The following is a 72089-nucleotide window of genomic DNA, read 5'->3' on the forward strand; positions in this document are numbered from 1 at the left end:
ATTACTCCATGTCCATTTACCTATACAGACCTAAGGCCTGTGATTTGCTGGTTGAAAAAGTTTGATATCATTATATTTTCTATTAGGCTGTTTCTCTGGCTTAAATTGCTTGAATTTGAATTAGGTTTGCATTTGTAAACTCACAATTGGAAGCTTGGTTTTTATAAATTTGTTCCATGTTTCAGATTTACTTTTCCTTATAGTAATACTTCCTTACATTACACTAAATATACCACCTCCAATTACCTGTACTGGCCGAAGGTTGCTGTTTGATTAAGTTTGATGGTGATCTGGTTTTCTACTAGAAGTTATTCCAGCAGCAATAATCTGTACTGGCCTAATGCCAGTGTTTTGCTATTTGAAGAAGTCTGTTGTTAATATATTATATTTTCTACTAGGCTTTTACTTTTAGGCTAAGTTCTTGATTACTGAAAACATTCTATAGAATTGTGTAGTTTTTTAAATTGTCATCCTATCTGGCACTGCTACACCACTACTCTATGTTTCATATATGTTCTATATTATTTGAAACTACCATGTATTTGTCAATTAGTTTAGGCAGCCAACTCATTGCAGGTTTTGGCTAATATTGGTGAAAACATTATTGTGAACTGTGAGGTGGTTAAAATTATGTTGAAATTACTGGAAATTAATGTAATTTATGTTAATAATACTGTAGGAACATAAACAGGTGTAAATTATATGGTTTTAGCTGTTTTTATAATTTTTAAAAGAAATCCAAAACCAAAATACTTGATAGTGGTTTTGCCAAAATAATGATAATGATTTAGAACCAAAACCAAAACACCGGTTTCTGCGCTCATCTCTAGTTCACATTAGTTTTCTCAAATGGTCTGTTTCCATTGTTTCAGAGGTCCAACTTCAGGAGGGCAATATTGAGAAGGAAATGAAAGAGATTGAACAAGGTACTATAGTATAAAATTATCCCACAAATTTTTTATAAGGTGAAAGCAGACATATTTTTTAAGTGTATTCTAATTTTCCAATTGAAAATTGTACAACACTCTGCAGCATGGAGACAAATCTTTATGTTGAAGAAGGTAGCTACCTTTATAACTATTGGGAAAACACATAAAACATTTTGTGGTTTAAATATAAAAAAGTCCATATACTTCTTCAGAAAAAACTGAAAGACAAGCACCACCCACATCATTTGACAGCATCACTGACAGCCAAGAATATGGACAGCAGGCAGGGGGTGCACTACTGAAGAATATTATTATTTTTATCATTTATTTATATGGTGCCACAAGTGTTCTGCAGTGCCTTACAATGTATGAAAACAAATAGGTGACAAAAGACTTACAGTACAATACAATACAATACAGGACAAGGACATGGATAATATGCATTGCCACATTAGCGACCACAACACCCACATAAGCAGCAGAACATAAGCAACCAAGTGTTAGGTGCCCTAGTGGGGAGTAAAAAGTAGATGAAAGTAAAGAAGGGAGAAGCACAAGAGGGTAGATTGCCTTGCTTGCAAGAGCTTACATTCTAAAAGGGTAGGGCAGACAAACAGGTGTGACAAAGATGGGGTAGATGGGGAGGATATACTCATGGCCAGGTCACCAAGTTCCAGCTGATGAGAGTATCCAGGATATGACTTCATTATAGGCTCAATATCCAGATCATACTTTGTTACTATTGCAGTTAATTCTAAAAATGTTATCAGCTCAGCTCCTATCATTTCATTAGTAAGAAGCATGGTCTCTATAGCATAAGCTGTCGATCGATATTGAGGAAGAAAAAAATATAAAAAGGTCAAAATGCAACACACCAAGCTATTTTCACAATCCAGGCACTGCTTGTTTTTTTGGTACACAGGGTTCCAGCTTGTCCTTAGAAAGTTTAAATAAGGAATAAATGGCCGAAAAGGACAGACAGTAAAACTTTACCACCTGATTCTCTGGGATCTCATCAAGAAAATGTATTTTGCTTTAAAGACATGGCCTGAGTATCTATTACATCTGCAATTCAGCAGGTGACATTTCCAGATCACTGCTCGCTGATACACTTGCAGCACAATGCTCCTCCAGCCACAACTTTCTGGACTCATCTACAGTGGCTGCAAGCATAAACCACCAGACAGTGTGTGAAAATGACTCAATTTCTCAGTTAAAAAAAACTAAAACTGTTCATAATACAATACATAACTATAAGCAATACTGTTTTGAGTAATCTTGGGTATTCTGAAATCTTCTGATCAGTCCTCTTCTGTCTTCAGCTGGAATCAAATCCTCTTCTACTTGTGGCAAATTACTTTTGGGAGTGACTTACTAACTGTCAGGGGGAAGGGAATAGGGGGACAGGCTTACCATCAGTACTTTAATACATTTGTGCATTTTTGATACAGCAGAATTAAATGTAATGAAACTTTTTTCAATCTCGCAGCCCTACAAGGAAAGTTTCAAACATCAATTGTTGAGAATTACAACTCTCACCTTTACTGCAAAGGAATTGAATTGGTCTAACCATTTCAAACTAGTAGAAAAAAACAGTGAATAAAGCAGTACATTGCCGACTAAAATCATTTAACACTAAGAAAAGAATTGCCAGAGTTTACCTCACTGACCAAAGTGACAGTAAACTCCCAACTTCTGCAAACTCACACTGAATTAAATTGCCTCCTATAAGACTTCTACATCTACTATTAACCACTTAACTGATGATTTTTTATTCTAAAAACTGTTCAGAAATTGTTGTATTATTTTATGAGTAAATTAGGTGAGGAACATCTATTTCAAGTAATCCAAAATTATTTCATTAGAAAAAATAATAATATTTGTAAAAAAAATATTTTTTAAACATTGGAACTCAACCATCGGAACATCGTAAACATCGCGCCCATCGCTACTTTTATTTTGGCACCTGTTTCAAGCACCAGGTACACTAAGGGGGTGAGGGGGGAGAGTAATTTATTTTTTCCCAGCGGCTGCTAATCTCTGCAGCCGCTGGGCGGGGGGTCCTGCTTTACTGACCAATTAGAAGTGATCGGCGCACAGCAGACACTGGGGAGGGTGCAGGGAAGCAGAGAGACAGGAAGGTCCCTCTGAGAGCAGCAGCTGCGGGAAGATTCTCTCCCTGCAGCCATCCTCACTGTTTATCTGACTGGTTGAAATTTTGCAACCAGATCAGATAAAGAACTGCCTGGTGTGGTCAGGAAATTGCGACCATGCCAGGCAAGTGGTTAAAAGTGAAAATACATTTTGTCTTTATCCCGATGAAAATAGATTTTCTTATTTTTTCATTGTTCTAGTATAAGGAGTCATTTCTTATTATGCTATGCATTCACTGTTGATGAATCACACTTTTTTATTAAGGATTATAATTGTATACTTTTAGAATGTTATTGAAAACTATTACCATAGGTATACTATATTACATTTACTCATGCATTTAAAAATATCAAATCAATCAATTGTGCCATAGGTATATACCAGCATTGCCTAATTTGCCAAAATGTATTTCTTGACCTACTTGGTCAACACTATAATGATTTACAATTTATTGGAGTCTAATAAATGTAAGTCAGTTTTTCCATTGTTTAAATTGCCCACCTCACTTACTGTATTTAATTTGTTATTGTTTCTAGTAGAGATGAGCGGTTCCGGTTCTCTGAGAACCAGATCCACCCAAACATCCTGATTCTGAGTTGGATCAGCATCTGGCTTGGGTCTTCCCATCTGACTCGTATATGAAAATGGGGCAAAATGTTATTAATCCCGCATCGGATTTTCATGGGTTTGAATTGCATATAAGTCCCTCCCCATGTTGATCAGTGCCATTTGCTTGCTGAGTCTATCAAGGGGCTGTGCTATTCATCCAGGGGGCTGTGCTGCCAATCCAGGGGTGTGCTGTCCATCAAGGGACTGTGCAGTCCATCCAGGGGCTGTGTGCTGAGTTCATCCAGGGTCCGTGCTGAGTTCATCCAGGGGCTGTGCTAAGTCCTCCCAGGGGCATGGCAGAGTGCATCCAGGGGCTTTGCTTTCCATCCAGGAGCTAATTCCATCTAGGAGCTATTCTGTCCATCCAGGAGCAGTATGCTGAGTCCATCCAGGGGCTGTGCTGTCTATCCAGGGTCTGTGTGCTGAGTACATTCAGGGGCTGTGCTGTCCATACATTGGCTTTGCTGTCCATATAGTGTCTGTGTGCTGAGTCCATCCAGGGGCTGTGCTGTCCATCCAGGGGCCATAAAAAAATTCAAGAAAAGTTTTAAAAAAATAAAAAAATAATAAGTAAAAAAAAGTAAAAAAATAGTGTATCCATATAAGCACTGTGATGCTGCAGGCCATACCCCAGTGCATCCATATAAGTACTGTGATGCTGCAGGCCATTCCCAAGTGTACCATATAAGCAATGTGATGCTGTAGGTTGTACCCCCAGTGTATCCATATAAGTACTGCTATGCTTTAGGCTGTACCCCCACTGCATTCACATAAGTGGTGTGACTCCTCAGTGTCATTTGCAAACAAAATTTTAAAAAGTTAATCAAAAGAAAAGAAATATATAAATTTGTTGTTGTACTGTTCTATCCAGTGGCTGTGCTGTGTTGTCCATCCAGTTCCTATCCTGTCACAGACTGTTGCTGCAGTGTTTCCACAGGCCATAGCCCACTGTGTTCACTAACTTCGCATAAGCACTGTGACACTGAGCAGTGTCAGTTGAAAAAAAAAGTAAAAAAAATATATTTGGTACTATTGTTACTTGTACTGTACTGTGTGCTGTACCACAGTGAGTTTGTTCACATACAATATCCTTTGAATCCCCACTGTGTGAGCTGAGCTGTGAATTGAAAAATGGATAACAATCTGTTTAGAGGATCAGGAGCAACAACCAAATACTTTTGTTGCAAATGCTGCCACTAGTCATGATGATACTAAGGCTAGGTGTCTCCTCCCTTATCCAGGATTCCTCAGAAGAATCCTTGAGCTATAGGCCTGCTGCTGTTAGGGGTGGATATTCATCCCAGAAAGCGACCAAGAAGACTACTACTACTGTACTAGCATTTTAAAAAAACAGTTGACTGTTAAACAATCCTGTGATAGCTGAAGCAAGTATGAAAGCTGTCACCCAGTTGCACAGATGGATTACTGACGCCATGACAACTGTGCTAATATTAAATAGTGAAATCATAGAAATTGAGGATGATAGTGTGGAGGAAGTGCAAAAGGAGTATGAGGGGGATATTTGTGTCCTTTCTGAGGCTTATGAGGATGTTGTTGATGAGGATAATGTTTGTGTAAATCAACCACCAGTGGCATCAGTTCTTGAGAAAAAGGAAGCCATTGTCATGCCTGGGTATAAGACCAGAAAAGCCATGACTTGGGTGTGGAATTATTTTAACCCAAATCCTGACAACAGTTGTGAAGGCATCTGTACCATTTGTGAAGCCAATGTTAGTAAAGATAGGGATGTTATCCATATAGGCACCACCTCCCTGTTACGTCATTTGCAGCAAGTTCATGCAATTTATTTAAAAAAATTATAATAATTTGTAAATTAATAAAAAGCAGTCCAGTATCAGCTACTAGCAGGTTAAACCAGCAGATGTAATCTCCACCACGAAAACCCTCATCATCAACCTCCTCCTTAATGATTGAAGTTAGTCCTTCCAAAAATTGATTTGTATGGGCCCAAACAAACCAAGGACTTCAGCCACAAAAGTGTCACTTCTTTAAAGTGCTTGGTTTGTTAAACTGTGCATGTCATTTATAATATCCCACATAAGAGTAGGTGGGAGAGCCCAAGGACAATTCCATCTTGCACCTCTTTTCTTTACATTTTGCAAAATTTGGGGCATTGTTCACTGACATTTTTATAGTTTATTAAACTGCCATCCTGTCTGCCACTATTGGGTGGTAATGTTTCATAGATGGCCTATATTTTTTTAAACTGCTGTGCATTTGTGCCCCTGCTCTGTCACTTACTTTAGCTGGCCAGCTCACTGCAGCCTTTGGCCTATATTGGTGAAAAGTAGTGAAAACAATATTGTGAGCTGTGAGGTGATTAAAATTGACTGGAGAAGCCTGAAAATTATTATTATTATGGTTAATAATACAGTAGGAAGAAAAACAGGCCAAAATTAAAGCTGTTTTTATCATTTTTGGAAAAAATACAGATCAAAACCAAAGCCAAAACACACTAGGCAGGTTTGGCAAAAACAAATCCAGATCCAAAACAGGAAGGAGATACAGATCCAAAACCAAAACCAGCAAAAATGGCCCGGCGCATAACCTCTAGTTACCCATCCATGCTATCTTAAACTTGTGTAAGGTTTAGTTTTATTGGATGCCACAAAATCTGCTTTTTTGTGATGACTGTCAGTTATGATATAAAGAGTGATAATTATGTGTAGAAAAAATTAATTATACCTCCAAAATTTGACAGGCTTACCTTATGCCAGAAGCAGTGGCATTGTAGAACCGAGTCAAACAAATTAAATTATGGACTTGTTAACTCATGTTGACAACTCAGATGATAATGATGTTTGAAAGTAAATGAACATAGATTTGTCAATTTTGCAGATTTCAGACAATTTTTGCTGCATGACTTTAAGTACTCATTTTATAAATGCAAAAACAGCTTCTATTTCATAGATTTTAATGTGTTCACTACTGTAGGTTTTCCTTCATCATGTAAATTTTAACCAATTAAAGTATAGTTTAGGTGCTGGAATGGATTTTTGCTCTAAAGCAGCTACTAAAAAATGGAGTAGTCATCTCTAATATAAATAGAAACAACACTTATAGAAAACATAGCAGTGCTAAACTTCTAATTCATTAACAGACAAATGCACTGATGTAATGGTCACAATACAAACAATTCATAATCCAAATAATTTAATAATAATAAAAACATTAAATATGCATGAAAAATATATCTAAAATTATAAAAAGAAAGGAACTTAAGGATATCAGCTGTAAAACCTCAGAACTAAGAGGTGGAGAGTGTACACATATAAATCAGTCATGCTTGTTTCTTATTTGTAACACTGGGCCAAATTGAGATAATGTAGCTTGATAACTTAGAGCTCTTCTTTTAGTGAGGGCGCAATCCACAGAGATGGTACTTCTCACAAATACATTGCTGGAAGGTAAAGTCCCATAGAAGTTGGTATAAATAGAAACAATACATCCTCACCAGTCTTGCGGTGCTTCTTGAGTGGAACCTCATCAACCAAGAAAGGAATGTTTTCCAGAGAGCATATAGGATAGTCCCAATTAAAAATGCTGAAGCATATGGTGCAGTGCCGGTTCAAGCAATTCCACCATAAGTAGGTTCTTTAGGTAATAGGGGGTGAACACATATCCTATATGCTCTCTGGAAAATATTCCTTTCCCAGTGGATGAGGCTCCACTCAAGAAGCACCGCAACACTGGTGAGGACATATTGTTTCTATTTATACCAACTTCTCTGGGACATTACCTTCCAGCTATGTATTTCTGAGAAGTACCATGTCTGTGGAATGCGCCCCCACTAAAAGAGGAGCTCTGTTAACAGTCTACATTGTCCCAATTTGGACCAGTGTTACAAATGCATATTTTATATTTTTATTATTATTAAATAATTTGGATTATGAATTGTGTGTATTATGACCATTACATCAGTGCATTTGTCTGATAATGAATTAAAAGTTTAACGCTGCTATCTTTTCTAGAATTGTTGTTTCTGCCCTTCTTCATGTAGCTGTAATTACTGGCCAGTACGACAAACCAGTTCCCAATTAAGGGTAAGCGAGTTTATGCATGTTGAGTCAAATAAAAAAACAAACGTGGTACAAAATCGGCAGATGACAAACTGAATTAACCTCAAACAAGCATTAAAGTAAAGCTTGCAGCAAAGCATTATGGCCAAGAATAACATATGTAATTGCACATGAACAACAAAAACAAAGTTTGTATAGTATGAGGCAAATTTTGGGTGAACTGCAGCCAAATTAATTTCTAGGTTGCATACACTCCTAGGTCCAAATGCAATAGCCTGTAATTTGTGGGTACTAGCATGTATTAGGAGAGATACAATAGCTACTATATTTAAAGCACCAATTACTTTTCAGGCAAAACCAACATGTTTTTGCTTTAAAACTAATTGCTGCTTTAAATCTGGTAGCTATCTCTCTAGAATCACACGAGTACCCACAAATCGAGGGATATTACATGTTGGCCCTAGTTCCCAATACTTGTATGATTACAATTCTCTTTTACTATATACAGTATAAGGTACAAACACATGGGGAAAAAAACTGAAAGTGTGGACACAAGCTATTGTGACTATTGCATTATTTTTTGTCAAGCTTGATGAGTTTTATAAAATTATTTTAATATGTTCTCTAAAGAGATATCGTGGGCAGACCATAGCAGTAATCAGAATATTGCCTTATTTCAAAACACTATGCAAAACCATGTTGTTGCGGGTCAGGCAAAACGCTCAATTTTTAAAGGGCACATTTTAATCAGCTGCAAAAATCTATACAATTTATTGATTGAGACATAATTTTAATGTGGAACAAAACAAAGAAGAGCATGGATAACATTTAAATTATTATTGCGTACATTCAGTCTTCAATAGTTTGCCTTGGGGAACACATATAAAATAAACACTATATTGCCTTTGGGAATAAATACAAAATAAATAATTTAAAGTCAATGCAGTTAAACAATAAGGTAAGAGAGGAAATGTTAATGAGGGACATTTAGATTACTTGGGTCAGAAGGGACAGCAGAATAAATCATGTTCAACTAGGAAGGTAGCAAATATTACAATAATGAAAAATGGTATAGAAGAAATAGTAAATACAATAATGTATTTGTTACACCTAGATATCTGAGAAAAAACACCTAGGGCCAAATGTAACAGGGTGAGAGTTTAGAAAATGTGAGAGAAAACTGTCACATTTTTAAACTCAGCCAATGTAATAAAGTCAAAGAACATGCAAACCTGCATGTTTTTCAGACTCAAAAAACTCAAGATTTAAACTCTCATCCAAGTGTTTCCTGTATTGAAAATACAACTTGATCAATGTATTAGTGTGAGAGTTTTACTGCTAAACTCTCACATTTTATTAAATTCTTACCCTATTACATTTGGCCCCTAATGTTTATCATGTTTATCCTACCTTTCTACTCTGCTATGTATCTTGTTATAAACAGGAGTTTGCCCTGGGGTCATTCAAACTCTCCCACAAAAGGAGGATGAATGACCAAGCTATTAAGGAGAGACAAAAAAACCCTCCATCTGCCTTCCACCACTTTTCATTTTTTAACCAGTAAAAAGGTCTGAAATTACCCACAAACCAAACAGTTATGCATCTTCTCCACCTATTAAATTAAATTTTTATTTCTGCGTTTTAACACATATATGCTTAACAAGCAGTTAGTTTTCAATTACCCAATATTCCAAGTTCTTACCCACAATGAAATCCGACCAGAATTAATACTGTTATCAGACATTGCAACTCTCTTGTACAGTACTTGTACTTGTAGCTTTATGTACATGCTGCTGCTAATGTCCATTGCTTTATTTGCTGGTTGTCTGGCTCTTGGAATGTTTGAACCAAGATGTGCTATGGCCCTGATTCAGAGCCGGACGCTCTGACCAGAGCACTCGCTCTGAATCAGGGCCCACCTCCATTAATATGGAGCGTCCTCCTGGACTCTCGTATAGCTGTGGGTCACCAACCACAGCATAAACGTGCGTGCAGGATGATGGTCGCGATGGTCTTGACCATCGTGACCATCAAAACTGCGAGCAAAAGCCTGCGGTTGAGTTTTTCAACCGCAAGGCCAGGAGTAATTTTGGCTCTATCAGAGCCAAAATGACTCCCACTGACATCACTAGTGATGTCAGTGGGGACGGCTTCAGATGGTAGGCGTTCCCTTGGGAATGCCTCCATCTGGCAGGCACGCCCCCGGCACACCCACCAAAGGGGGCGTGCTGTCAGTCAAAATCGACAGCACGCCCCCTTTGATGAGACACTCCGAGCAAAGGAAAGTCCTTCGCTCGTCGCGTCTCGCACATGTGCACGATGGAGCTCCCTCCGTCGTGCGCATGCGCAGTGCAGACCATCGACCCACTTGCGAGCGGACAGCCGTACGCGAGTGGGTCTGAATGAGGGCCAATATCCATTATCAAATTAACAATATATTGTGCTTCTTCAATACAATTAATTTACATTGGAATAGTAACCACCACATAACATTAACCTCCTCATGACAGTCCCCACATAAAATAATCCTCACCTCACAAACTGTCCCAAATAATATTAATACCCAATTACACTGCCCACATAACATTTACCCCTCCCCCGACGAGTCTCCGCATCAACCCATCAACATCAAAAAGATGTAGACCCATTGTCCAGAGGGGAAAAATAACTTACCACCTACATGATAAGGAACACTAATTCACTTAGGTCTGGACTCTCTGACTTGATCAACAGACCAAAACCATTGGCTTCCTTGGCTTCACCTAAATGGCCCTGACTTCACTGCACTCTACAAACTCACACCTTTGTTCCTGAAGTTCTAATCCCTTGTAATTTCCATCAGATACACCTCCCTTTTCAAAATACCTTAGCCTATTCATTGATCTCATTCACCTACACCCTCGCTTCCCTTCCCTGCCTCCCCAACTTATATTGTCAAACCGCTATTCTTCACACTCCAACCTTTTTGCTTCATTTCTTATTGTTACTGCTGTTTTTGAAATTTGGAAGGTGCATTTAGCTCTCTATGGTTTTTGTCTATAGACAACTATACTTTGTGTCCGACAGTCTTTTTTCAAAATAAATAAGAAGTTAAAAAAAAGTACTCATAGTAAGGCTCATTTAGTGTTGGATGAAAATTCATCACAGGCATAAAATTTGTTGTAGGAAAAAAAATTCTTAATGTTTTATTGCAGCACCACCTTCACAAAGGATTCCCGTTGTTAATCATACTTGGTGTGATTTTTTTGTATACTGTAGTCCTACTTTAATAAAGGAATCTCACTCTAATAATTTAGACTGTCCTATGGTATGTCTCTCATTATTCATAATGTTAATATGTACAGTGTGTTATTTTGTCATTTCTAAAAAACAATCACAACCTAAGACCCAAACATATTTAGTTTATAAATAATAACCTAATTTTTAAATAATACTATTAAGATTTTTGATTACTTTTGTAACTATAAAAAAAGACTTTAGAAGAGCCTCCTAACCATCTCCTCCATTTTGGCCCTAGCACACTGCACTGCATCCAAGTTCTGTAGTACAGCCTAATAGACCTGTATATGAGAAGAAGCAAAGTTTATTCAAACAATAATATAAATGGCTGATTGTATAATATTATTGTCTTCGTGTAACATGATGTACCATTTGTGTAGCACTGTTTACAAAGTTTCTGTGTTGCATGTTATTTTTAGGACTGGTTAATATTCTGTGTTATCCTTATATCATATGCATTTATAATCTGTCTTTCAACATTGTTAATGAAGTTGCTTTTTACGTATTGCACAAATGTGACATATTCTAATGCAAATTTAATCAGGCTAGATTCTTCATTTGAAATAAGGAGTTTCAAGAGTGGTGGGGAATACTACTTACCTGGGCCGGTTGGAGGGTCAGCGACTGCCCCACTGCTCTGCCCATTACCAATTGCCCGTGCCTATTATTGTCTTCATGTAACATGATGTATCATTTGTGTAGCACTGTTTACAAAGTTTCTGTTTTTGCATGTTATTTTTAGGACTGGTTAATATTCTGCGTTATCCTTATATCATATGCATTTATGATCTGTCTTTCAACATTGTTAATGAAGTTGCTTTTACGTATTGCACAAATGTGACATATTCTAATGCAAATTTAATCAGGCTAGATTCTTCATTTGAAATTAGGAGTGCCAAGAGTGGTGGGGAATACTACTTACCTGGGCCGGTTGGAGGGTCAGTGACTGCCCCCACTGCTCTACCCATTACCAATTGCCTGTGCCTGTATTGCAGCAAAGCAGCACATTGGGCAGTGATAGAGCTGAGACTATGCTGTGGCTGTGCTATAAAGGTGAGGCCAGTGGTAATGGGCAGAGAGGAGGAAACAGGTGGAGGCATTCACACTGATCACTCCCCCTCCTCTGGAGGGGAGGTGGCGTGGCCATGCATCCTGGATTTGATCATGCCCTACAGTACCCAGGCCAACCAGAGCTCTCAACGGCCTTGTTTGGAACCACCTCTTTAGGTAGCCCCTCCTCAATACAGTGCCTCCTTTTCAGGTGATGGCCATCAAGTCGAGGCCACACTTCCAACTGTGCAAAAAATGTTTTATTAATTTCTATTATGTGTTAGACTTTATCAAATTAGATAATAACATGTGTGCAGGAAAAGAATGCAAGTAACATACTTTCCAGACTTTTAAGCTTCTGCATGAAGGAATCTATTCTGACAATAATGCCTTGTATTTTTTTTATTTATGTCTGGATTTTAGGTACTAATCTGTCTATCACATGCCTTGTCTCGTCATGTTGTAATTTTATTACTTCTATCTTTAGTTTTAAGTATTGCATACTGTATCTTATAATTGCATAATGCAACTGTTTATATTGTACGATGTTCCAGTTATTGGCATTAGTTTTTTTAATGTACACCACATTACTTTCAGTACTACTTCTAGTTTTTCATACATTAACATCTAGTCCATCTAGTGGATATATACTTATACACTTATTATATTGTGGACATTTATGGAAAAGCTTGGATCTAAATATACAACACACTTTTGAAATGGAACTAGAGTTTGTGATCACTTCCGTTTATGGTCATTGGGACTGATTCAGCAGTGGACTCAAATGCAATCGCAACTGCATCTGCCTATGGATCGCAATTGCTAAATATGCTAATGCCTGCCAAAGCACAGTTGATATACTGTAAATATGCCCACTGCTTCCTTCTCATATCCGTCCAATGTCACTCTTCTGTGTAAACATCAGCACTATTGTCACAATATCGGGCAGTCATGCAGCATTTTAAACAAGTTTGACCAGTTGCAAACACTGATTGTCTCCCCGTATGCAGAGAGTTTTCATTCTGCTTATGCAATTGCAGTGGCTAATTTAGGCATGCCAATGAAATGGCGTTCAAATGGTTAAACATGCCTGCATTTTTCCTATTACCCCCTCGTCACCACCACCAAACGCTGACAGCCTGTCACTCAGTTAGGAAATATTTAGGTGGTCTGCACTTCTATGTTATTAGTTATGTTGAGCTGCTCAGCCATCAAAGTGACTAAATATAAAAGGAATGCCAAGCGCTAATTAAATGTCTGTGCAGAGACTAATGATATGTAGATATGAGGGGAAACTAGTAGCAAGAAGAAATAAGCTTAAGTAAAATGAGTAAAAAGATAGTTGAAATAATAACAAAAAAACAATAACAATAAAATAAATAATAATAAATAATAACAAATTTTTTTTAACAAAAATATATAAATAATAAAAATATCAGAGTATAAACATTGCAAGTCTCCAATTTATTATTCTTTTATTTTTTATTCTGATATTTTTATTATTTATTTGTATTATTTCTTTTTTTATTATTATTATTATTATTTTTTATTTTTTATTATTTCTACTATCTTTTTATTCATTTTACTTATGCTTATTTCTTCCTGCTACTAGTTTCCCCTTATATCTACATATCATTAGTCTCTGCACAGACATTTACTTAGCACTTGCATTCCTTTAATGTCTGTCACTCACTTAGCTATAGATTTCTATGTGGATCTGTAATCGCAATGAAATCGCTGCACACATGCAGTGCAGCTTATATGCATGCACAATGGCAAACAATTGCTCGATCTGCATTGAGAATCGCCATTGCGTATGCTGCTGAATCAGACACATTGAGCCATATTCAATTAGAGGCAAAGTTTTCGCCTGTCCGACTGTTCGCTTCATTCGCCTGTTTCAGAGGCGAATTTATTCCATGCTCGTCCCCGCTTTTTGCCTAATTCAATTGCAAAACAGGCGAACACGGAAATAGGCGAATGCGGAACAGGTGAAAAGTACTGAAAGAATTGGGGAAATCAGTCTGTACCCCAGAAAAAGATGCTCTAACATAGGGAATCAATATAAATGTGTACTAATAGCCCTAATAAAACTATTTTGCGTACTTAAGTTGTATAAATTGCTTGCAATTAGCGTTTTTGTAAAAGTGGTGAAGAATGGCATAAAGCTGTATTTTTTGGTGAAAATAAATAGTCCTGTCAAATTTGGGGTGCTTGAAAATGGCTGCTAGCATGTTTTTATGTCTCTAAAGTGAACTTTTAAAAAATGTGAAAAATCCACCTGCTGCATGCACCTGCAATCCCAAAAACACCTGACCCATACTTGTGGACACCCAAGAAGTCTTTTTCGCTACTTTTAATGTTTATCCTCCCACTTTTTAAATTTACACCCCAAAAATGACATGTCTTTTTCGGGGTGTTCTTAGGTTTTAGTTCTGTTTTTTTGCGTATTTGTCCTTTGGGGGGGCTGTCCCAAGGGGTCTGAGTTGTTTCCCCACGTTTGCACCCCAAAATAAAGATTTTGCATTTCTTTTCACCAGCTATTGATTGGAGAATCATTTTTGGAGAATTGTTTCCACTTAGGCGAAATTGTCCTGGAATTGAATTTGGCGAATTTTTTTTTAGGCAAATTTTTCACAAAAAAACAGGCGAATATGGCTTTTCACCTCTAATTGAATTCCCCTCAGAATCCAAGATGTACATCACATATTAGGATTTAAACCATTCACAACACCATTCACAACCAGGCCTTGACAAAGAGTAGAAGGCTTGAAACAGTATGATTGTGAAAGATCCATAAGGACTTTAAGGACTCTTGAAAAATCCTGACCTTAACAGGTCACGCCTTCTCTTGTTTTATTTTTTATAATTTTAACTTTTGATTTAAGAAATGTTTTTAAAGTTTTACATGTATGTCTACCATTTAAATTTCTCTTACGGGGACACTTTACTGAAAATATACAGTATAACCTGACTGATGACATCATATAGATAATTTCTATGCTGATTTAAGAGTTTACTTCAGCTAAGCATATAACTTTTGGGGATTTCCCAAATTCCTGCAGGGATGTGTCCCCAAATATTGCATATTTTTTTAGTTAAATTCCTTCAAACAGTGTTACACTATTGGGCATGTTATGTATTTTATAGCATTTCCATAAATCACCATAAAGAGAAATGTTAGTAACAGGAAAACCATAGATGACCATAAAGGACTAACTAAATCTTTTTATGCTGTGTACCAAAATGTATTATACAATTGTAATACCTATAGACTTTTGCCTGAATAATCAAAATTGGTGTTATCAAGTCATAACATTGAATCTGAATATCTCTTACTTAAGGGTTTCACTATGGGGTATATTTACTAAAGTGAGCATTTTAGAAATATAGATATTGTCCATAGCAACCAATCAGATTCTATTTAACATTTAACTAGCACCTTCTAGAAGATAATAGCTAGAATCTGATTGGTGCTATGGGAAACATCTCCACCTACTGTAAAAACTCTCACTTTAGTAAATATACCCCTATATCCTAATTGCATTACTGAATACTATTTTCTCTTTCCCTGAATCCGTGAAGTCTTATTGGGTATTACAGTTCTTTTGCATTTAATCTTACTTATTTTTTTCATCATTTCATAGAATAAATGTTTAACTGACATTAAATCACTGAAGCTCATCAAATATTAAAACTATGCTAATCAGTTTAATCAGATTCAGACAAATGGAGAAATGGTGAAACAAGCAAATGTTTCCTTTTCAATTCCATTTTTTTTCATGTTGTCAATTCCCCTCTTTGTGAATTGACAACACCAATGGTTGTTGGAAATAGGAAACTTGCAGAAGCAGTAATCAGGGCACTGCTGGACCATTATATAAATTGAAGGTTCCTCAAGAGCAACACAAGTTTTATTATTAACCTAATGAACTCCATAGAAAACTGGAGCATTGGTAGATTTGTCCTTATGTATAATACTATAATTGATCAGTGAACCCGGGAAAGTTCTAGTTTAAAAAGATAGTTCTACAAGAGCTAAGAACCCTGCCTACTCTTGGATGGAACTTTCATACCACTTGGTTTTCTAATGCTAAAGTTCTCTTTGGGAATCAGTATTAGGTTTCCTTAGGGAAGGGATAATAATTCATAATTATTTTAATTATTACAATTTCTATGATGTTATTTAGTGCTACTGTATTCCATTGTATTTTATAATTGTAAATACAGTAATAAAACAAAACTGAGTGTTAAGAGACAGAGAATGGGCTGGATTTAGCAAAGGGTATCTGCAGGATATGTGACCTTAGCATTTTACTGTTTCTGGTCCCAATATGGATGCTATGGGTCCTGGAAACCAATACTTTGTAAATGATGGAAACATGATAACATAGTACCTTGGTGTGTGGGTTTAGATACCTGTCTAACGTATGCCCTGGAGGTAAAATAGTTGCTATTTCCCCTGGGCTACCAAAAGTCCCTTTCTTAATATCAGTTTAAACAGTTCATGAGATTGGGTATGACAGATACACAATAACCACAATATTTTAATAATAACATTGCATTACAGTTGGTAACTTCCCACATGTATTAGGAATAGTGGGGAACATTCACCACATCACATAACAGTCAGCCAGTCCCAAAGGGCTTTATTTTTAAAAGGTTGGCCGGTACTAGCTTTTCTCACATAAGTTTAAAGTATGTGTAAGTTATAGCCACTGCTGTGGCTTCTCAGGAATCACCAATTCCACCTTCCCTCTAGCTAATCACCATCTTCTCTCTTAAGTAGCCCTGTCTCCTCCTTCTCTCTCCCAAGGATACTCTCTCCAAAGACAACCTCAGCAATATTAACCCAGCCCTGTTCTCATCCTGTCTGGACTTACTCTATGCCCCCACCTCTTCTATTTTCTTGGCCTTGACCCTCAACCATTCCACCCTCATTTCTGCTATGGACACTTCCAATCCCAGCTACTACTCTTTCTCATAATCAAGTGACACCACAGCCTTAAAATTCCAAACTTAGCTACTACTGTATCTCCAAAAATGCTTTACTGCTCAGCACCACTGGCTCTCATGCCTATCCATCCTTGACTTTCCACCCATTTTGAATGCAAATATGATTATCTGTCAGGATATATCCTTCCTTTGGTCTCCTCCTGTCTCCAACTGCCTTTCCACACAATCCACATTTTTCCAGACTACTGGGAAAGAAGTCTGCACCCTACAGTCCCCTATCCAACTATCACATTGACCCAATTCACTCTTGCCTCCTTTTATCATCTCTCCTGATGCCTTTTTTCACCTTGTCCACCTTTCTAACCTGTCCTTCTCATCTGTCACCATCCCTTTCTCTTTCAAGCATACACTTGTCTCACCCAACCATCATTTGACCAAGATTCTCTCCCCAAATACTGTCTTATTTCTCTGCTTACTTTTGACTCCAAGATACTTGCGCTGCTTGTCTATCACCACTACACCATTTTCCTCTCCCCCCACTCTCTACTGGACCTACTTCAGTCTTGTTTTCATTCAAATCAGTCTATCAAAACTGCTCTCACTAAGGTCAGTAATGATTTCCTCACCACTAAATCCAAGTGTAATTTCTCTCTTCTCATCCTACTTGACATGTCTACCCTTTGATGCTGTAGATCGCTCTCTCCTCCTACAAACACTGTACTCATTCATTGTCTATAACTATCTCCTCTCATGGTTGACCTCCTATCTCTAACTGATCCTTCCCTGTTTCTTACTTCCCCATCTATACCTCCACCTGTTGGTGAACCCCCTAAGGATTTGTTCTGGGCACCCTTCTCTTCTCCCTCTATACCCTTCTCACTTGGAGAGCTCATCAGCTCATTTAGCCTATACCAACTATATGCTGTTGACCCCAAAATTACCTATTTTATTCTGGCCTTTCTCTCTGTCCTCTCCTGTGTCTCAAACTGTCTTTCTGATATAACCTCCATGTTGCCCGCTACCTCAGATTTAACATGTCAAAATCAGAACTTTTTGTATTCCCCTATAAAGGACCCCTCACCTACCCTCTCTCTATTGTTGTAAATGTAATTCTCACCTCTGCTCCTTAAGTCTGCTAACTGGGCATAATCCTTTACTCCGTCACTCTCCTTCACTCTTAATGCCCAGTCTATCTCACAATCATGCTGCTTCCACCTCCTAAATATCTCTAGAATCAGATTCTTTCTCACCCTGGATGCCATCAAAACTCTCATCCATGCACTTCCATTTCCTTCCTTGTCTAATGCAACCTTCTCCATTAAGGCCTTCCTCTTACACACATCTCAGTATTTTAAAGTATACTTAATGTCATTGCTCTGTGTCAGCCTAACCCTACTGCCAACTACTATACTTCACTGATTCCCCATTGTCACATGCTGGATCTAGAAGTTCAGCAGTGTCACTTTGTCTTTGTCTGTGCCCCTGCTGTCACCTGGGAAGTCCCCAGTCCCCCAAGATTACCTGTTATGTTGCTGAAGTCCTGCTTATGGCAGTTTCCACAAATCTCGACTGTGGATACTATCATCTTGGAATGATGTCACCAAGCTAATCAGTATTCAGCAGGTCCTGGTCACATGATCTACTCATCCAATCAGCTTCCAATGCACCCTATTTAAAACAGAAAGTGCGGGATGAATATTGCCAGTACAACTTCTCTTCCAGGTTGATTCAGCCCCAGTCACAGTCCCAATTCAGTCACTATTGAATGATGTTTTAAGAATTGCACATGCACTTGACCTGCAATGCACATGTGCCTTGATGCTGCTGTAGCATTGGTCACAGTCTTGGAGAAGCAGAAACCTAATTGACAGGCTGTGGCCATATGGATGTTCAAAGGTTTCATTTTTGGGGCGTGACCAAAGCCAGCATCTGTGTTTTCAGATGAAGCTTCGCTGGCTTCAGCAGCTGGACATTCTGAGAATCCTTAGGTTTGTGAAGATGTCTGATGATCCGGCCAATGGTTACAATGGTGATCTGATGTTTAGATGGAGGCAGTGAATCTGGCAGTGGTCTTCTTTTTCAAAAAAATGCCTCCTGCTGCATTAACATAAAGGGTCAATTGTAATAGAATGAGAGTTTAGAAAATGTGAGAGTTTAGCAGTAAACTCTCACTTTGATCGAGTTTTATCTTCAAAATGGGAAAACATCTATATGAGATTTTAAATTGTGAGAGTTTTGTGAGTCAGAAAAACATGCGAGTTTGCTCTGTTGCTTTGTTCTCGGACTCTATTACTTTGGCCGAGATTAAAAAATGTGAAAAAACTCACATTTTCGATACTTTCACCCTATTACATTTGGCCCAACTTCTCAGATCTGCTACAACCAAAGATGCAGCATGGATTATTCCTGTGTCCATCCCTGAATCAGACCCCTAGTACCTTGGCTACAGGTTCTGTATTGCATTTCATCATTCTGTTACTGATTATACCTGGATTCTGTTCCAGTTTGGTCCAACATTGCAACATATGGGCAAATATTGAAAACATTCAATTGCCTATTAATCCAATTTAGGGCAAATCCTTAAAACTTGCAACTGCTTAGCATTGCAGCATATGAGCAAATCCTGAAAATATGCATCTGCCTAGTACATTGGTGTACAGGCTATCCTAAGTAGCTATATACTATTCTAGTGCCATTTACTCATTAAATCTCTCCCACACAGCTGGCACTGTTCCTACCCACTGCATTCTGGTTGTGGTTACCTCTCTGCTGTATCAGTCTCCCTCTTGTGCTCCTAGTGTTCTGCATGAAGAATATCATTAATAAATCCTTCTTCACACACACACACTAGTAAGTTCTGCTAGCCTAATGATTCCAGATTAGAACCTCAACCCACCTTGTGCTGTGACACCCATCTACCACAGTTTAATTCAAGCTCCTCACCATCACATATAAAGCCATTGATCATACCACTCCCCCCTACATCTTCAAACTTATTTCTGTTCACACTCCCTCCTACCCTCTCCTCTGTTCCACTGATAATTATCCCACCTCAACTCTGATCAAATTCTTTCACTCTCACATATAAGACTTCTCCCATGCTACCATTCAGCTCTGGAACTCAATTATATTCCAGTATCCACCCTTTTAAATGGGCTTTTTAGACACACCTCTTTGTAAAAGCATATCAGCCCTCTTTGTAACCTAACTGCTCTGATCTCCCACCTACACTCTTTCCTAGTTCCATCTCCATGTTATTCCCCTCTCTTTTGACTTTAACAATTACAGACAGGGCTATTTTGTTCTGTTCTCTATTCCTAGCCTATAATTGTCATTAGTAACATTATTAATAAAGGACCCTTTGCCATATATAATGCATCAAATGCAGGAGCAAATTGTGAAGCAATGACATCACCTCCAGGCAATATAGATTACCTGTTTGCCAGGCGCTCTGCTCCCTTGCTACAGCCTGGTAGCTACTACTCCACAGAAAGCACCTGATGGCCAAGGACACTGCCTTTTAGTCAATGTCTGATTGTGACTGCCCAGCCAATGAAGACATTGCTCTCCAGAATCCAGCTGCCAGTGCTGACTTCAAGATGCCAACAAATGAGGAAGTCAGATAGGGTCAGCATAAGGTAATTAATACTGTAGCTCCATTATACAGTGGCATTCAAAAAGGGACTCTGGTTATATGGACTCCAGGGCACAATAAACTCCACCATCTTATCCCTAAAAAGGACTATAAACAGTCAATGTCTGATTATGGCTACCCAGCTGTTGAAGACATTGCTCTCCAGAATCCTGCTGTCAATGCTGACTGCAACATGCCAACAAATGAGGAAGTTAGATAGGGTCAGCATAAGGTGATTAATACTGTACCTCCATTATACAATGGCATTCTAAAGGGGACTGTGGTTATACGGAGTCCAGGGCACAAGACACTCCACCATCTTATCCCTAAAAAGGACTATAAACATCAAACATTTGTGTTTATCAATATTGCCATAATTAATAGGCAATTATAACATTATTATAAAGTTGATTATTTTTAATAAGTACATGTGCAGTGTGTAACACATAACAACAATTTCACATTACTTCACATCTATACATACAGTAGTGCACGTTTTTATTTTGACATATTGAGCTTTTTATAATTGAGCTGCTTTTCACAGCATTGCTTGGCGTCTTTTCATCTTTACCATCTTTTTTAAAGCATTTTACAATAGCAATATTTTGGCTTGTGTTTTGGTGCAACAAAACCTGCAAATGGACTGTGCTGAGGATCGACAACCAATGATAAAAGTAAACTTATGTTTGACTGATAGAATTAGCAATAAGGCTACAAAAGGCTAAAGATAATTTGATGTAGTGTTTAGTTATTCACCCATATAATGGGAATAATCCACAAATGCAGGTTGATGCTCCTATTTTTGGATCATCACAGCACAGGAAATTTTGGATCTTATTGGATAATGTGCCTTATCAGCTATTGAGACTAAAGAAATATCAAGGCTGGTTTACCATGACCCCAACCACCTGTCGACAGAGACAAGCCATTTGCAGTGAGACTGCAAGCTGCGCAATGCAGCGGGCTTTACAGTAGAATAAGGTGGTGCATGCTTTACGGATGTAACTGGGACTTGTCTTACACCATGATTGCATTTGGTCCTGTGAGTGGTAACATATACACTACCGGACTCCGTAAGTGAATGGGGAATTATGTGATGTGACTCTGTTACACTGGTAAATACATTTAAACAATAGCCCATATCTACGGGCATTATAATCAAGACACATTCAGGTGTTATATCCATTTCACTAGAATTGTATAACAATAATAGCTTTGAGCGATTAGTGACTGTGTATTTGCCATTTTTTTATTGCTGGTTACGAGGGAGCATCAACCTGCATTTTTGGATTTTTACCATTATATGGGTGAACAACTAATCACTACATTATACAATCTTTACAAGCTTGCAGTAATCGAGTGGATACTTATAGGAGTGTATCTCTCTTAAAGTGACCTTGTTTCTATTTTTAGTAATTGTTAATTTTATTATTCAATTGTGTATTCTAATATGATATATATTTATCTGTTCCTGATGCGATGATACATTTTGAATATATTATGCTGTTCATATGTTGTACTTTAATATTTGTTTATTGAAATAAATAAGTGATACTGAGGAAGCCTTTTGTAGCCTTATTGCTAATTCTATCAATCCAACATAAGTTGACAGTTATTATTGGTTGTTGATTCTCAGCGCAGTCCATTTGCGGGTTTTGTGGCATAGATATTTTTAGACCAGATGAGCTACTGGTCGGTGGACTAGCAGCAGTGGATAAGATATTTCATTTTATTTATATTTAGTTAGAGCTCCAGGACTTTTGGACTTACAGCCTTTCTGACTGATTGAGCCCAAACCTCTCATTTTTTTCTTGTGTTTTGGTGCAAAACAGATCTCCATCAGGTGAATCAGACTTTTGAGCATACATTACATTAGCTTTAATTAGTGTATAACAAATCTTTATGGCTTCAATATAACTTTTTTTCTTGACTGGTCTGAATCCAGTGGGTAGCAAAATCCCTTATTATTTTCATTCTAATAGCTAAAACACATAATTTCACATTAATTTTAGTGCTGAGGTTCCCTACTTGTAATAATATATGTTTTTCAGTGTTAAAGCCCCATTGTCAAAATGAATATGATTTTACCAAGTTCTGTTACTTAATGTTTATTTGTAGCAGCACCTGGTCTAATTTGTTTTAAAACATTTTATCCCATACATTTGATCAGAATCTTGAATATTTAAAATTGCAATCACATATAAGCAGACCTACATAAGGTTTTGTATCCTAGGGGATTGGGTTTTTTACATCTGTGTTCTCCATAGCAAAGCTATATCTTTCATTAAGAGCATGTAAGTAATCTCAGAGTTTATTCATTAATAATATAATGGAAACTGTAGGACCAGTTGTTAGTTAATTGCTAGAACTGTTAGTCACATATACTGTAAATGCTTTTATTTTCAAATATTGCACAGAGTGATTCCTCATTCTCATAATGGAAGTTACTTTGTCCTGTCTATATTCATACTTCATACCAATTTATGCTGAGGCTAGTGATACATTCACTTCTCTATTCCCAAATCACACATAGTACTTCCACTTCCTCCTAATGGAACTAGTGTATCTGTACTCACACATTACTCTGAAATATACTTAAACTGCCAACAGAATTAATTTTTCTAATAATATCATCCATGTGAGTCAGATCTATCTGTGTAACAAATAGTGAACGGTGCATAAGCAGTATTATTTTACCATTCCCTATGATCTACTCTTCCTATCACAGCTAAGGGTAGATTCAAAACCTTTATGTCAATGGTTTATATAGCCATGATACATTTGGTTATGTCAATGGGACTAATTTCAACAATAGTACAAGCTGAAACACCAACTGAAGTTTTGTCATCTGATTATGCCAAGGCTGAAATATTGATTTAGAAATCCAGAGATTTTTAAAGAGCCAATAACCAGACTAAACTCTCCACGTCAAAATTATCTGCATCTGATGATACAACCAGTGTACATCCAGTGATAGATCTAGTAATTTGATTGACAATGATTCTCATTAATTACATGTAGCATAAGTGAGTCTGCTGGAATTCACTGAAAACCAGTTTCTTTTGGTATAATTGTAAATTTACATATAAAATACAAATACAAATTTCAATCATAACTTAGATTATACACACAATAGTGAAATATTAATTCTAATGTATCGTTTTGATCCATATTTGAGCCTTATAGAGCATTTGCTGTTACAATACAGGTCGAGTTTCCCATATCCAAATATTCCGAAATACAGAATATTCCAAAATACAGAATTTTTGGTATACTTTATATGGTTAGTCTAATTTCAACATAAAGTTCACAATCAAATTTATTTAAAATTAAATGTATGCATTAAAAGACATATGCATCTATATATTGAAGAAATGCATAATTACTACTTGTTCTATTAAAGCCATGTTTGGCAAAGCTTCTCATTTAGAGGATCAACCAAGATTCTCCTCCTCATAATTATCAGCTCATGTCACTTCCTCCTAAGCCTAACTGAACTATTTCCATAGCTTAGACACAATTTTTAGGGTTTACATTGAAGTCCTGTAAGATCAGTTCGGCTACTGTGGTCAGAGAAGTACATTTTTTGTAATCTGCTCTTGTATTCCAAATTGTGCTTAAATGTTCCAAAAACATGTTTTAAAAAAAGCCTCCTTGACAACCCAAAGTAAAGTTTAATACAGGAGCAGGTCATTAGGAAAGGGTCCTGTTAAACATATGAATATTGGTAACAATAATTAGGTACCAATAATTAGGTGTTTTAGGGCTCTGGACCACAAATATTCCAAGTCTGTTTTTATAATTGTTCCATCCTTATATTCATGCTCTGTCATTTTCAGAAATAAGAATTGGTTTATATGAATCATTTATATTGAGCACTATGCTTTTTAGGTTTGTATGTACTTCCAAAATATATTTGTCTTCTGACCATAATAGAACATTGTTGCCTATGTCAGATGTCTTAATAATAACATATTTTCAGCTCTAAATTTCTTTAATTTATAAAAAGGCCCATATTTCCTAAGACCACCATCTTTGCTAGGGAATATATTTTGAATATTTTTAATTCAGGGCTTCTAAATCCTTTGATACTATTCAAATTTGCACTCTCGCAAATATAAACATTCTCTGCATACCTCACTTCATCTTATATTGTGAAAAATTACAGTATAATTTACTATCAATTTGTTCATACAAAACTGATGGAGAGATGTATAGTAAATGACTAGCTCCAGTGGAAAAAATGTGTAAATATTGGAACGTACATCCTTGCTACTTTACCAGTACTAGACCTGAGGGAGTTCTGACACACTTGAATCATTTACTGGATGTATCAGGAAGGTTTGGGATGACAGTCAGAATTCTCAATACATGTATCTCTGATCTTCACACTATTGGGTTTATTTACTAAATTGAGGGTTTTTAGAAGTGGGGTTGTTGCCATAGCAACCAGCCAGGTCCTACTTATCATGAATTTTCTATAAGATAATAGCTAGGATCTGATTGGTTGCTATGGGCAACAACTTACTTCTAAAACCCCACACTTTAGTAATTATATAATAAAGACTAGATCTTAGAGCAAGACTCCATGTTATCTTCCAGAGACCACAGGTCAGTTTTCCAGAAATCTAATGTATGGACTCTGAATGATGATGTGCTTTTCATGAGATCTAAACTTGGCAGGCAGATCAGAGACAAAACCATGCTGCTCACCTCTAATTTTAACAATAACAATTTTTATATACTTTACCATTTAATATATTTACCATCTTCTATAATTTATATGCTAGCTAAAACATACAAGTGTTGAGATTTACAGAAAGTGATGCATGGCCTCTGTAAGATGACATGTTGCTGCTTTCTGAGTAAACATGACCGGTTAAGTTTGGCTGAAAACCAAACAAACCTGGATATTGGGGTTCTGAAGAGAACTGAGTCCCGGTTTGGATCACTTAGGGGTTCCAAGTAGAACTGGGTCCTGATGGGTCTTCTCACCAATTTCAGAACTCAGATCTAAAAAATTAAATCTTGCAAGTTTTGGATTGAATGTAAGTCTCTCCCTCATTATTTCAGGTGCCATTTTACACAGGAGAGTATAGTATCACATGAACATTTTATAAGACCAGATAAAAAAATTGCTCTAAAGAATATCTGAAAGCCCATGGATGTTGCAAAGTCAGCTGTCACAAAATGGATATTAGTCATAATGTGGTGAGAACATTTTTTGTGTCACTATTGGCCAACAGTGCTAGGGCCACATATATAGAATGCCCTAGCTTGTACTTTAACATCCATGGAGGGAATTTCTACTAATATACAGTAGGTAATGGCATATCTGAAAAATACCATTAGACTCTTTTTGCCACTGTGTAAATGAAAAATACTAATTCAATAGTGATTTAAAACAAGATAGACAAATAAATAAAGAGGTAATAGACATTAGTTGCATTTTTTCTGAATCTTTCGTACATACACTTCTTTAATTATATTTATTTTGTTCATTTTAATGTTAAACTCATGTACAGAAAATGTTTTGAAGACTTTAACGCATATAAAAGAACTGGTACATGCTTTTTATTTCCATGTTAGATCATTTAGACTGTAATAAGTTCTTGTGCAGAGATTGATTTGAATTGTTAAAAGGCTTGAATGTAAAGCACTGTGTAATACATTACTGTGTAATACATTACTGTTACAGTATATGCAGTGTAATATTAAAGTATGTACCTAGACCAGCATTTTAACAAGTGTTGGAAAGAGTTACAGGTAAGAGCAGTTCTAGGCAAGAGATAACTGTATTGCTACTTTCTGAGAAAACAACTCATTTTAAATATAAAGGTTTATATGGTCACATTTTGATGTAGTTGTCTACTGATGGAGTTTTGTAGGAGCAAAAATGTTTTCATGCTGTGAATAATGCCACACAATGATGTAGAGTAGTGTCAAAAAGTCAATCAAGGAATAAATGCAGAAATAAAAAAAAATGAAAGTAAAAGCAACTTTAGATCTTTGAAATTGAGCATGTAGTGCACACGTTGAATTATAAAAAGCTACAAAATAAATATGAGTAGATATTTCAAATTATAAGTTTAATCATTTTAAAAAAGAATGAAACTATATTTTTCAATAATTACTTTTTTTTACACTTTTTTTTTAACATTGTGTAAATTTGCAACACTGATTTTATATGGTTTGTACCAATTGTATATTTGTTTTATTTTCAGTGCATAGGAATATAATTTAAAAAAATCTATATTTTATTCTACAATGCAAATGAAAATGTTTAATAAAGTATATGTTTCGAAAAATTGGAGGATATAGAGTGATACGTTTCAGTGGCTTTTAAGTTATAAATTAAATATGTTATAGCTTCTGACTTATATGGTTTATCTGTAAGTTTACATATACCAAATGCATAATTTATACCTTCTGCTAAGTGCTTGCAGTTGCTGAGGCCTTTTAGAAGAAACATTTCTAAAATGAGTTAAAACTAAATAGTGAGATCTAGCATATTTTTTTAACAAAGAAATGGAAAATGTGCTGAATTGTTATGGCAGCATACATTTACTAGCATTAAAGCATAAAAGTTTTATGCTAAAATGATTAAAGATTGCTTGAAAACCACATAAGATGCATTTCATAGATATTAAATACTTGACATATATTGTGAAGTACCCTGTTTGTTGTTCTAAGGTGAAAGAACACATTCAGCAATCCATTAATCAATATTTTGTTTTCAATAGAACACTAAATAAATACAACTTATATTGTCTCTGTTTGAAGAGGCTTTTGTGCTACATAAGCAAAAACTGCAGGCAAGTTCAATAAAGCCAATGCCAACCTCTTTCTCAGTAATACTGTACATACTGCATATTTAGTAATCCAAAAACATAGTAAGGAGAAATGGTATATATTTATAATTTTTAACTTTTTTATCCTCTGTGTACAAGCTAGAACATTAAATTTACAGGGTACTGGAGCACTGTAATGGCTTAAAGATCCAGATAATTTTGAGTACTGGTAATGTAACTTCCAAATTCTCTCTGGGGAGAGTTGTCAACTTTTAGCTCAGTTGGGTAGCAGATCTCAGTGACTCAGTACTGCAGACCTGCAGACAAATTTATAAAATTTTATGAGGAGATAAATAATTAATCATTGACATGAAGGGATGGGTAAAATTACTAGGTTGTGGATATCCTAGATCTAGATGTCCAGAGTGATGTGGACAACTCCCAGAATATCCAATCACATTTAATCCAATGCCATAACAAATTGTGCCTGCCCCACCTCTCTCCACACACTACAACCATCCAGTTAAGACCAGCAAGGTACACCCACATCTTACTGACAGAAGACAATACTGCCATAGTGAGCACCCCCATCCATCCCCACCATGTGTCATCATTATGGTAATGAGATATCCCCCTAGAACCCCATCATACAAGTCTCATTAAGCCAGAGACAGTGTCCTAGCCACCCCATCCCTTTCTCATGACTATGTAGAAGAAATTTTAAATTAGGAACACATCATTAATGTCTTATCAGGACTTTACCTCTTCACCATTATACTGAAGTAAAAATACTGTATGTGGTCCAATAGAAATCCTATTAAATGTAAGTAATCCAGAGAACAGTGTTCTCTAATATGGTACACTTCAATTCCAGTATTCTATACAGTAACAATGTACTGCAGCTTTCTGACTACTGTACAATATTTAATGTACAGTCAAAGTTATTTCTATTAATCTACTGAGCTCACAATTTACCAGTATACAGCAGTACAGAAAAAAATATTCTACAATAAAATTTTTTTTTTATAAGTACACTAAATTGATTTTTGCAAATTGGGGACAAAAATAACCCATCAAAAGGAGAGCTGGAGGTTTCCAAAATATGCAATCTTTTGGGAATTTGACAATGCTGGGTCTTTATAGGATGATGGTGTACAGGATGATAAGCTTTATGGTCCAGAGTTCCATACTGTATACAGATTGGGATACTTTTGCCAATGGTCAGTTCATGATGGTGACCCAGAAAAATAAACCAAAATAGATTATTGTGTAGGTAAGACAACATACTGTACATTAAAATGACTTACAGTACAGTACTATTGTTTAACAGTAGACTGGTTAAATCTTTATTAAACTACTATTTTATTTTAGTATGACATTAGCATGCAGTGAAACTAAATAACTTACTTTTACTGTATACAGTTTCTATAACCACCTACTGTACAGTCTTGTTTAAAAGTACCAAACAGTACAGTATTACAAACTTACATTCTTCAATGCATCTAATGTACAATTGTCAAGAGTTGCTCTTCCTTCTCTGGCCCAACAAGCTGCATCTTATAGTGTTCTCTAATGCAGCTGGGTGGCATAACATACAGATGAAGGGATGTGGAAATTGCCTGATAGTATACAGTACAGATGGACCATAATGAGTACAATATAATATCTACAGTATAGCGGTTTAGTGTTGACACAAAGTGATCATTTCAAGCAGCGCTCCTGGAAGCAACCAAAATTACAAGTACCATGGCCCAAATCACAGTGTTTAACACTTTCATAATGTAGGCAGCTTCCCCGCCCCTACCCCCTTGTGAGGTATGTGAGAAATTACTAATGCTGGCTCAGGTTTTGAGGGAAAGGACTCATCCAGCATGATGTGTAGAATAGAATACATTGTCTATAGCGGTTTAGAGTCTAATGCAGCTTGGTGTCATAACATGGAGATAAAGGGAAAGTGCAGAGCAGTGTATAAAGTTGAACAGAGTACTTTAAAAGTATTGAATCTGAACTGATATCTCTTTTTGAAAAACTGCCCGTGCATCTTTAAGTCAAGTATCTTTACACCATGTAGCAACAGTATACATTAAGGATGGCCAGTAATGAGTACAATACAATATCTATTGCTGTTAAGAGTAAAATTCAGCTGGGTGGCATAACATAAAAATGAAAGGTGGTGAAAAGTATTAAGTTTGGCAGGGTACCGCAATAATATTAAACTTGAATTCTTCTGTCTTTATGAAATGCTGTGCATGCATCTTCACATGTAAATATGTATTCTTATAAAACACAGGACTCACCAAATTATTTAATCCTTTATTTAAACCTCTATAGTAGATTAAAAAAAAATATTTACAAAATTATACTGTCCCTTTTCAGGCATCGAATCTGAGGCCCAAGCTTTGGAAAGCAATCACCTTACCCACTCACCCATGCAAGCCAGCCATAGCACCTGTTACCCTATCGTGTATGTCATGCCTAGTGTGTGTCTTTACACCAATGTGTACAATACAATACTGATAAAAATATATGGTAAGTCCCTGAGCATAATGCCTAAAAAAACAGCTTGTGATCACTATCTTTGGGTATTCCTTACCCAAAAAATATATAGGGAAGTACAGTATATTGTAATGACCTAAGTGCTAATGGTTAATGGTAAAATACAATTTAAGTAGCAGAATTAAATGTATTAGCTAATTAAAATATCATAGTATAAAAACAATAGCACAAATGCAGTAGTGCAGATGACATGTAAAACATATTGCTCAGAATTAGACAATAACAGATTAAATTAGTTAGGTCAGAGCAAAAATAGATAGTTCATACCATTAGGTAAATGTGAGTGTTAATCCAGGTACAAAGCAGGGGCTAAGGATAAAACCCTGCTCCAGACACTCACAGGCTTATATTCTGGTCCTTTGAATTGGATGACTGCACATCAAACTGCCATACAATACAATGTCAATAGCAGTTTATAGTCTAATGAAGCTGGGTGTCGTAAAGTGGAGATGAAGGGATGAGGAAAGTGTGGAGCAATGTATAAAGTTGAGCAGAGTATTTTAAAATATCACTCTTTATGAAAAACTGCCTGTGCGTCTTTAAGCCAGACGTCTTTACACCATGTAGCAACAGTATACAGTACAGGTGGCCTGTAATGAGTGCAGTACAATGCCTATAGCAGTTTTCAGTAAATGCAGCTGGGTGTAAGTTCAGCAGAATACCTAAATAATATTGAACTTAAATTCCTCTGTCTTCACAATAATCTAGACATGTAGTCTTAAAAAACACAGAACTCACACACCAAATTATTTAATCCTTTATTTACATAGCAGATTATAATAAATAAATAAAAAATGCTGATTTTCAAAATGCTATTGTCCTTTTCTGGGCCTTCAACTGGAGGCTGAAGCTTTGAAAAGTGCTCACCATACCCACTAACCAACGCAAGTCAGCCATAGCAGCTGTTACACTTGTTGTGTATGTCATGTCTAGAGTGCGTCTTTACACCAATGTGTACAATACAATGTCAATAGCTGTTTAAAGTCTAATAAAGCTGGGTGTCATAACATGGAGATGAAGGGATGTGGAAAGTGTGGATAAATGCATAAAGTTGAGCAGAGTACACATGAATTGATCTCTCTATGAAATACTGCCTATGCATCTTTAGGCCAGGCATTTTACACCATGTAGTAACAGTATACAGGGCCTGATTCAGAGACGGACGCTCTGAAAGAGCGCTCGCTCTGAATCTGCAGCTATTGCTAGTGGCCAGGATGATGGTCACGATGGTCAAGACCATTGCAACCATCAGGCTTGTCATGAGATCCTTATGGTAGGGTCTCATAGCCGCAAGCCCCAGACATCACTTGTGATGTCTGTAGGGCCACCCACAAACGGCAGGAGTTCGCTTGGGAATGCCTCCATTTGTGAAGCCACCCCCCGGCCACCCCTACCAAAAGGGGCAAGCTGTCAATCACCATTGACAGCTCGCCCCCTTTGGTGCGAGACCCAGAGTGACGGAGCACCCTTCGCTAGCCGGGTCTCGTGCATGCGCATGAAAGAGCCGGCTACGTCGTGCGCATGCCCAGTGGGCAAACATCGACCCAGTTGCGAGCACTCAGCGCTTGCGACTGGTTCTGAATCAGGCCCACAGTATGGACATCCCATAATGAGTATACTGTCTATAGTGGTTTAGTCTTGACACAAGGTGATGATTTCAAGCACCTGGAAGAGTGACTGTTTACAGTACCTGAACATGATTGGCCAGCCTCTCATGGATCACCCTCCACTGCTACAGTATTGTATTCAGTACTGTAGTTTTCATCCATGGAGCATTCACAACCCAGCAGCTAAACTGTGTACTGCATGGTGTGTAGAGTTTTGCAACTTACAGTATGCCACACCATGCCATAACACATATTGACATTCCTCTGTAGGGAAGACAGAATGCTGCGCTATGTGCAAAGATGTAGCAGTACACATCTATATATAAAAGATGTGCGCCAAGCCCCATGTTTTGGTTTTAGATCCGAATTCATCTTCGTGTTCTGGTTTTGGTTTTGCAAAACCACCCTTAATTGTTTTAGTTTTAGTTTTCAATTTGTATTTTAAAAGAAAATTAAATAAAAAACAGCAAAAATTATATAATGTTGACCTGTTTAAATGTAATCCAAAACCCGAGTTCAGTTTTAAAATCCAAGTTTCAAACATTGGGAAGATCCAAACTGGGACTCGGTTCAAGTCAGAACCCCAAATGACTCTGAACTTGGTTCAAGTCGGAACTCCAAAGTGATTCAGAATTCGAACTTGGTGCCTGATTCAGACATGCTCTGTAGATGCGGCTGCTCGCTCCCAGCATATGAAAATTTTGCTATGTGATTGCACACCCACTATGACTTGGTGAGCGATCACTTTGTGTTTACAGATGCCCACCAGCCTGTCTTTAGCCACCCACTAGCGTATGTCATCTCCAGGAAGTATATACAACCATCAGTACATCGGGTTCCATCGGATCTGAACGCAGTGCTTGCGGTTGACTATACCCTACTGCAAGCACTGCGAGCACTTCAGTGTATTATTCAACCAGGTGACATGTACTATGATGCTGTCTGTTAAATATGCATGCCCCAAAAATGGTGTGTAAACTCTCTGGCATGCCTGCATCCGCAACTCCACTCCCCCGTTACTACTGCCCTCCCCCTGTTACCACCCACAAATGGCCTCTCCTGTTGCTCATTCCACTGGGCTGTCTTTGCAGGGTGAGCAAGCAAAATCCGATCACTCGTACTAGTTTGTGCACGCGCACTGCAAACTACATGCATGAGCACATTAGCGAACATCGTCTGCAACGAGCATCCACTTGCTGGTGAGCGGGTCTGAATCAGGCCTTTGGTTTGACTAGGAACCCCTAAATTCAGTTGTTGTTGGTTCTCTGGTAACCAAACCCGCACTTCTCTAATATATAAAAGCGATTTTCTCTGATATGCTGAGAACTTCACTGGGGGTGACTTATGTGGTGCTTTCCCCACTCTTTAGTTCAACATGAACATTGTGGCATCAGCCATGCATTCATATGTATATAAACAATATGACCCAACTGTCAAATACCCTCAACTAGCTGAGATCCCCCTGACAAGGTGGAAGGTAGCATTCAGTTGGTCAGTAAACTATGGTGCATTTCTGGTGAGGGCAGAGGCACAAATAATTTTATCCCATCCCCCCTTCTGTTTGTCCCAGATATGCTGTGAAAAGCTCCATCACCTTTGTAATTAACAAGATTTTGATCACTGGAGCAGTAACTTAGGTCTTAGTATAATAACCAGAAATGCAAAAATAAAGACAGAGCAAATTATAACATTCACCACTTACAAATAAAAATAGTCTTCTCTTTCTTGTTCTATCATAATTCAATAGTAATTAAAATCTTCCTTTGTCTTGATCCAAAAAAATACCCATATAAAATGACACAACCACACATTATGTGTGCCCATTGGTGACTATCACTAATACTGGTCTCCCCTTAGCTACTATATACCTCACTGACTAGTGACTAAGTGGAGCCTGTCACCCAGTTCTTTAATTAACAGACTATCAACATATTCCCATGATCAGAGTGAATTGAATTGGGTAGGCTTATTTATCTGGATGGATTTTTTGTCTGCATAGCAAACATAAAGTGCATTTTCAGAAAATAGTTTATTTTGGTTAGGTTGCAGAGCAGACTGTGTGGCAATATTCATGCAGACCCGCATATGATAACATATGCCTCTGAAACTCTCAAGGAGAGAAAATAGAACAGGAAATGTGGCTTGACAATGGTAATACTAAATGCTGAAGTAACAGTACACAATTCAAACACTTATCCAGCAATCATCACCACCACCAATCATCATCAGTTTGTAATTTGCACCAGGTCAGAGATCATATGCATCTCCATGTGGTCATTATGGCACACATTTTTGTGATCATGCGTTTACTGTAGTTTGGCAACACTTGAGCTACTATCCAAATTTTGCACCCCCTTTCTAAGAGTAAAGAGTTTTTAGCTAAAAATGCTTCCTGGTCACCATAAGGATGGCATGCATAAGAATTGCTAGTTCACATGCAATGTAGATAATCAAGTAATTAAGGGGGGAAAAGAACATATAACATTTACAACCAACTATATATGAGGCCTGTTTTGTGAACTTTTCTGTGACTAAAAGGAATTTACTGGTAAAACCTTCATCAGGTCCAACGATCATAAAGTATATACAGGAGAGTTTCATTGGCCCAATTGCTCTAAATATTGACCAGGACTGCTGACCTGGACTTCACATTTACCCCAAAAAATATATATTCTGCAAGTTATGCGCATGGGAGCATCTCTACAATTTCATTTCCAATGTGATCATTCCTTAAAGCAGAATTTGTATCAGAGTTGAACTAAAATCCCAAAATGTTATTCATTGTGTATATACTGACCCCCCACCGGGGAGCAGAGTGGGGCATCTGATGTAGTAAATACATAAACATTGCCACATTTTTGCCCCCCACTCAAAAAAAAATCCTATTAATGTGTACTTGACTTTCCTGCCACTTTTGTTTATTTAAAAGTTTAAAGATATTTCCCTTTTTTTCTTGGTTACTAAGCAGTGCCTGACATAAAATAATATACAAGACAGTGCTCTCTCTCTCTCTTCATTTTTTTCCTGCTGGTGTATCATGAATCTAACTTCATTATATAGATTAATACTTAAATTACATTCTAGTAATAGATGAAGGAAACTCATCCCTAATAGAATGATAATGAATTTAGTTGTGTCAAGATGTTGACAGGGTTTATCATCAAACATATGAAAACTCTATTTTCAGTTAAACTTTATACAGTGATTGATGCCCCACCAAAATATTGGTCAGCAATGATTGATGGCCATTTCATGTAACTTTGTTTTAAATAACTGTGCAACTACAATTTTTTCAGTAAGTCTCATAAGACATTATTTAAATGATAACTAATGACCTGAACGTACAATTTTATTGACTAATTAAGTTTAATTTAATTCATGAAATGTAAATTTTAAAAGTAAAATATTTGAATTTATTTTAATTTTAATATTTATTTTATTATAATTCAGATTTATTGAAATGTTTATAGAAAACATATTCCTAGCATATGAAATGAAAGTATGTAATTAATTTTCTCCTACTTCAATTGAAATGCAATTATATAGATGTATATGAACACAAACATCTGTGTGAATAGTCCCGCATGGATCATTAATGACATATGTTCTAATTTCTATATAAAATACTAGTAGAAGGGATTTATTGAAACCAGTCTTACATTATGTGAAAAAAAGTGCAAAATAAACTCAACATTGTCAAAATTAGGGAATCCAGCAAATTGTGTGAACAGAATACTGTATATCTGTATGAAGCTCTGCTGATCCTAATAACTGTATGAATTCATATGATGAAATTGATTTTAAATGGACTTTTTATGGCATGCTGATTATTTGCCATACATGAAGCAATGTTAAACCAACTTGCCAATATTATCAGTGATGTGTACACTGATGTGTACAAGCAACAAGGCCATTTTGTAGTAATAATTTTCCTTGATTTCCTTCCACCCTATGTGCTTACATGAACCATTCTAGCTTAAATCTGTATTTCATGTTAATGTTAGGCATTTGGAGTAATGTTTACAGTGCATGACTTTTTATCTAATGTTACTACAGTGTTACAACATTTGGTGCATGTGTCCTGTGGTTTTCGTAATATGTACTTTACAATGGAACTATAGGTGCCAGCAGGAGAACCAAAAGTGGCAGCATGTCTGGGTATGCCCTTGGTTGGTTGATCCTCAGGAAGGGGTACACCATTTTATTTTTGGGGTTTCCCACTTCCCAAGGAGTTCCAGACCTGGGCTGGTTTTACATTATGACAAGGGGAGTCCATTGCTCCTGGAAAATAGGGGATACCTCATGCCAGTTTTTCCACCAATTTTCCAGTACCAGACCTGGCTAAGAGATCTGGGACTTGTTATGCTTTTGGGGATGACCCCACAATTAAAAAAAACAAAAAAACAATAAACCCTTAATTGAATCTTTATACAACAAATCATGCACAGATCATACTGTTCTGTGCATTGCTTCAGACAAGCATGATGCTTACAGGCAGAACTATTGATTTCATGCCATGAGCCCTAATTTTGTTGTGATTTTGATAGATTTAAAAAAACATGATTCTTAAATTATTTGATTTTTAGTATGGGTTGTAGTCGGCATCCTGGCAAAGCGAGATGCCGATGGTCTGAATACCGCCGCCAAAATCCCTAAGGTAAGTATCGGGGTGTTAGGGGTAGGTTAGGGTTAGGATGGGGGGAGGTAGGCATGGGGGTGGGGTTTTAGGTTTAGAGTACAGGGATGGGGAGGTTAGGTTTAGGCACTAGGGGGGAGGTTAGGGTTAGGCACCAGGGAGGGTGGGTTACGGTTAGGGTAGGGGTCAGGGTAGAGGTTAGAAAAGTACTTACCATTCCTTCCTATGGGTGTCAGGATTTTGGCTGTCAGGATGCCGCTGTCGGTATTGTGACCAGTGATATCCGACAGCCGAGATATCATACCCAACCCATTTGGTACAATGGTGTAAATTTGGTGTGTTAAGTCGAGTTTCACATGCAATTTCTCATCAAATTGTCCTTTAGTAAATCCATGAATTGCAAAATCACAACCAAATCTAAGAAAAACAGGAAAATCGACCACAATAGAACCATAGTAAAGAGAAGGCCAACATTTGTGACAGGGATAGTCTACTTGTACCCAAGGCAATAAAATAAAATACTTTAGTGGTCAAAAGAACTTGGAATGGGCTTTTATAATTCAGTATGGTTATCAACATCAGGATATAGAGAAATTATTTAGATATCACTGGAAAGTATTACAATGAGATCCTGTTCCCAAGGAAAATATCCTGCTAGCACACTCCATCATCTATCAAAATTTACCTAATTTGAAAGATCTCCTTGTGAGAACACTAGATAGAAGTGACAACAACCACATGAGGACAAAGGACAGTGCAGCACTTGCATAGCATGCAAAACAGTCAAAAGCAACATAAATAAGTATGTAGAAATTGAGGTCAGGGGTGTGAAACATAAATTAAATCAATTCATCACCTGTCAAACAACCAATCTACCTCATTGAGTGCACATGTGGCCTAAGATTTGTAGGAAAAACTTCCTGAGTTTTAAAAATACAATTAAGTGAACATAATAGATATAGGACTGTATTCCACTCCATTATAAACCATTTTAAGAAGAATCACAAATGTTCCACTAATGGGATAAAGTAAATAATATAGGACTGAAGAATGTCAGAGGAAGTTGGAGACATAACATGGATTCACAACTTGTGGAAGCTGAGATGAGAAGGATCTATGTCCTAAAAACCATCTCACCTAATTGGATTAACACATATTGTGCACTTAAATAGGTCCTTAGAGCATTATTCATTTTATTTTTAATCAGCTCAGATTTTATTCCTTCACTTTAACCAGTGATGTGTGGTGAGATCAATGGCTGGGGAGGCCCAATGTAGATGTAACTCTACCCTCACTACACTAAGCTTCAGTGTCCAATGATTCTAATACCAGCATTACTGTGTCTTCTTGTGCTGCTGCTGACTGAGCTCCAATCTCTAAACACTGCAGTGCACTTCCTGGTCACATGACACATCCAATTTGTCAATCAGTGCTTAAGGCATGCTACTCTATCTTCACTATAGGATAAATCACTTGGTGGTGTGTGAATTCTGTTATTTATGCAAATACATAAACAGATGAGTCCTCATACATACAGTCTCCTTGCATGATAAACAGGCCTTCTAGTCATGCTATGCCATGATGGCTCTCTGCTGTGCATCTTTTTATGCAACTTTTTACCAAATGCATCTGAATCATACAGCAAATCGAATTGATAGCATAATCAGCTTCTGCTGATTAAAGTGATATGCAGCATGCCTATGTTCTGTGAGGCAGTGCGGGTGTATCTGCATGTGAAACACTACGTTATAGTATCAGCAACTGTAACAATGTAACATAGTGATTCACTTGCATATACACTTGCACTCGCTCACAGAACAGAGGCATGCTGCATATCATTTTAATCAGCAGAAGCTGCTTGTGCCAATAAGATGCATTTGAAGGTAAGAAAAAAAAGCACAAAAAGATGCTCGGTGCTAACGAGTCACACAGAAAACCTGTGACCCTAGACTCAAAACATTTATCTCGACATCCCACCACTTGGCATTTCCGCTATACAGTAGGCATTGTATTGAACACAATACAGGGCCATCCACTTTAATAGTGTGTTATTAAGTAGTACAAATTTCATCAGTGGAGCACTCACCACCCAGAGGTTAAGTAGTGTATTTCATGCCATGGCTTATCTTTCATTGTAGAATACCATGGAACGCCACAGTACAGCCATCACATAACTTTCCATGATGTGACACAGAGGCCTGGAATGGTGCACTATGAGCAACAAACTAGCTGGGCCCATCTCTATATACTGTATGTAGGAGAGCACTGGTGAATCAACACCTGTAGCACAAGCCTTGAGCTGGCAGTGTAGATCACCAAACTGAAGGTATAGAAAGAGTGCTGCTAGTAGTGAATATGAGGCAAAAATTAGTGGCAGGGAGATCCATGTATGTACCCTACACCAGCAGCTGAACTCACTGGCAATGGTACTGGTAACACCTGGGTCATAAATTTGTGGCTGTGTTGAGGGCTGCCATCATTAATTGTGGGGCAGATACCTCCATATGTAAGGTGTCTGACTGTTATGTGAGTGGCATGAGTCCCAGCTATGACAGTATTTTGAAATGTGTGTGTTAAATAAAACAGAATGTGACTGAAGTGCAAGGGGAGGTGTCCAGATGGAGGGGAAGGCAGCCAGGGAGGAGATAGAAGTGACCAAGATATTTTGGGGATAAAAATAGCGGAGGGTACAAGCAAGAATGAGTATAAACAGAAAACTGACAGGCCTGAACAGCACCCCCTGCCCTGTGGTGCCCTGTGATGCCCTGTGCCATGGTACATTAAGCACCACCCTAGTTATGACCCTGTATTCACCCTACATGTCCCACAACATTCACATAGTGCTAAGTAGTTTACCAACCCAGTCTGCTTTTTATTTTTATATTTTAGTCCAATGGTGACAGGATTAAGGTAACCACAAGCTGCATTGATATTTGTACTGATGTGGCCTCTAATATAAAATACCAAATAGAACAAAAATATCTACAGGAGAATCACACCAAAAAAAGTGAATGGTCCATGAACAAGCAAATCAACAGGATCAACAAATGTTTTATATTGATGGCCTTTTAAAAGCATTTTACAGCCTTACTTACCTATCCATATGGGGACAGATTGAAGTTACAGCAGACATGGTGGGTATTATTCATAGCCAGGTTTTCATATCATCATAACATATTGTCAAGACCAAAGCAGTTCTCTCCCAAGCAAATCATGCATTGTGATCTATTATACCTCCATGCTTGATTTCTTTGAGTTGCTGGTCAGGATCCAAGTTGAAAGAGCAGTACTCATATGTTGTTCAGAGCACCTGAAGGCAAGAGGTTCATTTCTGTATTGTACTAGAGGAAGACATCTGTGGATGATATCTGGGCCTGATTCACTACCTATCGCAACTGCAATTACACACACAATCAGCAGATTGTTGCTATCTGTGCATGCGTATGAATCACAGTGCACAACCTAGCCACTGGGATCGGGACTGCGATTGCAGTGACTATTCAGACCCACCATAGAGTGATTGAAAGGAAGTGCCATTTGTGGGTGGTAACGGGTGCAGTAGTCAGTGAAACAAAGGCGTGCCAGTGCGTTTGAACACCATTGCAGGAGCGTGCATAAATTAACCACTGCGATGCCATATGTAGCTTGAGTACTAATATCTTGAGATGAAGTTAGCAATTTCAGTGTTTAGACTTTGTAAATTGTGATCAGTGACATGACTAGGGTAGAGTGGGGGGTATGGACCGCACAAAGTGTCATACCTTTGTGAGGTTGACAGTAAAATGCTGGATCCTTCTCAGTGACAGGGACCTGGGCAGTGCAAACATCACATTGCAGTGCACGGCTCCCAATCACTGAGGAAAAGCCAGCGGTGCAGGGAGAGTCTCTGAGGACATCTCCAAGTGATGAAGTTCCACAAGGCCATGTCCCTCCCAGCAAGGCTACACCTTCTTTTTGGTTATGTGCATCTTGGGCATGTGCAGGGGGTTTCCTTGCTGCACTGGGTGTCACCAACCCCAGTGCTCCAGTGATTATGATGAATGACGTTAAGAAAGAATGTCACCTTTTTTATCCAGTGTTGTAATTCCCTTACTTGTACCAACCTACACCAAGGTTCCATGGATCCTGTCCTCTGGGTTCCTTTTGCCAACACCAAGCCAAGAGAGGTCATTGACCCATGTTATGGAATTCATAACCAAACTCAAAAGCACCCAAGGTAACACCAAGATCCTTGTAGCTGTGGATCTTTCCTCCAAGCAAGTCCACTCCACGACCTTAACAAAACTTCCCACAATCCAATCTCTTCACCAAAAAGGACTTCCTGCTGCATGGAGTTAGCTTGGATATTGTCTTTGCCCATGGGGTCCAGCATGAAACTACATTTTGGAGGGTTGTCTGTAGGTGGCTGGGTGTCCATTCTTGTCTGAAATGCAGGACTCCACATGTGTAACCTCACTCTACCTTAAGAATTTTGTGGTGTCATCCATAACCACCCACAGGCATAATGGTCATAAAGTTGGGAACGGGATGTAGTAGGTAACTTATGTGCTCGCTTAACCACCAGTAATGAAAAGTTCTGAACTCTATATTTAGACTCAATAAAGTCCTCTAAAAATGTATCAACTGAGGATCACCTAGTAGATCTACCAATCAGACCTTAATATTATCCACCTTTAAATACAGCTAAATTACTTGTTGCTGGGCCACCAGTAAGAAAGCCAATTTGAAAATAACTGGAGGACACTCATGTTCACTTTGTTCTCTACCACAGCTCATAGGTTTATAGTATTAACTGGCTGCATTTTATGGAGAAATAGAAATTTGCAGAGGTACAGTATAGAGGAGTTTTTGGGTGAGGGTGCGGAGGTGGATGATAATTTCCACTCTACAAAAGGACTTGAATAGGCCTTGACCTATATTTCTAATGAGACACATTTTGCAATTGAATATTGCACAGCAGAGAAGCAAATTCCCTGTGGCACTAGAAGAAATGTACAGTAATTAAGCTAATACAAAATTAGATACTGCTACTGCTAAAGGTGATACACCCACCCAGTGGGCTGTCACAGTCATGTAATCTTTAGTGTGACCAGTTCCACTTCTCTACATATCTGTGGTTAAGTGAATAGTGGGTACAATGGCATTTTCTAGGCCAAGAATTAGTTTCTCTTTAACTTTCTGGTGCAGGTAAGGAATTGCTGTTCTTGTCAAATGAAATTGAGATGTAATTTGGTAGTGGGGAAATAGGACCTCAATTAACTGTCTAAAACCAGATGCATTGATGGTGGATATTGGAAACAGATCTAATGCTAGCATAGCTATCATGACTTTAGAGATCCACAGTTCAACTAGATGGTAGTTTTCCTACTTGCTTCCTCTTGCAAAGGATTGTTTCACAGTTAATTGTTGTTTGAAACTACTAGTCTTCTTGCTCCCCTTTTGGGATGAAGATGCACCTACAACAGAAGCAGCGCTAGCATGCAAGGATTCTTCTTGGGAATCCTGAACAGGGAGGAGTAAATCTTTGCAAATTGTATGAAGGAGGACAACCTCTGAGCATTAGTGAGGATATTGATAATGATAGTGTTGGCAGTTGAGATTGCATGTACTGGGATCTACCCATGCTACTGCTAGCTGATGGTGGGCTGCTTGGTATTATATCACAGGATTTTCTAGATAAACTCACTGCAAATAACATAACAGGGAGGAGGTTCCTAGATGATTACTTAATGTAGCTTCACAAACAATACAGATGGCTTCACAAATGTTGTCAGGATTTGGGTAAAAATCATTCCGCATGGAAAAGCTGGCTTTTTTGGTCTTATGCCCAGGCATGACAATGGCCTTTTTTATCATGGGAAAGAACTGCTGCAACTGGTGGCTGACTTACTATGACACAAACAACATTCTCATCAACAACATTCTTCTTAGTGACAGATACACAAATTTCCCCTTTATCCTATTGCACTTCCACAGTAGCATCCTTCATTTCTATGTCAGCATCTTTACTTTTTCTGCTGCTCATCCCCACATTTGCAGAGGGTGTGGAAATTGTGGAAGGAGGCTTCTCTATGAGTACAGTGTCAGAAATGTCAGACTGACACAAAGCACTCATGGATACACATAGACTCTCCTCAGGGATTTGTGAAGTTTGTGAACACAGTTTGTTCTTCAGCCTTAGTGTTTTTTGTGATTTGACTGTTTTAAAGGTGAGACCTCTAGACTCAAAGCGAGAAGCTGTTGCATGTAAGGTTTCAGAAGATGCCTGACTTTGTTTTGCCCCAGCTTCTGCAATAGACATTATATTGCATAAATCAGCAGTAGCCATAGCCTGAGCTTTTCCTTGCCACTGCATGTGGTCTATGGAATGTTGGCAATTTTAAATTGTGAAGTATTGTTTAGATTTTAGGTGCCCTTTCTTAAACTTTATTTCCCTGAACCAACTTTAGTAGGTGTTAAAGTACTATTATGACTGCTGGTAGCAGCCACAGCACTAGTACTGGGTTGCTGTTCCTGCTCTTCTATCGACTGATCCATATCTAATCTACAGTGCTCCTAGTAATGGTGATACCCTAATGACATTGGGGGTCATTCAGACCCACTCGCGAGCAGCAGTACACTCGCAAGCGGGTCGATGTTCCCCACTGCGCATGTGCATGACGGAGGGATCTCCGTCACGCGCATGCGCGAGAGTCGGGAAGCGACGAGCTTTCCATCGCTCCGGGTCTCGCACCAAAGGGGGCGTGCTGTCGATGTTGATTGACAGCATGCCCCCTTTGGTGGGCATGCCGAGGGCATGCCTGCCAGATGGAGGCATTCCCATGGGAATGCCTACCATCTGAAGCCGGCCCCACTGACATCACTAGTGATGTCAGTGCGAGTGATTTTGGCTCTGATAGAGCCAAAATCACTCCAGGGCTTGTGGCAGGGAGACCCTACCGCAGGGTCTCCGTCGCAAGTCCGATGGTCGCGATGGTCAAGACCATCGCGACCATCATCATGGACGCTCGCATATGCTGTGGGTGGTCACCCACAGCTATGCGAGTGGCCAGGAGGCCTCTCAATTTTCATGGAGGAAGGCCCTGATTCAGAGCGAGCACTCTGGTCAGAGCGTCCGGCTCTGAATCAGGCCCATATATTTTAACACAACAGTTTTATTTGATTTGTTTTAACAGTGTGTGAACACACAACACAGTGCCACCACAGCACTCCTTGTAATGTTGGCACCTTAATTACATTATATTTTTTAACATACAAGATTTATTTTATTAACAGTGCATAAACACATACCACAGTGCCTCACAACACTACTAATAATGGTGGAACCATAATGATGTTATATTTTTTTAACACAACAGTTTTATTTTCTTTTTTTTAATAGTGCTCTTGAGTTTTATTACACAGTGACCCTTTACGTTAAACACAGTGCTCCTAATGGCATATTTTTAAATGACAACTGTACCCCTTTAAGTTATACAGTCCTACTAATGGCATGTTTTAAGTGACAACTGTGCTTCTTTAAGTTAAGCACAGTGCTCCTAATGGCATTTTTTTAAATGAAAAGTATTCCTGTAGGCTTTTATACAGTGCTCCAGCCCACTCTTAATGGCATTTTTTTAGTGCCTCACAGTTCTGCAGCCCACAGTACAAAGTGTTGTTACACACAGTGCTCTTTTTATGATAAAGTAGGCTTTTTTAACACAGTGCTCTAGTCCACTCCCCCTAATGGTAGTTTTTAGTTCCTCCCAGTGCTGCAGACCAGTCCCACAACCTCTTCCTCTGGTTTCATGTGTGAAATGGTGCCCAATCATGAGGGAGGGACATTAATATGCAATACAAACCATGCAAGATCTGACGCCGGGCAGATGATGTTTTGCCTTGTTTTGGTATCTGAGCTTGGTTGATTCAGAACTGCTAAGTTTGGGTGTCTTAGGTTTCCATGGAAACCGAACTGCAGATCTGTACTTTACACATGACCACTGTGCAGTTTTCAAACTATATAATAAATGGAAGACACTGTGAATGAACAGGGATTTTACTGTTTGAGAACACATCCAGCAATATGTCTTTCCTGTCTTTTAGCACTTTTCAATCCTGTCGAAACTTGACGCAACAGTGTTTGACATGGCAATTATTTGTAGTTCTCAGTTACATTGAATCTGCTAATAGTAGATATATATATATATTTAATATCTTCATTTTATATTTCATTATAGAAGAAAGTTAATTAGGAAAGACAGAACAAGTAAGTTATTCAGCAAGGAAAAAAATAAGCATCTTAATTCTGTATCTTGTATATCAAATTGTCCAAAGTAGAAAATATGTTATGATGCTCCTTAATGATTTATTAATAAATACAGTGAAGTATAATGGTCTTTTTTTTATAACAGTTTTAAATGGGACTAGAACTTTGATTAATTTTCTATCATGCTCTAATAAGTTTATGAGAATCCTGCCACATAGTCCACTTGCTCTCTGTTTTGGGAACTATTTATTCTCTGAGCTTGAGAGTTTCAGCTTGCATTCATTATTTATAATAAATGGAAATCCAGTTAGCTTCTGCAGTGCAGCAGATGGAGATTTGTGGTCCATTAAGTCACGAGGTAACCAGTGGTAAAAGATTAATGTGCCTGCTTTATAAGCCAATCATGTTTTAGTTTTAGACGGTTGTGCTTTTATTCTGAAGACCACATATAGTATTGAAATGAAAACAGTTTCGTGAAAGTGTTTTTGTTTTCATTCTAATTACTCATGTTTGCAAAATTAACATTTTAGGATTGAGCAAGTGCTATCTGTTCGCATTACTACATCTAACTAACATTAAACAACATTATAAAGACAGATCATTGACACTTTAAAACAGACCGTAAATACAGTTAACAGCATTGCAAAAAAGAGAGCCATTGCTTTCATAAACTTTAAGATACAAATACTATATATTTTATATAACATGTCATTTAAAAATTATAATGCAATATGAATTGCTATATAAAGGAAATAGAGCTACAATTTCACTTAAACATATTTTACTTATTTAATATTTTATTCAAACTTGTACCTCTGTGGAAATATATATGTGAGGAAAGTGAAAATGCAGAATTCCTTTGCTTATATAAACAAACATACTAGTTATGTATTGATTGTGTTTTACATAACTTAGAATGACAGCAAATGGGTTTACATAACTGGAAAACAGACAAAAATGGTCATTGAGACAAACTGATTAAATACAAATGATTTAAGAAATGTATCAAAAGGACCATTTTTGTCCATTTTCTGGCATTTGGGAACAAATTGTTGATTGTCATTTGCTCGCATACATTACCAGATTTTCATCTCAACCAGCCAGGTTGGACAGATTATCTTATATTGTGTACCTAACATAAGGTTAAAACTTGAACTAGAGAAAATGCAGAATACATGGATAATAAAATAAAAATAGCTACTGGCTATAATGCAGATAAGGTATATAAATTAACATTTTTAGATTGCACTAAAATTGATAGTAGTAGACCAAACAAATCAATTTTAAGTTTTGTGCTATTTATTATTTTTCATTAAGGACACTGTGGACTGGGTTGTACTGGCCCACAGGAATACAGGGGAAATCTCCAGAGGGACCCACTGCCAGAGGGCCCATCCTCTCCTCTAGGGGTCATGTTCCAGACTGTGTACTTGAATTATACATTACACCTATGTTACATTATAGTGCACAGGACTTTAGTGTGTTTTCTACAATGCATTGCTTTTATTAATCTGGTACATTATCTTGTATGTACTAGCAGTATTTACTATATTTACTATATATATAGTATTTACTATATATAGTATATATATACAGCACAAGTATGGATGGCACTCTGGGTCTCCACAGTAATCCAAATAAACACAGACAGAAGTCATAGGTATTTGTCAATGTTTCAGGGCTCTTGACTCTTTTATCAAGACTTTTCAAATTATAGTACAAACATAACATTATATACATACCTGTGACAATACACCACAGTGCTCTTCCACACTGTCCCATCAGAGTCCCGATAACATCATAGGCGTGCACTATGCTGGCGGTCTATGAATCACTAGGGGGCATAGTCAAAACATGAACCATCACCATAGGAACTGAGGGCCTGATTCAAACCCGGCCGCAAGTGCTGAGCGCTCGCAACCAGGTTGATGTTTGCCCACTGGGCATGCACACGACAAAGCCGGCTTCGTCGTGCGCATGTTCGAGACCCGGCTAGCGACAGGTACTCCATTGCTCCTGGTCTCGCACAAAGGGGTGGATGATTGACAGCTTCCCACATTTGGTAGGCGGGCAGGGGGTGGTGGGTGGCCAAACAGAGGCATTCCCGAAGGAACACCTGCCATTTGTGGATGGCCCCACTGACATCACCAGTGATGTCAGTGGGAGAGCTTGCAGCTCTGTTAGAGCCAGAAGCTCTCTGGGGCTTGCGGCCATGAGACCCTACCACAAGGGTCTCATCACAAGCCTGATGGTCATGATGGTCTTGACCATCGCGACCATCAACCTGGCCACTCGCTAAAGCTGTGGGTGGTCACCCTCAGCTATGCGAGCGGCCAGGAGGCTGAACAAAAAAACAAAACGCCCTGATTCAGAGCGAGCCCTCTTTCAGAGCGTCCATCTCCGAATCAGGCCCTGAGGGCAAATAATACACAACACAATGTCAGAGAGGTAAAGACTGGAAGCATCTAATATAACTATGTAAGTTGAGCTGAAGCCATAAATGACAGGTAAATCCTATGTCACTACACTTATATCTGCTGACAGGTGTCACAAACCACTTTATATGCAGCTATAGAGACAATTAACTAAAATGTATGAAAGGTCTCACACAGTGATACCACTAGGCATCTAAATCTGCGATAATGAGTAGTAGGTCACAAAACTCAATATCAATATATAATGGTCCCATCAGCATGGAGCCCCTAAAGAACATCAAACCAAGGCCCGTTTTCAATTCCCAGTGAAAAGTCAGAATCCGCAAAAAAGTATCGCGGATGATGTAATTTTTGCCCGATGGAAAGTTTCCTCCATATTTAATTGCAAACACTTTCCGCGTTCATGTAAACGCAATGCAATGTAATTGGCAAAAAATTTCACCTATAAATAGGTGTCGGGAAAAGTGCAAAATCGCTATTTTGGATACAAATGTGGGGAAACCACTCTGCACCCTAGGGACAGCCCCCCAATGGGTAACTGCATCAAAAAAGTCCTAAAAAATTTGAGGAAGACCCCAAAAAGATTATTTTAAAAAGGGGGCAAAGAGTGCAAAGTGGGGGGACAAACTTAAAAACTACCGAAATAGACCTTTGGGGGGTCTGCAAGTAGGGGTGAGGTGTTTTTCGATTGCAGGTGCTTGCTGAAGGTGCGTTTTTTAGGTTTTTTAAAACAACAATTTAGTAACTTTTAACTATGCTTGCCCCCAGTTTCAAGTACCCCAAATTTGACAGGACTACTTTTTTCATGCTTAAAATAAGCAAAAAGCTATTCTCCACCACTTGAGCAAAGTCACTACTCTAAAACAATTGAGAGCACTTAAGTACCCCAAATAGCTTCAGTAGGGCTAGTCAGGGACATCTATATTGATCCCCAATGTTAGTGCATATTTTGGGGGGCATCAGGCTTATTTCCCCATTTTTACATCACTTTCCGCCTATTTAAGTTTCGCCGGGCTGCGTTTTCACATTATTTGTAATTGAATACAGTGAATAGCGGGGACATGAGCGAAAAGTTACCGCACCAAAAACACGTGATGTAGGCAAAAATCCGGCATGCGGAAAAGTATGGCGTGTGCAAAACTAATTGAATATGGGCCCAAGTATCAAAAAAGAAAATAAAAAAAGAAATAAAATAAAGAATAAAAATTATATATAATCTGGGGCTGTCATAAAAGCCACAATTAATAATATCCTCCTATGATGGAATAAACACAAAAACAGGTAAGGACTGACCAACCACCAACTCATAATGTATCAACGTATGAAAAAATGGCAACATTGGCCCTGACAGGAATGTTTGTGGATGACCATAAAGGCACTACAGGCGCAAGCCAATCAGAATAAGATAATCATAGAAAAAAGTTAAAGACAACATTTTATTAAGTCTCCAGGGTTGCACTGTTTGCAACATGTGGATCCAGTAAGCCTCCTTCTGTAGGAGCATTTGATCTCTAGCTCCACCTCTGGGGTTGGGGGGAACCCACTCGATCATTTTATATTTTACGGTAGATACACTGTGCTGATAGTCTCTGAAATGTTTGGCTACGGGTTGATCCGAATCTTTTCTTTCTATTGCAGCCCTGATGTTGGAGCGATGGAGGGCCATTCTCTCCTTCATCTTTCAGGAGGTTTTCCTAATATAAAACATACTGCATGGGCACCTGATAAAATAAACCACATAGCGGCAGGAGCATGTGAGGGGGTATCTGATGAAAAATGTTTTACCTGATCTTGGGTGAAAAAATGTGTTATCTGTTTCCTAAAAACCAAAGGTCATGCACTCTACACATAAGAAATGAAATTGTCTGCTTTGCAGGTCAAGAAATGTGTGGCTTTGGGGTTCCCATACTGGCTAATATCATTATGAACCACTGCATCCTTAATATTTCTGCCTCTTCTGAAAGATGGTAGAATGGTGGATTCCTGTAAAGTAGGTAATTTTTAATCACTTGAGACCACTGGCCAGATGTCTCTAGCAGTTTACATCAGATCTGTACTTGCTGCGGTGTATTGTTGTGTCCAAACCACCCTATTCAAATTGGACTTTGGTCGGATGGATAATGATAGCACCCTTTACTTAGCTTTATTTAAGGTACTGTGATGATAGCCTCAGGAATTTGGGGGACATCTTGTCAATTTGACTTGCACTTATGAGTGCAGCTACAATTCTGTTTATTTTTTACATAATTTTCAGTCAAAACAGGATAAATGAGTTACATACTTCCATGTTTTTCAAGCCAACAGACCATAACATGGTCTTGCAAGCAGACAGTCACCATCCTCCCTCCCTCAAATGGGGGCTACCATACTCTCAATTCCTGAGTATTTGAAGGATTTCTAGTGACCCGCTGGATGTGGCAGGTCAAATTGTTCGCTATGTCCATATTCCCAGGTCTGCAGCATTAGCACCCATTTCTGAATCAGGCCACCAGAGAGGCACCTGTGTGCTAACTTTGAAAAACGTGAATTGATGTTTTAGTTAGATTTTAAAAAGGAAAAGTAAAGTCCAAGCTGTAGTGGCTTGGAATCTTTTCATGAATGTAAAGGCCATACAAAGCTTCTTGCAATTTGTCAATAGTTATAGGAGATTAATTCATGATTTATCAGTTATTGTGACTTCTATTACAGCTTTGACTTAAAAGAGACCTGATCTACTGCTGTTCTGAAAGCCTTTGTTTCACAAATAAATAATTTTTTTCTGAAGCCCTTAATCAGCTGTTACATTTGGAGGCAATGTACCATAATTCATTGAAGTTGGGACATCAGATGAAGAAGTTGGTACCATCTTATTACAAGTATCAGTCTTAGATTCAATGTTACATCATTTTACAATATTTTTCTCTAAAATCATTATTTTGCAGAGATTAACTATGACAACAATAATTAGAATGTATTTGCAGCTACAGTAAATGGGTATTCAAGCAATGGAGGCACTGGCTGGGAGGATTGAAACAGCTTTAAATACAGTTCACAAAACTACCATGAACTTGTAACATACTGAAGCAGCTTGAGTTCACAGTTGAGCCCCCAACAGAACCACCAGGGCTTATTCTTTTCTAAATTTGATTTTGTCATTACTTTTGCCCATGTTCTAAGATTATTAAGGGCGATACATTGTCTAGGAGATTATTGCAGAACCATCTGTATTCACTTTTCAATACTTCCATCATTGTGTCTGAGCTCAGTGAGGATCTGTCTGAGCAATTACATGCAGTACAGGACCATTCAACTGCTACTGTTCCCTCTCATTTGTTGTTTGTACCTGAATCATTGCATTTGGCTTTATTCACTGAGATTCATGCTAATAAAGTCTTAGGGCATCCAGGTATTACTAGTACAGTGAAATTACTCTTTGGTTCTGTCTGGTAGCATTCTTAAATGAATGTTATCCAGGTTTGTGAAACCTCTTCCAGAATATAGATACAGAGGATTATACCTGCCAGACAGTTAAAATATATGCATTTTTCTTATGCTTATTAAAGATTTAAAATTATCCAATGGTTGTAACTATATTTAGGCAGTGGAATGAAATATTTTTTTTGCCTGAATCCATTCTTTATGCAACACATAAAATAGATTACACAAAATACCCATTATTATAGATTCTGGTAGGAAAATTCTGTTTGTGGCCCTTTTTGGATAACTTTTTGGGGACTCTTCGACATCTAAATTTATGTTTTTTCTGCTCATCTTCCATAAGCAAATGGTTATACTTTTAGGGGAGAATTTATGAAGCAATGACTGCTGAAAGCTGGTGCTTCCTGGCAGGTTGCAGGTCTATATTTAAAAAAGCACCTGCAGTCAGTGTAAAGCCCAGCATGCTTAACACTGACTCCAGGGTGTAAATTTACTAAAGTTTGATTAGAGATTAACTTTTAGGAATCACTGAAATCTTCTGAGATCAAATTGAACTTTAACAGCAAATCTAAAATTTACTAAGAATGGATTTTGGTTTCAATTTTCAACTCAAATTCGATCTTGTTTCAGTTTAAGAAGGGATTTGTTGTTCGATTTTGCATGTTCATGTCCAAATCGAACACCAAATCCCACTCCATAATGAACTTCAAAGCCCCAAATGAATAGAACTGCTTCATGCTTTCATTTTCAGCATGAGCAGTTAGTTTTGACACATATACATGCATATCAGTGAGATGTATGCAGATATCTTTATGTAACAAGCTTGTAAAGAGTTACTTTTTTTTAAAAAAAATCACCACGTGGGGTCCCCCCCTAAATACACAACCAGCCTCGGACTTTTCATAGCCAATCTTGGTTGTGTAAGTACAGGGAAATTTTGCGTAGGGTTCCTCTGTAATTAGCACTTTTAGCACCAAGCTCAGAAACAGTCCTGGTTCTGGAATTACAGGGGACAAAATGCATAGGGTTCCACTGTAATTCCACAACCAGACCCAGACCCTTTCTAGTGGGGGTAATGTCACAGCCAGGAAAACCCTATCACCAGGTTCCCCAGCTGAAACATTACCCCTGACCGATAGTCAGCCCAGGCCAGGGATCCATTGGGAGTTGGGGATCCACCAATAAAGGCATCCCCCTCTCCAGGGCACCCCAGGTCTAGGCTGATAGCCCAGGGCTATCCCCACCACCCCGGGGTGGTTGGTGGCAGGTTGATAGTGAAAGTGTAGTGTAAAACAAGATAAGTGTAAACAGTGTCTTTACAATAGAACTGCAGGTGGAAGCAAGCCAACGCCACATGCTGGTACTTGAAGAATCATAAGTACCAACATGTGGGGCATTAAGGGCCCACTGGAACCTATAGTTCACCTATAAGGAAATGTTTAAACACAATACACACATATGTGACAGTATAGTTTATTACTTAATATACTCACTCACACAAACTCACCTACATTACTTGAACTAGTCCCCTTCTCTCCGTAGGCATCCATGGTCTTGGTAAGATAAAAAAATGAGAAACGCGACCCACACAACAGGTAAAAACCATGATGATTGTTACCTCCCAAATGAAGAGCTCAGATGTGGCTTCTCTCTTTGTAGAGCTGTGTTTGAGCATTCATTGGCTGAGAGAGGTCAGCCCCCGGCTCTCTCAGCCATTGAACGGCTCCCTCCATTGAATCCAATGGAGAGCTGCAGGGTTACTAAAGTTGATTCTGTGGTTCTCACCATTGACTTCAGGCCATTCCTAATATACATTATACTAGTATCTCTTTTGAAACTGCACCTAATAAATTATTAACATTTTCTAAGGTGAAATAGCCACATGATGTCTATTTCTGTGTGATCTGACAGGGTATAATATCCTTCCTGATACATCTGGTTCTTCAAAATACCCACAACCAAACGTCACATGGGGTTAGGTCCTCTGATCGGACTTGAAAAGATGTCTGAAAGTTGTAACTGATGACCCATTCTTTGGTAAAGTGATGATTTTGTCATGTGGATACAAGTGATTTATATTGCTACATCACCACCTAGTGAAAAAATTAGTTTTGTACCTAATTTTATTTTCAGTAAATGGTTAGCAAATCCTCTGAAGGTGTTGCCGGTGCTCTGGATCCCGGTGATCAGAATCCTGATGCTGGCATCCCGACAGAGTTAAGATACCACCACTTGTTGTTCATTATCCTAACCCTCCCCCTCTCCCAAGCCCTAACCCTAACCCTCCCTCCCTGGTGCCTAAACCTAACCTCCCCACTATGTGCCAAAACCTAACCTCCACTCCCTGTACAAGCCTTAGAAATCACTTCAGAATGAGACACTTTTATTTTAACAGCCCTGCATGTGTATAATCTTATTAACATAAATGTGGTGTGTAATTCCAGGTATTATAGACATCACATTGAGTTTGCATTCAGTATATTTCCTACCATGGCCTATATCCTAATTTTGAAGAAGTTCTACAAGCCAAAACATTTTCATGTCATGTGATTTCATTTTTGCCTAGTTTATGTATTCTGTATTCAAATGTCTACAAAGATCTGGTTGCAATGCTATGAACTTAATGACATCACTGAGCAGTACTCAGGCACATACTGGATGCTAATTATAATCTGAACTTCAAGTTAATGTGTGTAAAAAACAGAGGATGGAAGTATTTATAAAAGTAAGACAATTTCTAGAACAAGGAGACTTACTTTAGATTTTAATTAGTGAAAAGTGATAGATCTATGGAATAGTCTCCGAGCATTTGAGGCTTATACAGTCAAATAACAAGGTACAAGCACACTATATGGCTATTGTTAATACTTAGACAAAAAATATATATAATAAAAGAACATGCAGTGCTAGATCAGGGATCACTTAGCAAGTTTATGTAAACTGTTGAATGCTGCTTAGGGGTGGAGTGATATTGAGGGTTCAGTTAAATTGAGACACACATAGCAAATTAGAGACAAAAAAATAGAGTAGAGAGACATATGAAAAATAAGTGACATTTTACCCACCCTCTCAGCAAATTGTTTGTTGTTAGAAGTTCATATACCCTGTCGAAAATTTGAGCCTGGCCCCAACTGAATCAAATTGCAGCAATGGGAAGGAGATCCGCATATTGTGACTGAACAATGACCTCCTGTTTTCACAGAAACCACCTAGCATAGCTAAAGAACAGAGATAAACCCCTTGATATTATGCCTTCTAGTGAATATACCCTACCATTACTTAAATAATGTCCTTCAAGCACAGAATACACCCTCGCAATAAAAATTTTTACAAGGGTGAACCCTCGAAAAAAATGTTTACAATTGCATCCACTACTCATGTTACACAGAGATCCTCCTTTCTAGCACATGTACCTCAATTTTCAGTACAGACAAAACCCAAATTTCATCACAGAAACCACTCAGAAATTGCAGTACACAGACCCAGGGGCTGGCTGGCAATTTTATTCTGGTGGGAGCACCTAGCACTGGCCCATAATGCATGAGCAGTGATAACTGAACAGGAATTGCAGTAGTACAAGCACAGTTATAATTCCTGTTAAATTTGCCTAGGCAAGCCTTCACTGGCATATATGAATCTTACCACCAGCAAGGTTATTGCTGGCAGTAGCAGTGTTATAGCTGGTAGTAACTATTTGATGCACTGTATGTAGTGAACCAGAAAATGCTCTACCACCAGCAATAAAAAAAGTCTTATTTTTGCTGAAGACAGATCTTTAGTACTTTGATACAGTAAATCTGATTTTTAGTGAATGTACTGTATATTAAATGATAATGGGCCTGATTCAGAGCCGTTCGCTATTTGTGGTCGCTCGTTTAAAAACAAGGGGTGGCTATTCAAATGATCCGTACGCACATTGCAGTCTGTTCACACCTCTAAGTCTGAACGAGCGAGCAAAACATACGCTCGTTTATTTGTTAAAAACGCCCCCTGGCCGCTCGCATCCTACGTCATGTCCGCTATTTATTAGATTAATCGAGTACATCGACCAGCGTATGAACTGCTCGCTATTCTTGTGGTTGGTGTTTGCTACCACAAATTTGCGAGCAGTTCTGGCTATAAAATAACCCAGTGACGTGGTCAATGACGCTGCTGTTTTAAATATGCACACCCATAAAACGCCCGTTTTGACCTTTAAGCACGCCTGCGTTCGGATCTCCACTCCCCATTTTCAAACACCTTCTCCTGTTACCACCCACATACGCCTCATTCTGTCACTCAAAATAGCAGGCCCTCGCTATATTGCGTACCAACGATTTTCGGCCGCACTGACTGGTTCGCGCATGCGTACTAAAAACCGTACGCATGCGCAGATGTGCAAACATCGCTCGGAACGAGCGTACTGCCGCTAACGAGCGGCTCTGAATGAGGGCCAATGTCTTAGACCACCATCTACATGTTTGCTAATGTTTTTTTTGTGCTTGGTTTTTATGACACAATATATTTAAAAAAGTTTATTATTCAGTTGTTCAACAAAATGTAATATATCCATAAACTGAATTTACCTGCAATTCTGAATTCAGTTGTTTGGTGTTACACGTAGCTGTTTCTCTGTGTCCATGACAATTCATATCAACAGCACCAAAAACTCTGTCATAAACTCCAGGTGCAGAGGCGGTGAAATTAAGGGTAAAGAGGGAAGAAGTAGGATACAAAGGGGCAGGTGGAAGAAGGTGCAGGCAACAGAAAAAGCAGGTTGTGGGGAGCACAGAGAATAAGTGGTTGGTGGGGGAGAATGACATTCAGTAAGACAATGAAGTAGAAGATATTATTAAAAGATATAGGAAGGGGACAGATAGGCACACAAAAGGGATAAATGACAAATGCTCACAAAGAAAAGATAAGCATTAGGATGGTTCTTTATGTCAGGTTTTTACTGTTTACTCTTATTGTTCCATACAAATGAAAAGTCACAGAGAGAACTATTCAGGTACATTTACAGGAACCAGAATGAAGGTATGCTGTGGCCATGGTCTTGGGTATCCATAAGGTAGACATGATTTGACACACTTAGAAATGTTTTCCAATCTTCCATTATGTCCTGTTTAAAAATAACCTTTAATGTACCTGGCTCTTTCTTGTCTGGATCTTCTTCATTAGCTGTAACTAATTTGTTTGCATTTCAAATGTCAGAAAAGCCCAGATATGTGTCCATTTATCTTAGATAAAAGTTTGTGTGTGTTTTTCTATGCAATTGTTCCCTTAATGTAAAGGAATGAACATGAATTTGCATTATAAGTCCCTGTTGTATCTCTGTGATGAAAGTAAGCTGTCTGTTTTATGTGCTCATTTAGATAAAACTCTAAGACAAACTATCAAATATATTAAGACTTTAAAGTATAACATAGATTGTATTAGCATTGTTGTAGTATGGGAGTCAAGAGATTAAAACTGTAACTGATATGTCTTTAAATAATTAATATAGAAACTTTGCCATTGTATATAGCTAATTAATGTTCAGCAACATGACTCATGACCAAGATGGAAAATAACACAATTCATATTATCTGTTGAAATATTTAAATGATATATGTGTTGTCATATATCAATTACAGTGAAATCAGACTGACAATACCATTTGCATTTTTACTTATCAGTAATCCATGAATTTTAAAACTGTAAAATAACTGTCAATTATTGTCTTTATATCCACTGGCACTAGAAGTTATGACAATTCTGAGTTTTATGAACCAGTACAAGATCTTCATTGTGATACAGATGTGCCCAGCTAGTTTGTTGCTCCATACACTATGTAGTGCACCACACAAGTTTCGTAATGTAGCGTAGCATAGTGCTGGAAAAAGTCATAACGTGTAATACAACTTTTTGTCCACCATGTGACTTTTCCTAAACTACACAGCGCATGCGTCTTATATCCAATGCATGTTCTGTATCACTGCCCAATGATTGGCTGACAGAAGCGGTACACTATACAGTATTGCAGCGTTTTCCACATGGAATCAGGAATGTATAATAAAGCTGTAGAAGAATGTCTAATAAAGTTTGAAATCATTAAGCTCTGTATTACACACTGACAAAGCAGTTGAAATTGCACACTTGCACCAATGTAAGTACTGTCGGCACTGTCCCAGACTTAGACATTGTAGTGATTTGATTACTTTAGGAACTACTGTAGTAATGGTATGAGGCATGTGGACTAGGGGGCTAATGCCTAGTCTCACTGCTTCTTCCATCCTATTGTCCCATGGGTTTGAGACCTTGAAAATATAGTTTATGTATTTATTATTTTTAAATCTTCACTTATCCAGTATTCAATACATTATCCACAACTTCCCACCACCTGGCATTTCTATGCTACTTTATTCCACTGTGTGCTCAAGAAAGGGGTGTGTGGTGCTCCAATACAGTACCCACATAGCACAAAGCTAGTCACGCTACATTATTGTGTTTTGAGTCTATTTCTACTGTGCATGCCCAGTGTGGGAGTCAAACACAGTGAAAGTGAGATGTCTGTATTACAGTACATACTTTAGAGCACAAACTTCTGTCAATATTGGCGCTGTCCCAGACTTGGACACTATGGTGATTTCTCATTACCAGCAACTGGTAGTGGGCTCCATTTGAGAGTGAGCTCTCTGCATTACAAACTGACTGTGCATTTAAAGTGCAAACTTGCATCAATGTCAGCACGGTTGGTGCTGTGGTGGCTGTCAGCCAGCTCCAAGAGATTATAAATGGGATCTCTGGTGCATGCCCAGTGGATGGATTGCAATGGGATTTCTGGCAAATGCCCAGTGGAGCCAAACCATACAGTATGTCATGTAGCGCTATGCCATGGTACATGGAAGATCACAGCACTGCGCATGCCCAGTGGGTCAGGAGTCAAATGCAGTGAAAGTGGGATTTCATGCTATGACAGGCTTGTAGACAAGCGGTTAGGTGTTCTGTCTTTCTACTAGGGGTGTGCACCGGCCACTTTTCGTGTTTTGTGCTTTGGTTTTGGATCTGGATCTTTCTTCGTGTTTTGGATCTGGATTGGTTTTGCCAAAACCACCCTTCCGTGTTTTGGGTTCTGGGTTTTGTGTTTTGGATCTGGATTTTTTCTTAAAAAATAAAAAAAAACCTTAAAATCACATAAAATGGGCCTTTTTTGTTCCTACGCTATTAATAACCCCAATAACATTAATTTCCACTCATTTCCACTCTATTCTGAACACCTCACACCTCACAATATTGTTTTTAGGCCAAAAGGTTGCACCGAGGTAGCTGGATGACTATGCTAAGCGACACAAGTGGGCAGCACAAACACGTGGCCCATCTAGGAGTGGCACTGCAGTGGCAGACAGGAAGCCAATCAGCGTTATGGTGCCCATTTGCATGTAGCACGAACCCGGGAGATCCATGCTATATGCATCTGTGTGATTGGCACAGAGCAATGACAGGTCCGTGAGACCCATCTGTGCTGCTGTTGTAAAAAAAAAAAAAAAAAAACCTGTGTAAAAAATGAAAAAAATGGCGTGCACCCCCCCAAAAAAGAGCAACCAGCCCCGGGCATTAGTAACCCAGTGCTGGGTGTGCTTAAATACAGGGGACAAATAATGTAGGGGTCCCCTGTACTTAAGCACAACCAGCACCGGGCTAGTCAGAACCAGCGCTGGTTGCCAAAATACGGGGGACAAATGATGTAGGGGTCCCCCGTATTCTGCGCAACCAGCTCTGGGCTCTGATCCAGTCCTGGTTCTGGAAATACAGGGGAAAAAAATTAGTAGGGTCCCCCTGTATGTTCCAGAACCAGCACTGGACTTTTTCTAGCGGGGGGCTGATGCCACAGCCAGGGGAGCCCTTTCACCGGGCCCCCCAGCCACAGCATCAGCCCTGACTGCTAGTCAGCCCAGGCCAGTGATCCCTGGACAGCTGGGGACCCCCCCAATAAAGGGGTCACCCTCTCCAGGGCACCCCAGGCCCAGGCTGATAGCCCGGGGCTATCCCCGCCACCCCTGGTGGCAGTGGGTGGCGGGTTGATTGTGTGGTGTGGTGTAAATAAAGAATATCAAACATTGTCTTTACAAGTAGAACTGCAAGTCCCAGCTAGCCTGCCCCGTATGCTGGTACTTGGAGAACATTAAGGGCCCACTAGTACCTGTAGTTCACCTGTAAAAAAAATGTTTAAAAAAACACAGGACACACACACCTTGACAGTATAAGTTGATTAAACATACATACACACACACACACACATGTACACATACTCACCTATGTAACCTGTAGCATCGGTCCACTTGTCCGGTAAAGTATCCATAGGGGACCTGTGAAAAAAAACATACTCACCATCTCCTATGCGAGGTTCTGTCCTCTTCGTTCCAAAGTAGGCATCCCCGGACTTGGCAAAAAAAAAACGAAAACGCGATCCACGAACTTAGTACCGTTCTAAAGAATGGTACTTCCCGAATGAGAGCTTAGTGGTGGGGAATCACCATGGAAACCCCACTGCTAAGCGTTCATTGGCTGAGAGAGGTCATCTCCCGTCTCTCAGCCAATGAACGGCTCCCTCCATTGTAGTCAATGGTGGGAACCGAAGGGTAAACTTTAATAACCTTGCGGCTCCCACCATTGAATACAATGGAGGGAGCCGTTCATTGGCTGAGAGACGGAAGATGACCTCTCTCAGCCAATGAACACTTAGCAGCGGGGTTTACATGGTGATACCCCGCCGCTAAGCTCTCATTCGGGAAGTACCGTTCTAAAGAACGGTACTAAGTACGTGGATCGCGTTTTCGTTTTTTTTTTTTGCCAAGTCCGGGGATGCCTACTTTGGAAGGAAGAGGACAGAACCGATGCTACAGGTTACATAGGTGAGTATGTGTACATGTGTGTGTGTGTATGTTTAATAAACTTATACTGTCACGGTGTGTGTCCTGTGTTTTTTTTAAACATTTTTTTACAGGTGAACTACAGGTACTAGTGGGCCCTTAATGCCCTGCATGCTGGTACTTGTGGTTCTCCAAGAACCAGCATGCGGGGCAGGCTTGCTGGGACTTGCAGTTCTACTTGTAAAGACAATGTTTGATATTCTTTATTTACACCACACCACACAATCAACCCGCCACCCACCGCCACCAGGGGTGGCGGGGATAGCCCCGGGCTATCAGCCTGGGCCTGGGGTGCCCTGGAGAGGGTGACCCCTTTATTGGGGGGGTCCCCAGCTCTCCAGGGATCCCTGGCCTGGGCTGACTAGCGGTCAGGGCTGATGCTGCGGCTGGGGGGCCCGGTGAAAGGGCTCCCCTGGCTGTGGCATCAGCCCCCCGCTAGAAAAAGTCCAGTGCTGGTTCTGGAACATACAGGGGAACCCTACTCATTTTTTTCCCCTGTATTTCCAGAACCAGGACCGGATCAGAGCCCAGAGCTGGTTGCGCAGAATAGGGGGGACCCCTACGTCATTTGTCCCCCGTATTTTGGCAACCAGCACTGGTTCTGACTAGCCCGGTGCTGGTTGTGCTTAAGTACAGGGGACCCCTTCTTCGTTTGTCCCCTGTATTTAAGCACACCCAGCACTGGGTCACTAATGCCCGGGGCTGGTTGCTCTTTTTTGGGGGGGGGCACGCCATTTTTTTCTTTTTTTACACAGGTTTGTTTTTATTTTTTTCACCACAGCAGCACAGACGGGTCTCATGGACCCGTCAGTGCTCTGTGTCAATGACACAGATGCAAGTAGCATGGATCTCCTGGTCCGTGCGTGCATCTGTGTCATTGAAATACACAGCAGCACAGACGGGTCTCACTGACCCATCTGTGCTCTGTGTCACTGTCAGTCACACAGATGCATGTAGCACGGATCTCACGAGTCCGTGCTACATGCAAATGAGCACCATAATGCTGATTGGCTGAGAGCCGTGACAGACGGCTCTGTCAGCCAATCAGCACTTTGCCCATTAAAGGCAAAGGCATTTTTTTTAAAATGGCCGCTCGAGGCAAAACCTCGAGATCCGACAGCAGATCTCAAGGTTTTGCCTCGGGAGAGGGATCCGGGGCAGACAGGGAGATCCGAGCTTGGGCTCGGATCGCCCCAGATCCCTGAAGTTCGGGTGGGTTCGGTTCTCAGGGAACCGAACCCGCTCATCCCTACTTTCTACCCACCTGTCCTTCCTGTTCTAGACCTTAATAATTTTTTTTAAATTCTTTACTAGTTCAGTATTGTTATCCAACCCTTACTAAACTCAGTACAAAATATATACTAGATGTGTCCAGCTACTTGTAGTGTGCAAGTCCCAGCTGATGGAGTCAGCAGTGCAGCATGTACCCTGACCGTTCCCTGCCCCTGCTGTGAAGGGCATCTACAGTAGATGCTGCCATTAGACATGTGTCCTCTCTATCAAGGCACACATGGTGTGTGATATCACACTTCACTAATGGGTCACACAGTCGCCCAGCGATACCAGATCCTCACTCTGGGGGGGTATTCAATTAGGCTGCGAAAAGTCGGAATCGGCGAAAATGTAAGGCTGATGACATCATTATCACCTTACAATTTGATTTGCATCCACAATACTTTTTCACCTCCCGGACATTCCTCCTACAGTACGTATTAAATTTGAAAGTACACGAAAACAGGACGGGGCTAAACTGAAACAAGTGGAAAGTCATGTCAGATTTTGGGATATCAGCCTAACACCCTCCAAAAGATTCTCTGACATGGGGGTTCCCTATGATACCCCCTGATTTGGCTTGCTAAAGGTATTTGGTGTTTTTAAACGGGATCAACAGCTGCTAAATAGCGTTTTTGAATAATAGTATTCAGGAGTTTTATTTGCAGAAAATAACTTTTCCCAGCAAATTTGTGGTACTTGAAAATGGGGGCCAGCATATTTAAAAGTTGCTAAAGTTAAGTAAAAAAATTGTGTAAAATCCACCTGCCGCAAGCACCTGCAATGAAAAATAACACCTGGGGCATACTTGGGAACCCCCCTGGAGTCTAGTTCGCTAGTTTTTAACTTTGTCCCCCAAAATTAGTTTTTTCTGCCCCCAAAATGAAAGTGATTTTTGGGGTGTTCTTTTCTTAAAATTTTTTTCACACAGTTTACCTTTGTGGGACTGTCTGAAGACTGCAAGGGGGTTCCCGCAATTCTGCACTTTTTTCCACCTGCTATTTATAGGCAAAACTTTTTCACCTATTACATTGCATTGACTTTCCGCCTAGGTAGAAAGTCTTTCAAATTGAATACGGCAATACTTTTCCGCCTGGCGAAATGACGTCATTGGCAAAACTTTTTTAGCAGATCTCGTCTTTTCACTCTAAATTGATTATGGCCCTCAGTGTGTACAGTATGTGTACTGTATACTACTGTAAGTGCCGGGCAGCCGGGAAATCACTGGGACAGGCAACAGAGATATACAGTAACTGACTGCGGGCGGCAACCCCCATCGGCCGGCTCCCCTGGTGAGGGCAATCCTGGCCAATAGGAAGATACACCCTGCATCTGTGTGTTATTGACTTTTTGTTATCATACTGTAGCCGCTTGCATCACGTAACGCACTGATCCGTGCATGCATCTGTAATCTGTTTTTCTTACCAATACAGTACATGGAGCATGGATCTTCCTGATCTGTGCTGCAAGCATCTTCGGCTATTGCATATGATCTAATATAAAAATAGTTAAACCATGCACGATAGTTCTTACTGTATGTCATGTACTGATTTACAGTAAGATTAATTCCTGTTCAGTACTGTTGTGGTACTGTGTCGAAGTCACTAAATTATTCACAACATCCCCAACTGTACTGTACCTTGCAATTACAGATGCACGTGTTGGGTCTCAGACGCACTTAAAGACTGAATAACACACAAACATCAATTTTATAAATTAATGACAATTTTTACTTAACATACTGTAATATACTGTACTGTATTGTATGCATTTAATCATACCTTTTTAATACTGTAAATGCTTTTAGATAAGATGAAAACAAAATTGATTTTCCAATGGTCACTGCATGATGCCAACTAGAAAAAGTAAACAAAAATGATTGTAAGTACTGTACGGTCAAACACAGCAGTGTACAGTAAATTAAAAATATATTCTGTTACACAGTACAGTAGTTTAACAGTATACTACAGTACTGTACTGTATATACATTACTACAGTTTTCTTACAGTTACCGTATGTTGCTCATCCAATGGACACACTGAAAAGTGCCCGATTACGATATTGCAATCATGCAGTCATTTGTCAGTCTGTGATGAGCCTGCACTGAACAAGCAGTCATTCAGTGCAGACTCATCAATCATCTGCAAACATTGCTCAACCTGATGTTATCGTCAGGTTGACCAGCTTGTTTGCATGATGATAGATGTCTAAACAACCAGCGGCCACGCTAATCGCTGGTCATTTTAGACAGTTTTGCAAATGATTTATGAACGATTGAACGATATAATTCAATTGCTCAAATAAATAATCTAGTGGATGGACAATCACTCAGAAATCATGCACTTTTTTATTGGAAATGACCTGCGATGCGCGCGCCCACTGGTCATTTCCGACACCTACAGTATCATCGGGCAAACATGCTGAACAACCTGACGATATCGTCAGGTTCAACATGTTGCCTAATGATTGATGAGCTTGTACTGAACGTCTGCTCGTTCAGTGTAGGCTCATCACAGATGGAGAGAAGATAGCATGATTACAATGTTGTAATCATGCTCTCGTTTCTCCGTTGGCTAGTGGATGTGTGCCTTAAGTCTTGCATTTCTAAGATGGGTGCAGTGTCTACTGCCGTGCAGGTGTACTGTACTTCCATAGCTTGCGTCGCACTCTCACCTTCAGCCCATACAGTATGTTGCTCAGATGGTCCTGGTATTCCAAGCTGGATATGGACATGACTACTGTACAGTACCTAGGAGGAAGGAGATGACATGAGAACAGTCCTTCCTCAATGCCAACCGATATGCCCTACCGGACGGAGGACTATACAAAAAGATTATGGTTTTAAGTGACAATCGTCACTGGCACTATTGGACTCAGATACAGAGTTTCACCTATACTGTAGGTGCTCGTGCACCAGGTGCAGACTCAACCTTGCACCAGAGTGCAAGGTCCACTGTACGCCCTAGAGAATGGAGGATAGGCAGAGACAAACAGATAGTAAAAGACAGACACACAGGTTCTCACAGTAGAAACTCTTGTTCTTTGTCCCACTCGATCCCACACACAGGTCCCTGTAGGAGAGAGAATTTTCCGTGCAGGGCCCTTTCCTGCTCTAACATTGTGTCACATTAATCTACATTAATATCAGCCCTACTGTAACTCACTGGCTTGACAAACTACAGTATTAATGTATAGTTGGCCTCACAGAGGGCCTACCTGTTATGGAGGAAGAGGCTTTGGGGGAGGAACTTCTTTAGCTCTTTTGCTTTCCACCCCTATAGTCCTCTCCTGTCTTCAGCTTCTTTCTTCTTCTGCTGGCACATCCAGGCCAGCGGCACCGGGTCTTCCTCTCTTCAGACCTGGTGGTCTACAGTAAGTAGGGGTTAATGTACAGTTGGCCTCACAGAGGGCCTACCTGTTATGGTGGAAGAGGCTTTGGGGGGAACTTCTTTAGCTCCTTTGCTTTCCACCCCTATAGTCCTCTCCTGTCCTTAGCTTCTTTCTTCTGCCACTAGCACATCCTGGCCAGCGGTGCCAGGTCTTCCTCTCTTCAGACAAGTCCCTTCAAGTCGTTTTTGTTTGATTGAAGATCTGTACTTGGTGGCTGTGTGGCGGTCTTCCATGCTTGTTTCCTTGTCATACACAGCACCCCATTCAATGTGTCATTTATCCAGTTCAGTTCCTCTTTTCCAATCCTGAAATTTGTCCAATATCTTGAGAGGATATCTTCTTTTAAATTGTTGGGGATTGGTACTTTCTTCCGCCATCAAAGTTCACACGCTTGGTCCAATTGCAATAACGGTTGTAGGGCACATGTTCTTGAAATGTTGCTTGTGCATATCGATGCATCTCACCATTGCCAACTATGTAAAGTTCATTGTCCTTCTCAACAGTGATTACAGCCAGTGGTATATCTGGCAAGGATGTTCCAAATACAGTCTCTGGTGCTTGGGTGTTTGACAAGACAGGCATTCCTGGTGAAAGTACAGCTAAGCTGGCATTGTTGATTCTCGATTCTTCAGCTGACCATTCAGGCAGGTGATATGATGCCACTGGTATTCTCTCCAACTGATGCAGGCTGTATGATGGCACTGGTGTCATGTCCAAGTGCTCTGATGCCACTATAGTGTCCATGTCTAGCAAGTGGAATGATGGGTCAGTCTCCAAGTTGAAATCCTCATGGTCATTGTTATCCTCAGGCTCAAATTCATCAGGTGTGACCATTTCATACTGTACTGCCTGGTCATGTCTGTTCCTGGTATGCTGGGCAGCGGCCTCTTGCCATTCTTCTTTAGTTTGCCAGATTGCTTCTTTCATTGCTTGAGCAATGGTGTCCTTCAGCCCTTCTTTCAAGTTGTCAATTTTTACCTCCAGATGACACACTTTTCCCACGAGGTCTCTCACCATCTTAGCACAGCTACATGTGTATGCATTTTCTTCATGAAAGGACAGTTTTCAATGGGTTGGTGAGTGGGATGCATCTTTCACAGGTGTACAAACCAGAGGCTCCAAGGTGTCCAGTTCTTTGTTCAGTGTATTTGGTGCATCAATCACTGGTGTTTCCTCCTGGTTCTCCATGGTCATTGGTTGCTCCACTTTCCCTGGTCCCTTTTCTCCTATGTGCAGATCCAAAGATGTGGAATTGGGCTTTGCATTTTTCCTCGCCTTGACAAGTATAGGTACATTTTCCTTCCCTGCTTTCTTCTTGGAAGGTTTGGTTGCAGATCATTGTGGCACTAGTGAATTCAGCCTCTTGCTCAGTGGAAGTGGGCAAGATGAGTCACTGGAGTAAAAACCTTTACTCTTCACCATTTCAAACGGTGCACTCTGAAATACACAAGTATAAAGACACTGAAAACAATATGAAGCAAAATAGTGGAAATATAAATGTTTCACATTACAGCACTATAAACAATTGCAGTACTCATACTGTATGTACTGTACTTTCAAGAATGTGCTGCTACTGTACTCTATACAACTCCAGTAATAACCCTTTCACACAGAAAAGCAAATTACTGTAGCAGTTACAGTAAAGTACTTTACTGTACCTGGTGCAGTAATTTGCTGATGAACAGAGATTTCTGCTATGTGAAAGGGTCACTTTGACCTTACATTTTACAGAGACCAGGTAATTTCAAAGTGGGTTTATCCTTTCACACAGAATAAATGCTCGTGTCCATCTGTAAATCACTGTGTAAAAGTGCTACTGTACTGTATGCCCAGTAATTTGATTCTATGTGCCAAGAGTGCAAAGTGGGACCATCAAATAAACCTGTGCTTAAAATGACGGATAAAGAAAGGGTTTTTTGCTACAGTATTTTCTGTGTGAAAAGGGCAGGGCTATTTTTCTTCAAGATCTCAGTTCCTGTACCACTCATTAACTACAGTTTGATGGGCAAAATTTACATTTTAAAAGAAACTGGTCCTCATTCAGAGGCAGTCACTCGGGAGCAATTGGTTGCACCCAAAGTGATCAAAAATATGCAAAACGAGTGCTCAGTCACAATGCAAATCGTAAGCACGGAAACAATGAAAGCACACCCCTATCTCTATGGCCTAATTCAGAGTCGGTCACAGGCGGCAACCTACATCAGTACGATTAACACCTGTTACATTGTTACAGATAATGTGAAATGTGGCCTGCTCGATGGAAACTAAGGTGCATACAGTATGTATCAAAGCTTGATGTGAGATAGAATTGTGAGATATATACAGTATAACCAACCAATCAGCTTGTAACTTACATTTTGCAGGGTGTGTTTAATAATGATAGTTTTGAACTGATTGGTTGGTTGGTGATATATATTTCCCAATTTTATCTCACATCAAGCTTTGATACATATTCCCATTAATACGCAAAGATGCATCTACGAAGGAGACATTATACAGCACTTTAGACACAGCAGTATTGCGATTAAAACAAGATGGCCACTGAGCAAACACAAGATGGCTGCTAGGACAAGACAGTCACTCACGGGAGACTAAAAGGGGCAGCAGGAGGCTAGGAAACAATCAGCGGTATACGGTGTGTGATAGAAATAAGCATCTATGGGGATGGGCAAAGGACGGGACATACTGTGGCAGTGGGACATTAGACATAGTAATATTGCAACTAAAAACAAGATGGCCACTGAGCAAATACAAGATGGCCGCAAGGAGAAGACGGCCATGGGAGATTAAAAGGGGCAGAGGGGGAAGACAAAAAGGGGCAGCTGGAGGCTAGGAAATGAATAGAGGTATACAGTGTGTGATAGAAATAAATGTCTAAGGGGACGGGCAAAGGATGGGACATACTGTGGCAGCAGGACATTAGACACAGCAATATTGTGACTAAAATCAAGATGGCCACTGAGCAAACACAAGATGGCAGCTAGGACAAGACAGTCACGGGAGACTAAAAGGGTCAGCGGGAGGCTAGGAAATGATCAGCGGTATACTGTTTGTGATAGAAACTATATGTAAATAAGCATCTACAGCTATGGGCAAAGGAAGGGGCATACTGTGGCAGTGGGACATTAACACAGAATATTGCGACTAAAACAAGATGGCAGCTGAGGAAACACAAGATGGTCGTGAGGACAAGATGGCCACAGGAGACTAAAAGGGGCAGCGGGAGGCTAGGAAAAATTTGCGGTATACAGTGTGTGATAGAAACTCGATACGCAAATAAGCGTCTAACACAGCAAACATAGCAAAATGACTGAGGGCCATACATAGCAATCTACTTACAGTACCAGCTGTTTGATACTATAGGAAACAGCTGTAGAAGATCAGGGTACAGCAACAAAGGTGAATCAGAAGTCAGGCAGAGTTGCAGAGGTAGATCACTGTAATGAGCTGCAACAACAGTGACTTAGAAGTCAGGCAGCATTGCAGATAGTAGTATCTCAAGGGTTCATACTGGTGATACGTGCCGAAGAGACAATCCGAGCTGCAAGTCCATACAGTTAAGCAGTAGATTCACAGTGTGGATAGCTAGGCCGGTCTGAGATGCTCTTTTATGCTACCAGAGACAAAGAAAACCTTGCCGCTGAAACTCTGCCATGCCATTGGACGACAAGGAAATGCATTTTTCAAATACACCAATCAGCGGGCATAGTTTCTGTGGGAAGGAATTATTTTGTCTCTGGCAGTATAAAAGAGCATGTCAGACCGGCCTAGAGATCCACACTGTGAATCTGTTACTTAACTGTATGGACTTGCTGCTCAGATCATCTCTTCGGCACGTATCACCAGTACAAACCCTTGAGATACTACTATCTGCAACGCTGCCTGACTTCCGAGTCACCTTTGTTGCTGTACCCTGAGCTTCTATAGATGTTTCCTACAGTATCATCCTGCTGGTACTGTAAGTAGCTTGCTATGGTTCATGGTCATTTTGCTATGTTAGATGCATGTTTGCATATAGAGTTTCTATCACACACCGTATACCGCTGATTGTTTGCTAGCCTCCCGCTGTCCCTTTTGGTCTCCTGTGATCGTCTTCTCCTCACGGAAATCTTGTGTATGCTCAGAGGCCATCTTAATTTTAGTCGCAATATTGCTGTGTAATTTCCCGCTGCCACAGTATGTTCCATCCTTTGCCTTTCACCGTAGATGCTTATTTGTGTATCGAGTTTCTATCACACACCATATACCGCTGATCATTTCCTAGCCTCCTGCTGCCCCTTTTAGTCTACCGTGGCCATTTTGTCCTCACAGCCATCTTGTGTTTCTTCAGCGGCCATCTTGATTTTAGTCGCAATATTGCTGTGTCTAATGTCCCGCTGCCACAGTATGCCCCGTCCTTTGTCCATCCCCATAGACGCTTATTTCTATCACACACCGTATACCGCTGATTGTTTCCTAGCCTTCTGCTGCCCCTTTTAGTCTCCCGTGAGTGACCGTCTTGTCCTAGTGGCCATTTTGTGTTTGCTCAGTGGTCATTTTGTTTTAGTTACAATACTGCTGTGTCTAATGTTCTGCTGCCACAGTATGTATTGTCCTTTAGCCATAGACACTTATACCGTATACCGCTGATCATTTCCTAGCCTCCCGCTGCCCCTTTTAGTCTTCCCCCGCTTCCCCTTTTAGTCTCCCATGAGTGGCCATCTTGTGTTTGCTCAGTAGCCATCTTGTTTTAGTCTCAATACTGCTGTGTTTAGTGTTCTGCTGCCTCAGTGTGTCTCATCCTTTAGCTGAAGATGCTTATACCGTATACTGCTGATTGTTTCCTAGCCTCCCACTGCCCCTTTTAGTCTTCCCCTGCTGCCCCATGAGTGACCGTCTTGTCTTAGCAGCCATCTTGTGTTTGCTCAGTGGCCATATTGTTTTAGTCACAATACTGCTGTACCTAATGTGCTGTATAATGTCTCCTTCGTAGATGCATCTTTGCATATTAAGGGGCATATGTATCACAGCTTGATGTGAGATACAATTGGGAAATATATATCACCAACCAACCAATTAGCTCCAAAGTATCATTTATTAAACACAGCCTGCAAAATGTAAGTTACAAGCTGATTGGTTGGTTATACTGTATAAATCTCACAATTTTTTCTCACACAAAGCTTTGAGTACATACTGTATGCCCCTTAGTTTCCATCAAGCAGGCCACATTTCACATTATCTGCTGTTGTAAATGTGAGGAAATTTAAGGTGAAATACTTTTTATCCTGGTCCATACAGCAGTCCTTGTTTATATATATATCTACAGTAAAAAATGACAGTTGGGAGCTGATTAATTGGTACCATATCTCTTTAAAATGTCTCCTAACACTGCTTTGTAAATACTTCCCTGAGTTTCTAACTAGCAGGCCACATTTCACATACCCTGTATACCGATGAACACTCCATAACCCCCCACTGCCTCATGCCCATCTTGTGTATGCTTGGCACCCATCTTGTGATTTGCAATATTGCTGTTTTATACTGATTCATTAACTCTACAGTATGTGCTGCTACAATGTCCCTGGCCCATGGCCATAATTATCATACAGTATGTTACGGCTGATGTAAGAATGTAATACCCCCTTGTGTTCTAAAATACAGTATGTTATACACTATATTGTAATATATTTTTTAAGATACTGAACATTAAATTCTGTATACTATCTGTATGCTCTGTAACAGTATTTATCTTGTTCTATCCACAGTTTTTGTAGTCAAACATGCAGACAAAAATTAGCAAATCAATGAGTAAGATCATTGCAAACATGAAAAAAGAACACAAAACAACATGACAGTTCCAGGCCTGGCTGAAAGAGAGTGGTGTTCTTGTTAGTTTACAGACTGTGCGCTATCATGCATTTGAGAGAATGTGGCCCAGATATAAATTTCCTTCTAAATGTACATGGTAGCTACTTTACAGCAACCTTTTTTTAAATTATACTGTTTGTTGCTAGATTGCTACTGTACTGTGTTCCAACTTCAACACTAACTGTCCAATAATTTCTATATATTCTGTATGTGTTCTACCGTAGGAGCATCAAAAAGATTGTGCACAAATTAACTTGTGAGGATGATGAGCATACAGCTTTACAAATAAAATGTATCTTAAAAACAGAATGTGACCTGGACATCTCCTTTTCCAGCATCAAACAGATGCGTAAGGAACTGGGAAGGACTTTTGTACAAAAATGAACAAATGCACTATTTTATTCAGTAAACTGTCCTTAATAATGTAATGCACTGATTTACTGTACATGACTGTAAACTAAAGCTTCTTTTCATTCCACAGGATATGTCCAATGATAGTTGAACAAGCACGACGGTGGATAGAGAGTGTAGAGTATTTTATTGATGTCATTTTCACAGATGAAACTTCCATTTCTCTCGAGAGGTTCTCAAGACTGTCCTTTTGGAACCGTGCACATCTCTCACTTAAACCACATCCTAAGCATCCATTAAAGGTCCATGTATGGGGAGGTATAGCTCGTTGGGGTGCAGGACCGATCTTAATTTTTGATGGTACAGTACAGTAATGTTTGTTGTAAAAAATATTTACAGTCCAGTACAGTGTGCGCTTGTTACTGACAGTAATTTTTCATTTCTTTAGGCATCATGGATAAGACCTACTTCCAAGAACAAATAGTAGATGTCTGTATGGTGCCATTTGTGAGAAAATGCTTTCCATCAGGACATCGATTATTCCAGGATAATGATCCAAAACACTCAGCTTCAGCAAAATTCATGGAAGAGAGAGTTATGAATTGGCAATGCACACCACCAGAGTGAGTATTGTCTTACTGTATTAACTGTTTCATCACACACATGACAGGTGCAGTTCTCAGTATGGCAGGTGTCTATAGTGTACTGGTTAGGAGAACGTAAGGCAGTGTGGGTGTCCCGGGTTAGAATCCTGGAAAGGCAGAGTTTTTTATTTTATTATTATGATTTTTTTTTACATCTTCATTACAGGATTAAACAGAAATCACTTGGTGGTGTGTGAATTCTGTCATTTATACCAACACATACAGTAATCAACGCACACACAGCATTGCATAAATATTGAGCAATTGAAGTTCAATATTCATAAGTAAGTTTACTCCAGTACAGTAGACTCTCCTCAACTTCCCACCACCTGCCATTTCTATGCTACTCTACTCTCTGGTAGAGCCCACTACCAGTTACTGGTCATTAGAAATCACTATAGTGTTCTAGACAGGGACAGCGCAGAGAGTGGCGCAAGTGTGCAAATTCAATTGCACAGTCAGTTTTTAATATACAGTGCAGACACATTCATAGTGGCACACTAGTTGTCCTAGCAGATGGGGGATGGTGTCCTTGGCAATGGTCATTATTCAAAGTCTTTATAGGACACAAGGGCAGAGCTGACTGCTTACAGTAAATGGCTAACAGAGCATACTTTATTATGGTAATTAAAGTCTCTTGTTTGCTTTGGGGAAGGGACCTGATGCACTGTGTGTGACTCCTGATCCACTGGGCACGTGAAGTGCTGTGGTCTTCCATATGCCATGGCTGGTATACTGTATTTCTTGTCTACACTGGGCATGCACCAAAAAACCTATTGCAACCCCTTCACTGGGCATGCACCAGAGATCCAATTTGTAACCCTTTGGAGCTGGCCACTGCCATAACTAGGGTAGTGCAACCATTGCCATGGCACTGGCACAGGGTACCACAGGGCAGGGGCCACAGTTCTGGCCTGTCAGTTTTCTGTTTATGATTATCATCACTTGTAGTTTCCTCTTTTTTTATCCCCAGCATCTTCTGTCCTCCCCTATCTATTCCTTGGCTCTTCCCCATAAGGCCATGGACCTTTTTCAGGTGCACTATCTTATGTCCCCATTTAAAAAATAGGGGGGGAGCCAATGCTCTTTTTGGCACAGGGCACCAAAACGTCTAGTTACAACTCTGGAGCTGGCTGAAAGCAACCACAGTGCCAACCGTGCAGACATTGAAACAAGTTTGCACTTTAAATGCACATTCAGTGTCTAATGCAGAGACCTCTCTCTCAAACAGAGCCCACTACCAGTTACTGGTCATAAGAAATCACTATAGTGTTCTAGTCTTGGACAGCGCCGACATTGATGCAATTTTGCGCCTTAAACGCACTATCAGTTTGTAATACAGAGACCTCTTTCTCA

This window comes from Taudactylus pleione, unplaced genomic scaffold (assembly GCF_031769625.1).
Source record: "Taudactylus pleione unplaced genomic scaffold, aTauple2 ptg000066l, whole genome shotgun sequence".
Classification (NCBI taxonomy): Eukaryota; Metazoa; Chordata; class Amphibia; order Anura; family Myobatrachidae; genus Taudactylus; species Taudactylus pleione.